The sequence below is a fragment of the Notamacropus eugenii genome, chromosome 5 (assembly GCF_028372415.1).
Source record: "Notamacropus eugenii isolate mMacEug1 chromosome 5, mMacEug1.pri_v2, whole genome shotgun sequence".
In the NCBI taxonomy this organism is placed as follows: domain Eukaryota; kingdom Metazoa; phylum Chordata; class Mammalia; order Diprotodontia; family Macropodidae; genus Notamacropus; species Notamacropus eugenii.
In genome coordinates, this window is record NC_092876.1 from 144,923,800 (window position 1) to 144,995,888 (window position 72,089).

A 72,089-nucleotide genomic window follows, 5' to 3' on the forward strand; every position below is an offset into this window, starting at 1 on the left:
ACAGCCAGTTCAGCCAGTACACAGCTGGTTCAGACTAATAAATTCTACAGATGCAGCTGGCTACTGTATCAGGAAAAGACAAAGGTCTTGCTAGGGCAGGATGTCGTTGGGCTGAGGAGAAACTGCCTAAGACAGTGTTTTGGGGTTAGAGAGAAATGTGATTTTTAGAGAGAAATGTGATTTTAGAATTGGTGTCCAAGCACAGGCACCCAAGCACCCTATTACAAGGACAGCTAGGGAGCTTACCATTTTTAAGATGAAACCTGATTTTCTAACACTTAATCTTTTTATTGCATTTACTTTCATTTTCCATCCCTGGTTGGTCATGATGTTTCATTATAATTATGGGCAGCATGTGCCAAGCTTCCTGAGTTGGCTACCCCTCCAAGTCCTGAATATATACATGGAACAAATAGCATAGTCATGAAAAATACTGAAGGATAATAATGCCTCAGTGTTGCTATGGCTGGGGAAAAGTATAATTTGAAGAAGATGCTGTGGTTGTCTTTTTTCAGTCCTGTCTGACTCTTCATGACTTATTTAGAATTTTCTTGGCAGAGATTCTGGAGTGTTTTTGTCATTTCCTTCTCCGGCTTATTTAACAGGTGAGGAAACTGAGGCAAATAGGGTTAAGTAACTTGGCTAGTACATTTCTGAGGCCAGATTTGAACTCTGGAAGATGAGTCTTTCTGACTCCAGGTCTGACACTGTATCCATCGGACCACCTACCTGTTCATGAAGATATCATTCAAGATTAGAAATTCAGAACCACTTAAAAATACTCAGCAGTACTTTTGTGTGCAATTCAGATCTAATTTTTTTTTCCCTTCCAGAGTCCTCTTGATCACATTTTTTTAAAAACACAGCTCTCAGTGGTTTCAAGCATGAGAATTTCCCCATGGCATTTGATCTGTGAAGTCTTAGTTATTCACAAATCAACTAAAATTTCAGTTTCCTGGGTTGCTCCCCACCTCCAACATCATGCAAAGATCACAATTCTCTGTGACTTCAGACCTGACCCAAAACAAAGGTTATTGACATGTGAGTTGATAAATACAATATGTGCTCTCCTAACAATGACTGGGCTAAAATTTAACCTGAATTATGATTTTTAGACAGAACGTTTATATTGTCCAGGTCAGGCAGCCATCAGATCAAGAAAAAGGTCAAGCACCTCCTAGGAAAAGTCAAATTACATAAAGTTGGCTTAGTCATCTCCATCTGCTTTATTTTTTTGTAAGCCCAGTACTACATTGCAAAGTGTCAACTGCTGTTAGGATGTAGCCTTGAGCAGTATGTAAAGGCCACACTATCATTCTCTGTGTTGTCTGTCTACCTGATAGCCAGCACAGCTTAATTTGATTCCTGGACTCATCAGATAGTAATGAAAGTATACTCATGATGATTAGAAATGATGAAGCAGCACCCAATTGGGAGAGCCAGGAACCATCCCAGGAATATCACTTTGAGTTCACTTTTGACTCTGATAAGTCTAGGAACTTCTTATAAATGCTGGAAATTAAGTCTGAAAAAAAATCCTCAGGAGCCAACCTTTAACTCCTTTCTAGAAGATGCTGCAACTTTTTCCAATAATCACCACAGCTGCTGATATTAAATGCATTATTAATCAAGCCTCTAAGTGTGTTAGTGGCTTCAGGAGTTGGGTGTTTGTGCTAATGACCAGGCAAACTTCAAAGATGTGACAAGTAGAATTTTTGTTAACAGCTGTGCAGCATAATTCACCTTCAGTTTGCAGTCCCAAAAGTTGAAGTGCTGCCTCATAATCTGCTGCTGGCTTGCTATCACTCTTGGAGATATGGCCCTATCTCTTCCCCTGTTAGAGTGAGTATATCACACTCCGACTCTGGGAGGCAAATCTAATGATTTAATGTTGTGGGACCACTATAAACAATCCTTCTCCATGCACACTAAACTTAGTCACAGTTTTTTAAAATAATGTTTTATTTCCCCTCCAATTACATGTAAAACAATTTTAAACATTAATTTTTTAAAGTTTTGAGTTCCAAATTCTCTCCCTCCCTCACTTTCCTCCCCCATCCCTGAGATGGTAAGCAATCTGTTGTAGGTTATAGATGTGCAATCATGCAACACATATTTCGGTATTACTAATTTTGAGCCACAGAGTGGTTCAAGAACATTTGCGTCTTGAATTTGATGCCATCAGCATCTAATCTCAGCGAAAGTCTCTTTGTCAAATGATCCAAGTAGAGGATTGCATTAGGCATCAAGAGAAAAATACGGTTCTTGGCATCCTGATGAATAACTTAAACTTGACAGACTTATGAGTTGAGCCCTGATAGAAGAATTCTCTAGCATGGGGGTGTCAGTACAAGAGATAAACCAATAAGACAGAAACATCAACTCATTTAAGACAGGTGATGTAGCACTAATATATTGCCACATCTGCATTAGCCTCAACAGAAATTCCTATGGAGGTACAATTCAGTACTATTTGTAAGTACTATTATTTAAAAATGAGGTTTCAATTGAAAAAAAGGAAGCTTCTTGCCTTTGACATTTACTAGATGAATGACCATGGGTGAATCACTTAAGATCTCTGAGCCTCAGTTACCCCATGTATAACATAAGGCTTGCTTTGTGAAGTTGTTGTGAGGCACCAGTGAGGTAATAGACATGAAGTCCTTTGGAAATTTTAAAATGCTCTATAAATGTGATCTCAGTCATTGCTGTGGTGGTCATCAGTCATTATCATCCCTGCCCTCCTCCTCCATTCCCCAAAGTAGAAGGGTAGTAAAGTGAATGAAATTCTCTTCCCCTGTTCTCCACCAGATATCGATAGTTATATGTGTCTGCTGGATGGGCAAATGCTGCTTGCAAGACAGTTTACAGTTTTGAGGTTTCATGGCATCAATTTTCAGAGCTGATGCTACAAAAACCACCACAATGAAAGGATAATAGAAGTTGGAAAATAAAACAAATGCTATTTTGTTTCCTGAAACATCTGTAGCAAATGGACATGGTTATTGACTATAGCACTGGTGTGTGTGTGTGTGTGTGTGTGTGTGTGTATATGTGTGTGTGTGTGAAAATACTCGCATCCCAAAGTGAAACGATCCTTTTCCCATTGCTAAGTTAAAATGCTACATTGTGGGTAAAACTATCATCATTGTGATTAGGTTACACCCTGATGAAATCACCCTCTGGTTAGATATAAACATAGGCAGGTATCAGAGAACATTGTAGCAGAAGCAGACTGATTTATAGATGACCATCCAGCCTTTCTGGCTCAGAAGGATCCAGGTTTTATCTACAGGGGGAGGACACAAGAATTGCTTCCTTAGGTATCAATTCATACTCCACCATTTCAAAGCAGGAGTGATCTTTTATCTCTTTGACTTCTAGCCACCAATCTTCTCCTGCAGAGTAAAAGCTGACCAGCAACAAGGGAGAAGTTTGTGAGGCAGGAAGAAGGGAAAGAGTTGGCATTCATCATTGACTATTATGTTCACTGTTTGTTTGAAGCGTGTGCCTTGGCCTTTGCAGCAAGTTTGTTAAGCTTCTCAAGAACAGACATGGCATCTTACCATGTTTTTGTATCTCCCAGAGTTCCTGTACAGGGGATTGAAATCCATATCTTTTTACTTGATTAATGTAAATTCTCTGATTTTTAGACCGACAGAAATTACAGTATAAGAGAAAGTATACTGAACTAGGGGGTAGGAGACATAGGACTTAGTCCCTCTTCATCCTAAGTCCCTTGGGTGAGTAACAATATCTCTGACTCCAAGTTTCCTTGTCTGTAAAAAGATTTACAGTAATACTTCCATTAACTACCCCATAGGGTTGATTGTAAACCATAAAGTACTATACAATATGAGTTACACTGATTCCTCCTCTCTAGTTCTCAATTGCCATACCTGCAAAATGGTGACACAAACACTTTACTTGCATCAAGATACCGGACCAGACAGTTGAGTTACCTTCAAGCTGAGAAACAGATGTACCCAATCACATTGGGCTTAATCTTGCTTCTTTCTTGTCAATTGCAGAGTAAGTCATGGGCTGCCAAAGGCAGCCAAGTTTTCTTCTCTCACTGTAAGAAGGGAAGAAAGAAAGAAGGAAGGGAAGAGGAAAGGAAGGAAGAAAAAAAAGAAGAAAGGATATAAGCATTTATTATATGCTTACTATAAGCCAGGTACTGTTCTTAGTGCTTTACAAGTATTGTTTCATATGATATTCGTAACAACCTTGTGAAATAGACATTATTATGATGCCCATTTTATAGGTGGGGAAATTGAGGCAGATTATGGTTAAACAATTTGCCTAAGGTTACATAGCTAGTAAGTATCTGAAGTCAAATATGAATTCAGGTCTTACTGATTCTAGGTCTAGTACTCTGTGCCATTTAGATAACTCAAAGGCCTCTAGGTACCACCTTGGTGTCAGACTCAAAGACAGAACAAACTCCTATGATAATTAAGTACCAAGAGAGCCAAGTCAACATGGCAGGAGATCCCATTTGAAGTCCAATTAAGAAGCTGAAGCTATAAGTGACAATAATCTGCTTTCTTCTTTCTCCAGGTGTATATCTGGTCAAATGTGTATGCTATCTTTATGAGTTGAGACAAGCCAAATGGCATTGTGGCCCCATGACATAGCCAATCCAGATTTATCAGCAGCTTCCCACCTGGCACTGATCATGGCAGCCAAAGTGATTCTGGGCACATAGCATATGAGGAGTTATGAACAGCCAAAAGCTCACTGTGCCAGACCATGATGTTGCCCATCTCTTGTTACTTTGGGGTTAGCTATGCAAGCTACTTGATATTATTCTAAGTTCATATAACTAGTCAGGTGAATGGTGATGTTTGGGCTACAGCCACATGATTCTGATAGGTGGGTTTCCCATCTGGGTGATTAACAGATAGAGTAGGATAGTATAGTTCCACTCAACTGTGCTTTTCCTATTATCACTTTCATCACCCAACACAAAAACCCCTGACAAAGCTTTAACGTAAGCTACTCATAGATTGCTGATATAGTGATACTTTGGAACAACTCCCATTTGCACTAGAAGACTGGGGCCCTAGGGAATGAAGTTCTAGGGGGAACTTGAGGGAAAAGAAAGCTAATGCTGCAGCTCATGAGCCCTAACTTATATGCTTCACCCCGTGATTATCAATTGATATTAGACAACATAATTAGCTTTTAGAAACATTGACTTAGTGAGAATAGCTGGTATAAACATCTTCAAAAGTCTGTGACATGGTCTCTCAAAAGGACATGCAGAGGTTAATAGAAAATGGGCTCAGACTTAGAAAGCACATGTTCAAGAGAACTAACTCACAATTCCTTGTTGCAGAAGTTCTCTTCTCCCCTCCATGGGGAGAAGTTCCCCTTAGAAATGGTTGAACTTCCTGCTGGGCTTCTTTTAGAGTCTCAAAGCTGACTTTTGACGTGTGTGTCTAGTTTATTCTTGACTCCCAATGCAGTCACTACCTTCAGCCATTGTTATCCTGGGGATGCTGCTAACACACAAATGGGAAGTCCAAAATTCATAAGGTATTCTTCTGATGAAAGGAAATGAGAGGAGAGGATACAGAATTTCCCCACCCCAAAGTGATTTCCTCTCAGGGGATCATCTGAAAGTGCTCCTAAAACTCACTAGCCAGACACTGCAGAGTCCAAAGGTTAGCTAGATTGATAGTTTACACAAGCTTCACAGGAGGTGACTGAGGCTTCTCAACCAATCTGAATATATCTTTTGTTATATGTAGTTAAAATGTCTTTGATCGATAGAATAAAGGTGTTTGCACCTAGCTCATGGATTAAGGTGATGAATTCAATCAAAACCTATATTTACACTAGAATTAGCCTTATATGTAGAGAATAATTCAGTTTAGAAATACATACTCAGGTAAAATCATATACTGTCCCATTAATCTCTATTGTTAACCTTTTCTTAGAGTCAAAAATCTTCTGGAAGGTGTGCACACACATGTATATCCATGGATATGTGCATATATGTGTGCTCATAGGCATACACATGCATGCATATATATACACAGGGATATACACACATATAAACGCATATGTGTTTACACATATATAAATTCACATACACATACCTAAATATATAGATGTGTATATGTGTGCATATATCTATATATGTGTTTTTGGCTTCGGGATTTCAGGGCAATTTGAAATGAAAAGTCATTATAAGCAGCTTTGTTTTGGTCTTTTATCTCACATACTTGGTAAACATTTAGATGCTTTCATATGACTCCACTCAAAATAAAATCTATATTTTCTCTTCCAAGTTCCTAGGTCCCAGACTCTGCTTGATCCTTTTCTCCTCATGGCAAGCAGAACAAAGAAAAAAATAAAGGAAAAAGTTTGGCTTTAGTGTTTTCCATGTCTCCTCCCAGTAACAGCTATAACCACTTCAGTGGAATGAGGAGGTGTAGTTACCGTCAGGCCTGCCAGAGAAAAAGGGGGCCCCTGCTCCTCTGACTGATGAATTAAAGCGTAGTACTAAAGATCACAAGAACTCGAGAATTTCTGTGAAGGTTTTATGGCTGAACATGAAAAAGATTCACGCAGGTATGGGTGAGCTGTGATCTGTGATGCAGAGTGTACCCATATTGATTAGATTGTGGATACACTGAAGTATAAGGCCACATATTATTAGCACCAGAAAATTCTTCTCTCCATGGGAGACAGGCATTTATTTTGTGAAGTGTCCGTCAACTCGCATTAAGTAGGCCTACTTTGTGCCTGGCACTGTGCTAAATACTGAGGACGCAAAGAAAGGCAAAAGACTTTCACTATTTTCAAGAAGCCCATAGTCTAATAATGGAAGAGTCAAGAAGCATGTGCTATAATGAAGGCACAAGGCTTCTACTGGCTCTGAGTACTAAAGGGGGGACATAAATTCTTTTAACACAGGAGGAGAAATTTGCAAATTTTGCCAAGGTTTCACTCTCCTGATTCTGCATCTAACTGATCTTTTTCAACCCATGTAAGTACTAGTAAATAAACATTGCTTAAGTACTTGATATGTCTAAGGACCAGGGTTAGAGACTAGGGATAAAATTATGGAAAATGACACAGTCTCTGCTCCTGAAGACGTTCTAGTCTATTTGGGGAGAATAAGTATATGCATAAATGAATTTTGCACTTTGGGCTTTGTTCCTCACAAACTGGATAAACTTTTAGGGCTCATATGTGACTTCACTAAGAAAAGACTTGCTCTTCCAAGTGCTGAAGTCCCAAGCCCTGCATCTTTCATAGGGAGGCTGTGACAAAAATAAAGGAGGAATCCAGCTAAAGTTCTGTAAGGAGTCTCACGACCTCAGGAGGCCACCTATCCTAGTTTTGGACAGCTCTGTCATGGGATGAAATATTGGTTTTATTGAAGAAGGTCCCCCACAAACATTGAAAGATGAGGTAGGTACCATTCCTTCCTCACTTCCTGCCTATCCTGTGGAGCTTAAGGCCTTGGTGTTTTTCTCTATCCTTTTCATAACTTCTCCATTTCATTATAGGATTAGGAGATAGATCATGTCCCGATTGCATAAATGTACAGCACAAAATCAACCCCAACTCAACCAGTATATACTGGGAAACAAAGGACATGACTCTGCCAGGAGTTACTGATTGTTGCTGACAGTAAAGCAACAAGGAGACACAAAATGGATGTTTTTCATTTATTCTGACAGGTGTGATTGACTTTTAATTATGATAATACTTCATAGTACACAGATAAAATTGCTGTAGTACATCATGTAAAATTAATCAAATTCCTATAATGAAAGATTTCACTGCAACATTTGGCAGTTTTATCTTTGCAGAAGCACAACGAAAGATGATCAGGTTTTATGTGTGTTTGGGTAATGAAATGATTTCTTGATGAGGCATCTGCATATAAAGTCTTCTCCCTCCTTTGACCCCAAGGCTGTTGACTTTTAGGTATTTGGGCTTGTTCTTCCTCTCTCTGTGAGATGCACTATCCCACTGGCACCCCAAATTCAGCATTTCCAAAACAGACTCTCCCATACCTCCCAGCTCAATCCAAAGCTCCCTGTTTCTGTTGAGGAACCCACTGTCCATCCAATTACTCAGGATCACCTTCCCTTTTCTCTCCTTGCATCTTTATAAATGAGCAGTTGCCAAGTCATATCTATTCAATGCTCATACCACCTCTTGCATTCATCCTCCTTTTTCCTTTCATTTGGTCATCATAATAGTTCAGATCCTTGTCCCCTCTTGACTAGATTTTTGTTAAAAAGGACCAATTGGTTTCCCTGCTTTTGGTTTTTCCCATTTTTAATTCTCTATTCACATAACTCCTGGCATCATTTTCCTAAGGCACAGATCTGACTACATCACTTCCTGGATCAATACTAATAAGAATAATGCTAGTATTTATTACAGCATTTTAATTTATTATTCTTTATTTATTAAAACATTTTAAGTGCTTTTTGCAAAGCACTTTACATATATTATCTTATTTTATCCTCACAATAACCCTGGAAGGTAGGTCTTATTATTTTTAATTATTATTACCCGCATTTCCAGATGAGAAAACTGAGGCAGATAAGTGACTTGCTCAGGGTCATAGGCCAGATTTTAACTTGACTCTTCCTAACTCCAAGACCAACATTCTATCCCCTATGTCAAGGATGGAGAACCTGTACCCTCAAGACCACATGTGGCCCTCTAGGTCCTCAAGTATGGCCCTTCAACTGAATCCAAACTACATCTAAATCCAAACTATCATTTGTTCGGTGAAGTCTGGATTCAGTCAATGGGTCACTCGAGGACCTAGAAGGTCACATGTGACCTCAAGACTGCAGATTTCCTACTCTTGCCTTATGTCATCTAGCTGCACTGTCAAAAAACCTTTGGTGGTTCCTAATTGCCTTGAGAATAAAATAGAAACACCTGACTATTTTTATGCCATTTTAAGGACATCTCAATCTGGTTTCAATATACCGTTTCTACCTTCCTTTCTATTATTTTCTTTCCTGCTTTCTACTTTCTAGTAAATCTGTTCTCCAAATTTGAAATTTCATATTCTATTGTTTTGCATTGGTTAAACCCATTGCCCCATGCCAGGAGAGCACTTTCTCTTCATCTCTCATCTTGCTTCAGCTCCTAACTCAAGTGCCAGCTCCTCTCTGAAGCTGCCTCTGGTTTCCAGTTGTAGCATTCTCTCCCTCCTAGAATTTCCCTGTATTAATTCAGCTATGGATGTACAATGGGAGATACTTCAAGTTTCAGGCTACTTCCTTTTTGACTTTGTATCCCCAGCACCTAGCACAGGATCTGCATATGGTAGGCACTTCACAAATGTCTGTCCATTTGGCAAATTCAATGCTAGGACATGTAGATCACCAAATCCTTGCATCACAAAAATCTGAATTTTGAGGGCCCTAAGATAGTCAACTAGTTTAAATCATACTGGAACTACAAAATCCCTTCCAGTTGGTATATAGCCTGTGTACAAAGATTGACAACTCACAACATTCCTTAAAAGGTCCATTCTGATTTTGTAGAGATAGCTGTAAGTATCAGGAAGGTTTTCATTTGATTGAGCTGAATGAAATCTCTCTCCATGCAACTTATATCCACTACTCCAAGTTCTTCCTTATGCAGCCAAGCTGAATAAGTCTAATTTCTCTTTTTTTGTGTCAATGCTTTAATTCATTGAAGACTGTTTTTGTGTCCCATTGCAGTCTTCTCTACTCCAGGGTAAACACAACCCAAATTCTTTCAAATGATCTTCACAGGGCTTGTTTTCCAGTCCCCTCACCAGCTGGAAGCGCCTTGAATGTACCCTTGAATGGGGATGATAACACTCACCTTATAGTTCTACAAATGTTAGATATTATTGTTGAGAATATTTTAAAGTGGCTTATTGGCTGAGTACTGCTGCTGCTATTGTTACTGGATGCTCCAGTTGTGGGGGTTGAAGGCAAGAGGGGGTTGGAGTGAGATACAAAAGTCTGAAAGTGATTGTACCATACCAGAAGAAGAAGTTGAGTGCAACTTTTAATAAAAGACATTGAAATGCTGGAGGAGGACAGAGGAGGACAACTAATATGTTGAGAGGCTTGAGACTGTGTCATTTCTGGATCTGAAGGTCTTTCGTCTGGGCAAGTAAAGACTCAGAAAGAATATAATAGATATTTTAAAGTATGTGAAGTCTTGTCACATTGAAGAAATGAATTCTTCTTGGTCTATTGGCATATTGTAGGAATTGATAAATGCTTATTAATTGATTGCTCTTAGTAGAAAGAACTAGGGATAATTGGTGGAAGTTGCAGGATATAAGCAGCCAGGTGGTTCAGTGGATAGAGTGCTGGACCTGAAGTTAGGAATACTCAAGTTCAAATTCAGCCTTAGATGTTAGCTATGTGACCCAGGGCAAGTCATTAAACCCTGTTTGTCTCAGTTTTCTCATCTATAAAATGAACTGGAGACAGAACTGGCAAACTGTAGCAGCAAGCATCCTGGCATACACAGGAGGGTCTGCTGTACAGGTTCTAAGATCTGCTTTTCTAAAAATAAAGCAACTTTTGAAAGGTCAACAATCTAATTACATTCACCAACAGAGAAAATGCAAGCAGTGAAATAAAGACCAACAGACAGGGCTTGTAACTGCCTAACCATAAGCAGTGCATACATCACAGATCAACAGATAGTTTCAATTGTCTGACTATTACATACATATATAGTTACCAGAGAGTATGCATTTTTCAGATCCAGAGGGCAAGACCCTCCTGACCCAGTGCCTGATTAATTAACAAAAGGTGTTGGCATTCCTACAAACAAGCCTCCCCTAATCAAGCTCCCTGTAATGAACTCTTGCTAAGGTCTATTGATGAGTGGGGAAGATCTATAACTGTAATTAACATTTCACAAACCACTCCAGTATCTTTGCCAAGAAAATTCCAAATGGAGTCAGAGTCAGACATGACTGAAACAATTGAACAACAGTCTAATATAAAGAAAAACAAATTCCTAATAATTAGAATTATACAAAAATGGAATGGATTTCTTTGGGTGGTAATGTTTCTTCCTCCCCCTCCCCCATCCCTGTCCCAGTTACACACACACACACACACACACACACACAGACACACACACACACACACACACACACAGAGTCCTTAAGTGAAGGCTAACTATTCAGCTTGTTAGTATAATAGAGAGGATATTGGATTCAGAGTCAGGAAGACCTGCATTCCAATTCAGCTTCAGCCATTTGTTTAGTTGTATGACCCTGGGAAAAATCCCTTAAAATTTCTATTTCTCAGTTTTCTTATCTGTAAAATGGGAATAGTAATAACACTCACTTTAGAGTTCTATAAATGCTAGATACTATTGTTGGGAATATTTGAAAGTGGTTTATTGGCTCAGTACAAATGGGATGGCTCTCAAAGCTCCATAGAATGTATATGCTCCTCATCTGGGGGAGATCAGTCAGGGTGAGAAGCAAACTTTGGCCCCCCTGGTTAATCTAATTGAAACAGGAAAACCTAGGGAGACAAAATGATGAATGTGGAAGTCTGGCAAAAGTATTATCAAGATTGCAGGGTAGTGGAGCTGGGTACTGCCATAAATAAAGACCAGTGGAGTGAATGGTAACAACAAAAAGAGGTCTGAGGAGGTGGAAAGTCTGAGTCAGAACCACAGCCAAACCTGAAACACAGACAAGCAGCCTGAAGAAAAACAACTAAAAGGAATTGCCTAGAGTGCAAGAACCCTTGATCAGCCTGGGTGGCGTGGTTTCCATGCCTCTCTCAGAATCTTAAAAGGTAAATACCTCAAAAGACTCTAAACTTGGTGTTTTTTCAAGTAGTTTTGAAAGTGCCGTAGGTTCAGGTTTTCCTATTTGTCTCTCTAGGCAGACCATTAACACCTTGTTAATTATGAACAGTGGATTTAATCATTTAGAGCTTGAAATCACCTGTGGTTCAGATTGGTTAAGGTTCAAGGTTGTATGCCTAATATATAGTACAGCTGGAATTCAACTCATGTCCCTTGTTATAACTTCAATTCCAATGACCTCTATTATATATAATACATTATGCCATGCTTTCTTCATCCATGAACACTCAGTCCCTCCACATCTTTACCCCATCCTACCCTACTGTTCATCACATTACCTAGTATCAGTACTTTGCACACAGACTGATTTATTAACTGTATGATCCTAAGAAAAAAAATCACTTGATTTTCTATTTCTCAGTTTCCTTATCTGTAAAATGGGCATGATAATAACACTCCCCTTATAGTTCTACAAATGTTAGATATTATTGTTGGGAATATTTTAAAGTGGTTTATTGGCTGAGTACTGCTGCTGCTATTGTTACTGGATGCTCCAATTGTGGGTGTTGAAGGCAAGAGGGGAGCTGGAGTGAGATACAAAAGTTTGAAAGTGATCGCACTATACCAGAAGAAGAAATGCTGACTGTAAAGACCACCTAGGAGTCAGTTTTCTTCGTGGGGTTAGGGATTTCTTGTCTTTAAAGTCAGGGAGAGAGTTATGTATTAGAAATGAGGGGAAGAGAGACAGTAGCTCCAAGTTTTTCCAGGTGGGAGGACTTGGAGATGGCATTAAGATGTTGACTAAAGGAGCTAAGCCTGTTGACCTTTATCGTTATCAACCTCAGAAGGAGACCTGGAGTGGTGGAATCAATTCTAAAATGGATTTAGTGGCTTACAATGGAATTATGTTGAGTTTCTTTGAGCTCTCTGGTATTCTTTTATTCTGAGGTTTCCCATAAAAATAAGGAAGTAAGATGGCTTATCCAAAGGCTCAGATATAACTCTAAACGATATCAGAGGGGTAACTGGCCCTCCTGAAAGAAGGATTTCATACTACCACAACCCTTCCTATTTTGAGCTCTCAGTAGAAGAAAAAAAGGTTCAAAAGTATTGCAATTATTTTGAATTATGGCTAGAATATAATTTTCTATAAAAATATGCAGTTTTTACTAGGTTTTATTTAAAAGATTGATGGTTTTCCTCCTTTTCTTCTCTTTGTCCTTATTTTTGCGTGTTGCTTAGCAAATAGTCCAAGTTTCTTTGCCTACCATTCAATATCCTCATGACTCCATCATTTTTTTGAAGCTTTATTTCATACTTTTCTGCTCGACATACTTTTTGTTTTAGCTAAACCTTATTATCTCTATCTCATAAAAATGTCGAGTGATTTCCTGCCTCTGTGTCTTTAAGATTCACTTGGCCTTTCTGCCTGGAGTACCACCCCACTTCACCTATGAAACATCCTTGGAACACTTATTCAGATGTCAACTTCAGAAAGCATTCCATTATCTCCCCAGTCAGTAAGGTTCATTTTCCCCTCAGCTCTCACAGAGTACAAAAAACAGAACTTTTAGGGATAAGGAGGTGATGGCCTTGTTCTCTGCCCTGCACAAATCACAACCATAATTTGGTTTCCAGGGCTTGGTGCTACATTTTAGGAAGGACATTTTAAAAAGGGAGGAAGGCAGATAGGCACAATACTAAAGCATCTTGAATTCATACCATATAGGAATTGTTTCAAAGAAATGGGAATGTTAAGCCTGAAGGAGAGAGGTTTGCAGGTAGTGGAGGAGAGGCATGATTGCTGTCTTCAAGGATTTGAAAGAGCTTCCCATAGAAGTATTTAGATCTGTGCTGTATGGTCTAAGGAAGCAGAAGTAGAATCAATGGTTAGGAAGTGCAAAGAAGCAGAGAGTCTCAATGTAAGAAAACATTTCCTAATTATTAAAGATAGCCCAAACTGTAACAGAGATAGATGTTGAAAGGGAGTAGATTCCACCTTGCTGAAAGTCTTCATGCAAAAGCTAAATGATAACTTGTCATACGTGTCGAATGTTGCAGAGCAGATTCTTTTTCAGGTACAGGTTTGACATTTCCAACTTAGAAATTCTGCGAGAATTTTGAAGAGGTCTGTTTAAATGACTTTGCACTTATGTATATATGCATTATCTTGTTTAAGTATTTGTCATAATTTCCTTCTAGACCATAAGATTTATGAGGGCAAGGATACTGTCTTTCTGGACTTTATTTCTCTCCCAAATCCTATTTTAGTGCTCTGAGTACAGAGTTGTTTTTGTTCATTCATTTTTTGGTCATGTTAGAATCTTTGCAACCTCATTTGGGGTTTTCTTGGCAAAGATACTGGAGTTGTTTGCCATTTCCTTTTGTAGCTCATTTTACAGATGGGGAATCTGAGGCAAACAGAGTTAAGTTACTATAAACTCCAAGTTTAGACAACTAGTAAGTATCTGAGGATAGATTTGAACTTGGGAAGAAGAGCATTCCTGATTTCAGGCCTAGAGCTCTATCCACTGTGTCACCTGAGTACAGTAGTTACTCATTAAGTGATTGTCAGGTTAAATTATTCCTAAAGCAGCATCTGTGCAGACATTTGAAGAGGGTAAATATACTAAAGTATTTTAGCATTCAGAATAAAAGCTTGAATTGGGGATGAGTGACATCTTCCTCTCACTGTTTTAATCAATTTTCCCTTATTGTGGCGTTAATTTACACAGCTTCCATCTTATTTACTTCAGGGAAAAGTCTATATTTTGATTGTAGAAGTCAGTCCTTGTTGATTTCAGCGTGGTATTTTGTTCAGCCAAATGTTTACTAACTTGCTGCTAGTTCATTTACTGAAACCATGTCCACTCATCAGAGATAGTTTTTGGATTCCCAAATTGCCCTGTGAAATTTCATAGAAGCGAATCTCTCATCTGATGATGTCAGCTGTAGCTCAACAGAAAGTTCAAAAGACTGGGTTCAAATCCTGCCTCCGTCAATGATTGATTTTTTTCTAGTGCATTAGAAACTTTTCTTGCTTTTTCCTGACACTCCAAGGCTACTAGGAAAACTTTGGTTGTGACCCTGGAAGTCACTTAGTCTCTATATGCCTCTATTTCCTCATCTATGAAACAAAATGGTTAATCTTGATGATCTTTCTACTCCGTCTAGCTCTAAATTTATGATCCTGTGATTTAACCCAGTAGTTTTGAGGTATTTTGAACTAGTGGAAATCTTTCATCTTGTCCCACTCTCCCTTTGACAAAGCATTACCTTGGCCAGATTTTTTTCTCAATAAATCTCTGGAACTTCCCTGTGGAATCTTGCATCTCAACGGAAACTTTCGAATTCTTTGTCATTCCAGTCTCCTTCACATAACTCTGTGTTTCTCTGAATATGGAGTACTTGCTAGTTGCTGCCTTTTTTTTTTCTTTCATTGTCCAATCTCTCCCAGGTAACTAATTTTCCTGCCTTTGTGTTATTACTCACACTGTTCTATATGCCCTGAATGATGCCCCTCCTTCTACCCACATAAATCCTATCAATACCTTAACACCTATCTCAAATGCCATTTTCCCCATGAAACTTTCTCTCATCTTCCCCATTAATAGGCTGTCAATCCTTCCTCTTTCCTTACTGAAATCTTAGTTTATTCCTCTATTATGTACACATAAGCTGTATTTTATATTTTTAATTAGTTTTGTAGGAGATTAATGTTAAGTTTAAATTTAATGAGATTTTCAGCTATTTTTATTTAAGAAGTTAATTTATAGGTATATAATAATTTTAGTTACCTCTTCTAAACTATTATGAGTCTCTGTTTATTCCTTTCCAATTGCTTGCCCCTGTTCCATATAAAATTTTGTGGTATAGAACTTTGTTTATACTAGACTTAACTCCTTAAGCATAGGGAATACATCTCATTCACTTTTCACGTTCTCAGACTTGGCACAATGCTTTCTACAGATTCAGAAACTCAAACAAATCTAATCAATCTATAATCAATCCATGCATGCCCATTCTTCAGGACTCTTTTTCATGACCTTTCATAATTTTACCACAGGAGATTCCCCCAATGTGCTAAAAGCTTTTCTTACTTTCTCCTGACATTGTAAGTGTACTGCTAAAGCACTTTGGTTGTCCATATTGTCATCTTTCACCAAGTGACTTGTCTTCCTATCGTATAAGTCCTTGATAATATCTTTATTCCTGTTCTTAAGAGTTCTTCATTGGTTATATGTTACAGTCTTCTTAGGTTTGCCAGGTTCCGCTCCATTGCCCTCTGAGTGACATTTTTAATTTGTCTGTTAACTTCAGTTTCCTCTTCTTTAAAATGAAAATAATAATCATCTCCCAGGGTTGTCATGAGGATAAAATGAGTAAATATTGGTAAAACATTTAACGTAGTGCCTAGCACATAGTAGGTGCTATAAAAATGTTTGTTAATAATAATAATACTGTTTTCCTTGGAATAGCTGTATTCCATATTTCATTACAATATAAAAACACTGGTAGAATATTGGTATTGAATAGATGAGCCATTGTTTTCATGGGAAACTTGGGGTCATTATAGGAGCTTTGTAATTCCTCTAAGATAATCCAGCCTGCTTTCTTCCTTTGCTTCAAATCTGCAACAAGAATACTGTCCATCTCTTCTGTCTCAGATATACATGCAAATGGAGAAGTAATATAGATTTTCCCATCTGAATGCATACTGAAATAAGGACAATAGCCATTCTTCATACTTGATCTTTTTCATGTGGAATAGTCATAGATCTCTTCTAGGGACCTGATACAATCACTCTAATGTGGTCTGGAAATAAGAGCACCTCCGTATCTCCTAGAGAATCTTTCTTTAATTTATATTCCACACTAGATCTAGTCTATCATAGTAGTGCTCCCCTGTGTCGAGCATACATCTCCATTATGTCTCACCTAATGTTAGTGATCTGAGGGTCATTTAACCTAGCTATTTGTGCCATGTCACTCAAAGAATCCTAAAGGATTTTGTTATGACTGGGAGACATTTTGTTGTTGAAAACCTTGTAAGGTAAGATTTTGTTTCAAAGGGAGGGAATAAACATTTATGTAACACCTACTATGTGCCAGACACTGTGCTAAATGCTTTACAAGTTGAATCTCTCTATAATTCTGGGAGGTAGATGCTGTTATTAACCTCATGTTACAGTGTAGATAAACAGTAGTTAAGCGACTTGCTCAGGGTTACACAGTTAGTAAGTGTCTGAGACCAGATTTGAACTTGGATCTTCCTGACTCCAGGTCGTGTATTCTATTTACCATGCCATCTAACCTCCTTAGTCTTACTGCCATTGTTTTATTGAGTCAATCCTTTCTTGAAATCAGCAAACAATAATCACAATGGGATTTCATGTGCTCTACATCTTTTCGTTAATTGTGAAGAAGCAAAGACGTGGTGCACTATTAGAGAGAGACGGCTAGATGGCAAAGTGACTAGAGTGCTAGCCTTGGAATCAGGAGGACCTGAGTTCAAATCTGACCATACACTAGCTGTGTGACCTTGGGCAAGTCACTTAACTGCAACTGCCTCCCTAAAAAAAGATCCTTTTTAAAAACCTGATTTTCTCCTACCAGTATCTTCATAGAAAATGTCTAATTTGTCCATAGATGGCTGCCATATGATTTTTGTAAGGGTGGAAACGTATAGGTCAGTAGTTATTAAGATTCTTTTGGTTGTCTTAATTTTTGGTGTTGTTAAAATCTGAGATGTTTTTCCTTTCAAACTTTGATACTTTTTCCTTCCTTCAGATATTTCATATATCAGTCTCTTAAAGCCCACCGAATTATTTCAAATTACATGTCTCTTTCACCATATACTAGGCTGAGCTGGCTGCTTTTCCTATCTTTGGCTTCTTTAGTGTTTTCTCCTTTTAAGGGATATTAAGGTCCAAACATGGTGAACAGTTTCATTATTCTTGATGGACAAAACAGCACGTTATAATGATTAACAAAACTGAAAAATAAAACCTTTTCCATATTTTCATCCTTAAGCACACTTGGGATAACTGCTCAGTTGAATGTCTAGTCGAGCCTTCTTTAAACTGGTTATATCCTTCTCTGCTTCTCTCTGCTTTATAAAATACTACTACTTATAATTGCTTATCATTCTTCTTCCAAACATTTTCTAAATAAGTTTTTATTCTGTGGAACGACCAAGTGCGACAGTTATTAAATAAGTGGGATGTTTGCTGAATAAAGTATTTTTTGGTCTTATATTGTAATTGATTTTCATTAGTAAACTAGCTGTATATATTGTAGGTATTTAATAAATATTTGCTGAATTGTATTGGATCAGTGGTTGAACACTCATGGAGATCCTAGAGTTTTCCCCACTGAGGTGTCCAGATTTTACACTTTCTGTAAGGAGGTGAGATATTCAGCTCCAGTATTCTTGATGTTATGCCAAAATGATATTTAGCAAGTAGATAACTAAAACTGCTTGTTTGGGAGCTGTTCATAGATTTCTCTCAATCATTTTTTATCAAATAGACCTTAGCAATCAGAGAGCTTTGGCAGCTTTCAGGGAAGACATTCTTATAATTAAAAAAATAAACAGGGGTCTAGACCTTGATCAGAATTCACCTCCTGGGAAAACTTCCTTTGATACGAAATAAGTGTATTCTAGTTACTGGTATTTGACCATCTGTTTACAAACATAATGAATAATGAAATATTCAGATGGAGGAGAAAGAGTATGCAAAAACAGCAGGTAGAATCAGATTTGAATAGCTCAAATTTCACATACATCATACCATTGAAGTTTCAAAATAATGCATTACTAATGGGACAAATATTGGTATTTTCATTTTATAGATAAAAAAAAAAGCTGAGATTTGGAGAGGTAGGTGGGCTTATCCATGCCTCTATAGCTAGTAAGTGATAAAGGTCGGATGTTCTGACTCCCAAGACTGCTTGGTAATAATGCTTTCTATTTTTCAGTCTTTTACAGTTACAAAGACATTTCATATACTGCTTTAGACTGGAAAAATTTTCCTACCTCATCTTTCTCTGTCCTACATGCTGCCTATACTTTATCGCCTTCCCATCCTACCTGATGTTCCCTACCCCCTTTCCCTCCTGCTCTGTTCTTTTTCTATAACCTACTATATAGGCATATACAATCAATCACAAAAGTCATCTGGCCCAAACCCTTGTTTTTTTATGATAATGAAACTGATGCATAGAGGAGTTTAATAACTTGGATGAGGTCAATGGGCAGAGAGAGTATGTGAACCCTGGTCATCTAATTCCATGCTTGGAAGCTTCTAGTTTGGAAACCTCCAGTTTTTCTGACTTACTGGTATCTCTCTTCCTGTGTCCTCAGAGGTAGGACAACAGTAAGATCTGCCTGAATAGGACACAACCCATTCTTTGAGAATGACTGATGCCTTGAAGATACTTTACCCATGGGGATGAAGAGGAGCCTAGGAGTCTCTGTGAAGGCTTATATAGCAATGTAGTAGGTATTGTAAATGGCTTTCTGTAAGATCCATTAAAAACTCTTTTCTCTTGTCATCACCTGAAGACCACGTGCCTGAAGCTCCATGGTAAAGTTCCTTGTATTATTCCTATTTGCTCTCAACCTCCCTGATAATCAAAAATGGGACAGCCCTCAAGTTTTGGAGGTGTGATTCCCCCTAGCATGTGTGTGTGTGTGTGTGTGTGTATTTGCATGTGTTTTGCTGAGAAGTCCTAGTTTAGAGGTATCAGTCCTGACTCCAGTACGTGGGTTCAGCCAATTCAACTTGCTAACCTAGCTTTATAAGCTATAGTGACTACTTCAATTTGGGAGGTGATTGCTGACTTTCTGCCAGTTCCTTGTTGTCTTTTCCCCATGTGGCCTATAAGTGGAAGCAAAATGTGTAATGCAGTCATGTGGGTAAATCTGCACAATGGTTGACTTTCGTGTATAGCTGTGATTTGTGGGTATTTGTCTAGCACATTAAGTCATGCTAGGGACAGCACAGAATTAAACTTTAAAAAATGGTCCTTGTCTTAAAAGAACTTATATTTGTACAAATTTTATTAGTGTACGTGTCCTAAATCTTCTATACATGTATATGAAATGTGTATAGTTCCTTATGCTGTTGGAGTCAAAAGGAGACTTGGACAGGGGACATTTACATTGCCAAATCTATCATTTCTAACTCCATGACATCTCTGGCATATACTACCTTCTCTCCATCCACACAGCACCAGCCTAGTTCAGGCTCTCATCACCTCTCACCTAAACTACGGCAACGGCCTCCTCATTGGCCTCCTTATCTCACATGTGTCTCCTTTCCAAATCATTCTTCACAGCCACCATTCTTCACAGTGAAGATGTTATCATATTACTCCCTTTCTCACTAAATGTCAGTGGCTCCCTATTGCCTCTGCGATCAACATATAAACTCCTCTGTTTGGTTTTTAAAATCTTGTGGGAGCTCAAAGCAGTTGTGATAGTATTCCTATTTTTTCATTTAATATTGTACTAGTAATAGCAATAATAACTAACATTTATATGGTGTTGTAAAGTTTTTGAAGTACTTTCCAAAATTATCTCGTTTGATGCCCTACATCAATTCCCTAATTCATCAGATAAGGGCAGCAGATGGATCTGAGGAACCATTAAATTGCCCCCTAGGATTAAAATGAGATAGTGGTCGTAACAGGATGTTAAGGAATAAAGTAAGGAGACCTAGCATGGGAGAGCTTACTTAACTTGTCCAAGGTCACCAGATACTTCTGGTAATGGTGAGTGAAAAAGGAGATTGGCTTTGCGATATGGCAGTATGAATATTTTCTTTTTATTTACAATTGTTGTGAAATCAGGCTCTTTGATAACAGATAGCTTTTGGCATGTTTATCTAGAAGAACTACATGATTACCAATACAGAGGTTAAAGGAAAAGAGAACTAGAAATAAGACTTCCTAGAATCAGGTTTGAAAAGGGAGTCAGACTAAGGCTGAGTGGGGTCCTACTGCAAACAGACAATACTCTTTATTTTTATTATTATATTAATATTATGTTAATATATTATTAATCTCTCATTATAGTATATATTAGAGGTTCAGCCAAGAGGATAAGTGCCCTAAATGGTGAGACTCATTTTAAAGAAATATAGTGTACTAAGGAGTTAGGGAGTAGCACAAGGCAGAGGGAAATCATTAGAAATGTGAGTACAGAAGAGCACAGAAATCAGCAAGCTAGCTTGAATATAACCCTCCTATGAGCACCACAAGGGTTTGTTGAAGGAATGAATTATGAGAAGAATACCATAATGTACACTTTGGTACTTAAAGGGGTCTTTGGATTCATTGGTGCAGGTGCTTAGTTAGCTGGCGTCAATCACAAAAGCTCTTTCCAAGATTTTCTCATCCTGTGTGAATCTTATGCACATCTTTCCATATATCTGCAAGCCTTCATTTGTTCATTTTAATATATCACCAGGAAGAGAGTTGGAGGGAGATGGAGACATAGTAAAGGAGGGAGGAGGGCAGCACAGGGCAGGAAGCACTGGTTCCTGTGTCAGAGGACCTACAAATCCCACTCTGAATACTTTACTTCTCTGGACAAGTCACTTAATATTGGTGGGTGTTAGTTTCTTCACCTATAAAATGAGGGATTTGAGCAAGACACCCATGAGAAATTTAAACACCAACTCAAGTCCTCTTTGGTTCAAGCTCTATGGTTCTTTGATTCTAGTGTATGAATGAATAAACTACTGAAAAAAACCCTTTAAAATACTTACTTTATATCAGACCTTGTGCTGAGTTCTGGGAACATAAACTCAAAATGGAGATAGTCCCTGTCCTCAAAGATTCTACAGTTAATAGAAGGAAAAAAAACCATATGTAAACATAGTAGCTAGGGAAGGGAGTGTCTCCAAAGTTCCAAGGATAGTTACTTGATTTGTAGAGAAATCAACTGACATGCCTTTTCAATCTTTGCAGTAACTGTGGTAGCATGGTTATGTCACTTTAATTACTGAGGTCAGAGCAAGAAGGGAAAGTGTACCCTCCACTCCCCGTTCCCCCCCACCCCCATCCCTGTCTCTCTGTCTGTTTTGTAGGGGAATGTGGTATGGGGTGTAGAGAGTCATGGCACATGGTCTGGCAGAATAGATGATAAGATGACTAGGTTGATGGTAATGGATGGAAATTTCAGGAAGGGCAAATTTGAGTTCTATATGAGGAAAAATACTCTAACTTAATTATTAGAGATTTATAAAAGTAGAATGGGCTGCTTAAGGAGGTAGTAAATTCCTCTTTTAGTGAAGTCTTTGGTTCGCTTGCTTACTCTTTTTTTTTCTTCAAATAAATTTATTTTAATTTAATTCTACAAGTACAAGTATTGAACTATATAAATAAAAGCAAAAGAAAATAATAAAAATAGAAGTTATATGCATAATTGTAAATAGTTATTTACAGATTAGAAAAAGCAAAAACAAAATATGTGTTAGTAACTTTAATAAAGAGTAACAAAATGATCCTGTTTCTTTCCATGAACCTTTCAAGATTCTCTGTGTATTCAACTGTGGTGTTATTATTGTCTTTATCTAAATAACTTGGTAGATGTGTTTATTGTTATATAGTTTCTGCTTTTGTTTTTTGTTTATATGAAATTTATAATTCTTCCTATATGTATTTGAACTCTTGTATTCATCGTTTCTTATGAAATAGTAATATTTCATTTCATTCATATAGTATTTATTTAGGAATTCTGAAGTCATTGGGCACCAAATATTTTTCTGCTTCTTTCTTTCTTATTACAGATAGGACAGTTAGGAATATTTTTATACATATAGATTTTTTTTCTTGTCAATAACCTCTTTAGGGTCTAATCCCAATAGTGAGACTGCAGTATCAGATGGTATAACAGCTTTATAATGCTTATTTTATAATTCCATACTGCTTCACAAAAAGGTTGAATCAATTCATAGCTCTATCAACAGTGAATTAACATATCTATTTTTTTCACAGCTGCACCACATTGTATTGGATCTTTAGAAAACAAGCAAACAAACTCTGACAATCTAATGGGTATAAAATAGTAAGGGCGGTATCTCAGAGTTGTTTTAATTTGCATTTTTCTTACTGTGTGGATGGATAGTTTTCTGCGGTTGTTGATATAATTTGACAGCTACTTACTCATATCTTTTGATTTTTAATCTGTTGAAAAATGTTTCTTCCTTTAATAAATTTGCATCAATATCTTATAATTAATTTGTGGCTCAGAAAATCAGCTTTGAATGCACCTGGACCAGATTTGATCTTTATTAGCTTTCAATAATGGCTCAGTTTCCACAAATAGAGCTGGTGCCATTAGGCTGTTTGCTCTACCCCAAAATCAACAGTCAGTTTCAGGGCTAGCCAATAACAGTGGGCTCTTCCTTCCCCCATTGCAAACCAGGCAGCTTGGTCAATTTCAGGAAGCCAGTTCTTCCTTATTGGGATGATGCAAAACTCCCTCTTGTCTCTTCACAGAACACCCTTTCTTCTCAATTCCAGCTTCCTTCAAACCTATAACTCACAGTGCAGGAAATTGCTTTCACACTCTTACGTGTGTAGTGAGCCTCTTTCCCTCTTTTCATTTGTTAAAGTTTATGTGCGTGCGTGTGTGTGTGCGTGTATGCATGTGTGTGTGTGTATGTGTGTGTGTGTGTATGTGTGTGTGTGTGTGTGTGTGTGTGTGTGTGTGTGTAGGATAGAAGAATGAAAAGCAATTCTTTTGTGTGTAAACCTCCATTTTCACCTCTGAGAACATGTAATGAACTTTTCTTTTTTTTTCATTTCTCCCCACCAACAACCTTCTACTGGATCTAAAGATTCAATGCAATCTGTCATATATTCTAAGCCATAGGTTACCTCCTTTACTGTGCTTATTCTGGATCATTTTATTTTCTGGTGGGAAGAGAGGGTTGGAACCTACAATCCTTAGAATTACAGTGCATGAGTCTGAACCTTTGCAAGCACAAAGTAGAAGCCTCGGGAGTAATGTACAGTTATATGTACTGGCCATCAGGTCTGTTCAGTTATTGGAGGACTTTGAATACTGATTAAACTATATAATAGTGTTTGTTATACAGATGTCTGTGCAACAGCAACCATGAGGATTGAAGACAAAAAGTGTCCTCCTATGTTGGACAGCAATCATTATGACTACTGAAGCAAGAGCAGTATGGTTAAAGAGGAGAGGGGCCAATGCCCAACTGGCATCATCGCATAAGAACCAGGCACAACCTAGTAGGAATCAGACCAACATGAATAGGAAGTGCCAGTTATGGAACAGCCATATAATGGAGGGATGGCAGCACAGTGAGCCCAAAGATGGTCACAATGACCTGGTCACAGAGCTGCAAAGATCGCAGATGCAGGCGGGCATGCTGGGCAATGTTTTTAAATCATGAGAGCAAAAGAATTCCATAGTAGAGACTGAAGAGAGACCCCAGATGAAAGGTTTATTATTTTCTCTCTGGGTCCTACTCTTGATTCTGTATTTTTTCTTCTCCAATCTTTAGAAGTCTTCTCACCTGGAAAATTCCTATCCCCTGAGGCTTCTTCCTCTGATTGATCATTTTCTCTAGGAAACTCCTTTTCAAGGAAAAGTCCAGGTTTTCTATGTTTACTTCATTCTTCGGGTTCTATTTCTAACCGTACTTCTTTCTTTGCCATGATCCCTCAAAGATACCTTCTCTTTTCACTCCATTGCTGTCCCCACTTTCAGTTTCCTTCCGTGTTTTATCTTACCCTATTGGATTGTAAGCTCCCCGAGGGCAGGCACTGTCTTATTTTTCTGCTTGTATTTGTATTTCCAGCACTTAGCACAGCATCTGGCACATAGTAATTATTGTTAATTATTAATAATTAATCATTATTAATTTATTTAATAATTTACTATTATTAAAAATAATAAATCTTAATAATTATTGTTCATTTTCTATTGTTAGGATGCTAAGAAAATGGTCCTTTGATACTCATGAATTTTAAAGGTATGGCAGTTCAATTCATCCAGTTTGGTGCCCAGCACTCTACCTTCAAACACTGGAGAGGAAAGAGGCAATTTCAGAGCCTGAGTTCACACAGTAGTCTGGCTCAAGACAATTTTATTTCCCCAAGGTGTCCATGAGCCCATATTTGGAACCAGTAAACTCCAGAATGCCTGTTTCCACACATAGGATGGGGCAACTGAATGTACAAAGGTGATAGGACTGCACCAAAAGTGCTTGGAGTTTGCTGGGTAATTATTGACTAATATATAACACCCATGGGGTGATAGGCAGGGATGCCACTTATAGCATTGTTGTTTGTGCTTGTGTGGGGTCAGGCGCTGCTTTTGACAAACGTTGGTACCTGATAATGCATTACATACATGTTTAATGCATCATCCTCTTGATGTGACCCATTATAGTATTTATTGTATATAACTTTAGATCTGTGGTGTTAAATGCTAACTTGTACTACCTGTGCACTCAGTGCAATTGTTAAGGGACCAAAACTTTTTAACCGTGAGAAGAGAATGTCTCCAGCACCTCCTGGAGGTTCTGATCTATGAGGTCTTACCTAGTCCCTTTTCTAGAGACAGAAGAAGATTAAAGGACAGTCAGCACTCCAGGAATCATCACAGAATTTGAGAGCAGAAAGTAATGTCAATGACCATCCAGACTAATCAATATAGGGAAGGAATCTCTAATAAGCACTCATCCAGCCTCTGCTTGAAGGTCAATAAGTAGATGGAACCCATCACCTCTTAAAGCTTGATCCACTTCTGGACAGCTCTAATTGTCACAAAGGTTTTCCTGACATCCAGATTAAAACTGCTTCCTTGAAATTCCACTCCTTGCTCCCTCCAATTCCACTATTGAAACAAACAGAACAGATCTAATCCCCATCTCCCCATACAAGACAGCTCTTCAAATGCTTGAACATACTTATAATATTGCTCTGAGTCTTCCCTTCAGGCTAAATATTCCCAGTTCCTTCAGCTAACAGCATGAACTCAAGTCTTTTCACCATCCTGGATACTCTTCTCTGGACACTCTCTGGCCTTCTTAAATGTCCAGAAAAGATCTGATGAAGGCAGAATATAGTGGAGTCATTACATCTCTATTTCTAAAGCCTCTGGCTGCATACATCTTGAAAGATTTTGAATGCCAAACTTTTGTAGAAAATATTTGTTGGAAAGATTTTTCTCCAGTCTGTTTCTTTTTTCTTATTTTGTATTCATTGCTTTTTTTTTTCTGTAAAAGCTTTTTGTTTCTATATAATCAAATTCATCAGTTTGTCTCTTAATTCTTTCTAATTCATGAATAATAAAGATTTTCTCCTTCCCAGCAATTGTGAGATGTAACATTTCATTACCATCTAATTTTAAATGATTAAAAATACTTAGATCATTGCTGTATTTAGAATTTATTATAATCTATGTTAATATGTCTGTCCGCTTTCTTCCTCCAGACTCCCCCCCCCCAAAAATCACAGTCTAATTTACTTAATAGTTACTAGCTATTGAATAATGAATATATATCCTCTGGTATTTTGAGATTATGTTTATTTAACATTAATCTATTGTACATTCATTTGGCTGTAGATCATAATTCTATAATCTGTTCTATTGATCCATTCTATTATAATGCATAATTTTAACAAGTACTCCTTTAGAGAAAAATACAAGTTCTATTTTCTTCTTTTCCATTATTAAGATTTTCTCATTGTTCCTTATTAAGGACTATTAATTTCCCTATATTTCCCTTATTAACATTCTCTTAATATTCTTGACCTGTTATTTTTTCATATAAATTTAACATTATTTTACTTACTTCTTTGAAATATCCCACTGGTATTTTGATTGTATTGCATTAATAATAAATATAGTAATAAGCAATATGTACATGACATTTTAATGTCATCTCATTTGATCCTCAGGATAACCTTGTGAAGTGGGTGCTATTGTTATTTTGATTTTGCAGATGAAATTGAGACTGAGGGCCTTTAAATTAATTATTCAGCATTACAAGGCTTAATTTGAACTTAGCCTTTCCTGACTGCAAATCTAATGTTCTTAACCACTGTACCATCTACCTGTTCTCTAGTTTGATCAACTTATTGTAAGGTCTTATTTGTATCTGATCAAATGAAAAAGCTTTTATTAAGTACTCATTTTGCTAGTAACTATGCTAAGTATAGGGAATACAAAAACAAGGAAGCCAGACAGTCCCTTTGAAAAACTTACATTCTAATAGGAGAAAATAACATGTAAAGGGCAACTAGATTTCAAGTACAGATGGAGGAAGACAAAGAGAGCCAGAGCATAGGAGATATGGTTTATAATATGAAAGCTCATCTATTGGAGCAATTGGTCCCAAGGTGAGTCCAAGTTCTGGTAGTGGGAGGATGAAGACAATCAGAGTATGGATTTCATGGTTTGAAAAGAGCTGGGAAAATTTCATTGAACTCCTGAATCCAAAATAATATGTTGAATTTGAATATGGGGTAGTTCAGAACTTTATTTTCTATAGCACCTTGGTGCCACTCAATAATTGTGGTAATTACAGTTTTCTGGGACTAGAAGGTTATGGGTACAGAATTGATGTTATTTATTGTTTTTCCCCTTTTGCTGCCATTCTCTGTTTCCTTCTAACCCACAATATCTATTGAGTTGAAGGAGTGTGGGGTTGTGGGGATTTTTTTTTTATTCTTACCTTTAACTATATTCGGATTTCCAATTTCATTCCACTGAAAATACTCCCTCCAACATTAACAATCATCTTAGGTTTCACATTTAATAGCCTTTTCTCAATTCTCATCCTTCTTATCCTTCTGTAGTTATTGGCACTATCGATCACTCTCTTCTCTTTGATATTCTCATTCTAGTTTTGTGACATTCTCTCTCTCTCTCTCTCTCTCTCTCTCTGTCTCTCTCTCTTTGTCTCTGTCTGTCTGTCTGTCTGTCTGTCTCTCTCTCTCTCTCTGTCTCTCTCTCTCTTTCCTGATTCTCTTCCTACCTATTGGACATTCCTCAGTCTCCTTTGGTGGATCTTCATCAAAGTCAGACCCACTATCTATAGGTATACCACAAGGCTCTGCCCTGAGCCCTCTTTTCTTTCTCACATCCTATACAATTTCACTTGGCCATCAGCTTCCACACATTTTGTTATCATCTCTATGCAGATGATTCTCAATTTTTCTAGCTCTAATCTCTCTTGATCTCCAGTCTTTCCCATCCAACTGTCTATTTGACATCTTGAGCTAGGTATTTTGCATACTTTTTAAACATGACATGATTAAAACTGAACTCATCTTTCTCCAAACATTATCCCCTTCCTATTACTGTTGAGGGTATCAGTGTTCTGCTAGTGATCCAGGCTTATAACAGGTGCCATCCTTGATGCCCCATCCTTCGAATCCAATAAACTTCCAAGTCCAGTTTGGTCATTTGTACTCTTATAATATCTCATGTATATGAGCCCTTCTCTTTTCTTACTTTTCAACCACTCCTCAAGCCTGAATTATTACAATAGCCTATTGGTTGATTTCTTTGCCTCAAATTTCTCTAACCTCTGCTCAGCTGTCAAATTTATCTTTCTAAAGAGAAGATCAGACCATGTCATTCTACCTCTTTCTTTTCCACCTTTCCACCCCATTCAAAAAACTCTAGTAGTTCCCTATTACCTATAGGATGAAATTTAAAAATAAAATCCTCTGCTTCATTTTAAAACCTTGTATGACTCAGTTCCCTATAATCCTATTATTTTAGAACCCTATCTAATTGCGGGATTTGGTTGCATATTTCTAGAAAACCCATAAAGGGGGAACTTTTCTTGTCACTTTTCAAAAGAAACTTTAAGAATAGTCCATTAGATTGAGTGGATTTTTAAAATAATGTAATACTTTGGTTCCAGACATCTGTAAGGGCTATAGTCTTTTATCTGATCCATGAACTTAAATCCTCTGTTGGGAAAAAACAAAATGAAACAAAACACCCCACTTAGAATTTCAATTAAATTACTGTCACAAATCAGGACTTAGAAAAGCCTCTGAAAACTCCAAATGCTTTTCTTTAGGTCACCACCTTATTCCTCCAGAGAGGATGAAAGCTATTGCAGTGTTGATTTAAACCATTTTAGGTAACTTACTCTGGAAAAATAAAATACAGTGCAGTATTTTGAGAAGTACAATGAGGGGAGTATACTGACTTCTGACACTCCCATGGCATCTATTATGGTCAGATTCAGAAAAGCAATATAAATTTAAGGCTTCCCAAGAAAGGCAGAGTTTAATAATGAGCCCATATAAAGAGATGAATAAAGAACTAAGGACCTTTAACAGACATATGAGAATAAGGTTGAGAGAGAAGGAGGAGGCCCTGGATTTTAGGGGCAGGAGAATAAGATTCTAGTTGCATATCATGGAGGAGAAGCATGAAATTGAAAGGATAGGGGATTTAAATGATGCTTTTTTATGTCATGATCCTCTAATCCAATTCTCTTGCTCATGGATGGTGTTATATTAAAAATTTTTTTTCTTTTCTTTTTTTCCTAATTTAATGGGAGAACAAGGGCATGGAATAAAAGAGAGATTATGAACAGTAGTAGGAGTTATTGAATATTATCATCTGAGCTTCTTGTATATGCATGTTGTTATTTCTAGGCTTTGCAGAAAGCATTTGCAGCAAAACTTCTTTACAATGCTGGTTGCAGATTAAATTATTGCCAATATCAAGTGGGCTTATGACTTTTATTTTTCTGTATGCATCTCCCAGACTCCTTATTTTTATTGTGTTTACACAAAGAATGCTTTAATTTCTGCCTAGAGCAATACAATTTGTTGTCTCAGCTGTTTTTTGCAAAATGTAAATGAGAGAGGGGGTGGTTGGCTGTTGCTTCAGTCCTGAGAAAGCACAAATGTGCTCCCTTTCTGAACTCTAAGCACATCTGGAGTAATTTTCCAGTTATACAAAGGGCAAGTAAATAGGGAGAATGGGGGCCCAAAGTATCATTGCTCATCTATAATTGCCATTCACCCTCCCTAGATTCAGCAACATGGAGAGAAAGGCCAAAAAGCAAGATTATAGAGGGAAGAATGATATGTTTGTTTTGTAAGTCAATATATCAGGCAGCATAATGTACTAAATAGAGAGCTAGACTCAGATCCAAGAAAATGTGGGTTCAAGTCCTGTTTCCAATATATGTATATAATAACAGAAATAATAACAAGCATTAATGTAGAACTTTCAGGTTTGTAGATTAATTTAAATGTTATTTTATCCTCATAATAACTGCGAATTAGGTGCTATTCCCATTGTAGAAATAAAGAACCTAAAGTACAGACAGATGAATATAATTTGGTTACACAGTCAGTGTCTGAGGCAGGATTCAAACTCAGGCCTTCCTGAATCCAACTCTGGTACTTTATTCACTGCACCAACTGTGCCACCTACATTTTTGACCTTTATCTCTTTGTTCTGAGAGCAGCTCTTTAAGACCATACTCAGCAGAGAAAGTGTGCTTGTAGTGTTGGAGGAAACTTCCTCTCCTAGGAGTTCTCTATGTGAAAACACAGGCCCCATACATCTTTCAACCCAAATATTTAGTCTAAGTTGTGATTCCCTGGTAAAGAGAAAGGCTCTGAACATCAGCATGTTCTACTTCTAGGCATCCTTAAGTTAAGAAGAGTTGAGACTCAAATAAGATGTGAGGAAAGGAATTTCCTACCATAGGAATAATTGTTTTACTCACCTAATCTTCCATACAATTCTATTCAGATGGTGTGGAGGCAACTCTTTGTTTTCAGGGTTTATGCCAGCAGAACATGAACTCTGTCAGGAGCTATGAAGCTGAAAACAGGTATGTCTTTTACCTGAGAACAAGCCTAGGAAAGTGCAGAGAAGCTCTGAATGGTAATGTGGTAAATTCCTCTTCATCTCCCCCCTTAACTCTGAAAGCCTCTATGTGGAATGGTATTTGCAGAAATTGCTGTTGGGGTAAGTGAAGACAATACTCAATAAGTAAATAAGAATTGATTATGTGCCTGTTACATGCCAGGCATTTTGGATACAAAAATGGGTGAGGCAGCTTCTGCCTTCAGGGATCTTACAATACACTGGGCAAATCACCAAGATCAGTGATCTCCTAGAAATATTGAAGTATTATTTGACTATTAATAATAGTTACAACAACATCTTCACCATTCCCTACCAACACTGTTATCTTTTATGTTCCAAGATTTTGCTACACAACCTCAAGGAAAGCAGGATATGCACTTGCACCCCTTATTTCAGTAGAGATAATGGACTGGTGCTTGACCTGTGTTGTATTCAGCACTAAATGAAACAGCCAGCATGGCCCTGAGAAGCAGCAGGATATAGAGACTACATTAGATTATGAGTCAGGAAGATTTGGATTTGGATCCTGCCTCTGACAATTACAAGCCGTATGATCCTGGATGAGTAGGATCTCAAGTCCCTCTGTAAAATGAATGAGTTGTATTAGATGAATTCTGAGGTTCCTTCTAGTTCTAAATCTGTCATTCCATGGTCTAGTAGATTAGATAAATCTGTCTAGGTAGGCCAAGACTGATAAAATCTTGGCTTTTTATCCCCATACCAATATAAGTAATTAAGCTGATGAAAAGGCATAGCTGATGAACTTGTACTTCCTTCAACATTTTTATGGATTTATTTTCTCAGTCTTGGTGGTTTTATGTTTCTTATGATCGGTCACTTATCTAGTTCTTCTCATCATGTGCAAGTCTTGTTTATGCCCTTCCACAAATTCTCCCCAGAGGGTTTGCCTAACATGTTAAACACTTCTTCCCCTCCCCCACAACATTTAAATTATTACGTGGATAGCAGTACAATACTTGGGTTGTCTTCTCACCCTCTTGGTACATGAGTAGCCAACTAAATTCCTTTCCTGACTACTTTCCTTTTCTACGCCCTTGATTACGCCTCGTAGGCTAATTCTCATATTTAGCAATAGGATACAATACGCTGTGAAGCCCAACATGAACTTGCAAAGGAGAGAGAACATACTGGTCTCATCTAACTCATGAAATTCTGTGATTCCAGAGGCTGAAGAAATTCCATGGAAAACCAGGAAAAAGAAGATGAGATGTAAAAAAAAAAATGGAAAAAAGTACAGACTCTCCCAATTCACTTCTCCCATTCTAGGATCATTTGTTCAAAATATTTCTTTACTGGCATAGACAATTGTGTGTGTGTAGAGGGTGTGGGGCTATCAGTCAATAAACAAGGGAGAAAGACAGTCATTGTGGAAGGTATTTACTGTCTGGGGCAGGCCAGCTGTGTGGGTAAAACTTGCTCATTTCTTTCTTTTCTCTTAAGTGACTGTATTCTTAGTCCCAGATGTAAGCAGGCGACTGTGCTAAAGCTATTTTCCCACTTCTGACATTGCAGCTCCATACTTATTTCCTCCGGCTCCCTTTTTTGTTTTAGAGCTTAGTAACAGCCCTGTGTAAGAGGCTAACAGAGGCAGTCACAAATGCTTGGCCTCCAAAATGTCGCCTACAATGAGAAAAGTAAAACAATTTTAGCAGAACCATTCATGAACACCCCTCCTCTCCCAGCCTTGGAAGCACAGCATGACCAATACATCAGCCAAAACTGATTTCTAGAAGCACGACAACAGTTAGACAGAGATGGCCTGGTAAGAGCACAATTGACACTTTGTGAACGAAGGGATCTCAAGGATTTTCTGCCAAACACTGATCATTCAGATAGTGAGTGGCAGAACCAAGATTTGAACCAATGTCTCCTTACTCTGAATCTTAGTAGCTCCAAGATTTTCTCTCAATCTTTACACTGCATCAGGTGATCTTGTGTTTCCCCTCTCATTTCTCCTTCCCTTCTGCTCCTAAAATAAGGCTGTTTTGGTTTGATCCATAGTCTCACCTCACTTCTTTTATTCCCACATCAATTAATCCCTTTCCTGAATTACCACCAATTTCTCTTCCTCTTCCCTTCTCAGTGCCATCAGTCAGAAATGGAGCTTTCCAATTGCTAAGGAACTAACATCTCACTCCCGGATATGTTCACTGAGCATGTAATAGAATTAGGTCATACCAAAGTACTTTGAACTGAAAACAAAATGCGAAGGTATTAACTTGAACCACTGCATCAAAGTATCAATGGTTCCATAGAGGTGGGTTGACAAGGCCTGGTTTTTTTTCTGCCTTTTTTTTTTTTTTGCTTTTGGTCCTAGGTTAGCGGTTGTTTTCTTAGATAAAAGGCCACAAGGAAACTTGTTGTTGTCTTTTTCACAGGTACAATCTGTAGAACATGTAGAAGGTGACTTATTGTGCACAGTCCCTTTTTTCTGTTCCCAAGGAAATAATTGGTTCAGAAGCTAAGATATGGCTGGAGAGGAGAAACACAGTCTTTAACTAGATAAGTTGCCTGTGGCAATTTTTTTCATCATCGGAGGCTGAATGATAATTGTCATACATGTTATAGAAGGGATTCCTGTTAGCTATATGTTGGATAAGAAGGTCACTAAGACATTTTACAATTCTGAGATTTGATACTAGATACTCCTTTCCCTTTTATATCCCAGACATGTGCTGAGTGGTAGAGATATAAATCAAAGCAAAAAGAAAAATTGTTCCATCCTTCAAGGAGTGTGAGTGTGTGTATGTGTTTGTGTGTGTGTGTGTGTGTGTGTGTGTGTGTGTGTGATGCCCATGTAGAGGCATGGTGTTGAAATCCAGAGTCAGAAGCAGTATTTGTAATATTTTCTCCTTCACCTGGGAACTCTGGAATTTGGCTTTGATATTCCTAGGAGTTTACCTTTTGGGATCTCTTTCTGGATGCGATTGGTGAATACTTTCCATTTCTATTTTACCCTCTGGTTCTAGAATAACAGGGCAGTTTTCCTTGATAATTTTTTTTTTAAAGTTCAATATTTTTATTAAAGGGGTCATCCCTTGATTCACTTGTTTATTATTTTTTATTTTAATTTATTTATTTAACTTTTAACATTCATTTTCACAAAATTTTGGGTTCTATATTTTCTCCCCATTTGTCCCCTCCCCCCACTCCAAAACACTGAGCATTCTAATTGCCCCTATCACCAATCTGCCCTCTCTTCTATCATCCCTCTCTGCTCTTGTCCCCATCTTCCCTTTTGTCCTGTAGGGACAGATAACTTTCTATACCCCTTTACCTGTATTTCTTATTTCCTAGTAGGAAGAACAGTACTCGACAGTTGTTCCTAAAACTTTGAGTTCCAACTTCTCTTCATCCCTCCCTCCCCACCCCTTCCCTTTGGAAGGCAAGCAATTCAATATAGGCCATATCTGTGTAGTTTTGCAAATGACTTCCATAACAGTCGTATTGTATAAGACTAACTATGTTTCCCTCCATCCTATCCTGTCCCCCATTGCTTTTATTCTCTCTTTTGATCCTGTCCCTCCCCATGAGTGTTGACCTCAAATTGCTCCCTCCTCCCAATGCCCTCCCTTCCATAATCCCTCCCACCCTGCTTATCCCCTTCTCCCCCACTTTCCTGTATTGTAAGATAGGTTTTCATACCAAAATGAGTGTTCATTTTATTCCTCCTTTTAGTTGAATATGATGAGAGTAAACTTCATGTTTTTCTCTCACCTCCTCTCTTTTTCTCCACTAAAAAGTCTTTTGCTTTCCTCTTTTATGAGAGATAATTTGCCTCATTCCATTTCTCCCTTTCTCCTCCCAATATATTTCTCTCTCACTGCTTAATTTCATTTTTTAAAGATATGATCCCATCCTCTTCAATTCACTCGGTGCACTCTGTCTCTGTGTGTGTGTGTGTGTGTGTGTGTGTGTGTGCAATCCCACCCAGTACCCAGATACTGAAAAGTTTCAAGAGTTACAAATATTGTCTTTCCATGTAGACATGTAAACAGTTCAACTTTAGTAAAGTCCCTTATGACTTCTCTTTGCTGTTCACCTTTTCATGCTTCTCTTCATTCTTGTGTTTGAAAGTCAAATTTTCTTTTCAGCTCTGGTCTTTTCATCAAGAATGCTTGAAAGTCCTCTATTTCATTGAAAGACCAATTTTTCCCCTGAAGTATTATACTCAGTTTTGCTGGGTAGGTGATTCTTGGTTTTAGTCCTAGTTCCTTTGACTTCTGGAATATCCTATTCCATGCCCTTCGATCCCTTAATGTAGAAGCTGCTAGATCTTGAGTTATCCTGATTGTATTTCCACAATACTTGAATTGTTTCTTTCTAGCTGCTTGCAATATTTTCTCCTTGACCAGGGAACTCTGGAATTTGGCTACAGTGTTCCTAGGAGTTTCTCTTTTTGGATCTCTTTCAGGTGATGATCGGTGGATTCCTTCAATATTTATTTTGGCCTCTGGTTCTAGAATATCAGGGCAGTTTTCCTTGATAATTTCATGAAAGATGATATCTAGGCTCTTTTTTTGATCATGGCTTTCAGGTAGTCCCATCATTTTTAAATTGTCTTTCCTGGATCTATTTTCCAGGTCAGTTATTTTTCCAATGAGATATTTCACATTATCTTCCATTTTTTCATTCTTTTGGTTTTGTTTTGTGATTTCTTGGTTTCTCATGAAGTCATTAGCCTCCATCTGTTCCATTCTAATTTTTAAAGAACTAAGTTCTTCAGTGAGCTTTTGAACCTCCTTTTCCATTTGGCTAATTCTGCTTTTGAAAGCATTCTTCTCCTCATTGGCTTTTTGAACCTCTTTTGCCAATTGAGTTAGCCTATTTTTAAAGGTGTTATTTTCTTCAGCATCTTTTGGGTCTCCTTTAACATGGTGTTGACCCGCTTTTCATGCTTTTCTTGCATCTCTCACATTTCTCTTCCCCGTTTTTCCTCCACCTCTCTTACTTGATTTTCAAAATCCTTTTTGAGCTCTTCCATGGCCTGAGCCCATGGAATATTTATTTTGTCTGTTTGGGATACAGAAGCCTTGAATTCTATGTGTTTCCCTGATGGTAAGCATTGTTCTTCCTCATCTGAAAGGAAGGGAGGAAATACCTGTTCACCAAGAAATTAACCTTCTGTAGTCTTACTTTCCCATCCTTTTTTTTTTTTTTTTGGCATTTTCTCAGCCAGTTACATGACTTTTGAGTTCTTTGTCAAGTGGAAGGTATATATACTCTGGGGACCTATCAGTTCTCAGTTTCTCCAAGGTGGCACAATCAAGGGAGAGGTTACTCCTCTCCTGGCCTGCACTCTGGTCTAGAAGGGACCACAAGCACTCTTCTGCCCTGGATCTGCAAATAGAATTCCCTCTCCAGAGCCTCCACCAGCTCCATCAGCCAGCCAGTGCTCTTCCTCACCCCAGGACTACCACTCAGGACTAAGATCTAGATCAGTGGCTTAATTCCCCCAGGGTCTTTAGGCTCAGGGCTCCTAAAAAGGACGCTGTGCCACAGTGACTTCCTGTCCCGCCTGGGACCGGGGCTAGGGCAGGACACTGCTCCCTTCTCACCCAGGTGAAAGAGCTTTCTCATTGATCTTTGAAGCTGTCTTTGGTATTTCTGGATTGAGAAATTTGTGGATGAGAAATGCTGCCTAGCATTCTGCTCCCTGAAGCCTGCTCTGGTTCTGACCATGCTGTGCCATGTGGCCAGGCCTGGACTATGCTCCATGGGCTGCACTTTGCTCTGAGGCTGGTGCAATAGACCTTTCCTGTCAGCCTTCCAGTCTGCCTTGGGCTGGTAATCTCTTTCACTCTGTCGTTTTGTAGCTTTTGCTGCTCTAGAATTTATTTAGAGTCATTTTTACAGATATTTTACGGGCTATTTGAGGAAATCTACAGCAGGTCGATCTTTCTACTCTACTATTTTGACTCTGCCCCTCACTCCCATCACATCAGATCCTTCCAACAACTATTTGACGTGTTATCCCCATTTTACAGATGAGTAGACTGAACCTGTGAGGTTAAATGACTTGCCCAAGATCACACAGCTATCAGTCTCTGAGGCAGGATTTGAACTCAGGTTTTTCCAGTTCTACATCCAGTAACCTTATCAACTACATCACCCAGATGTCTAGTTTTATCAAACACTTATTCATTCTATGGAATGGGGTGTATTTATTAGGTCTTTATTCTTTTCCAGTGATCACAGAATCATAGAATCTCACCATTGGAAGTGACCCATCTAGAAAAATGCCCCTACAATAAAACCAGCAAGTGATCATCTAGCCTTTACTTGAAGATCTCCAGCAATAGAAGGACTCAGACCGTTTCTTTGCTATCAAGCCTAAATTTGCCTCTGCAACTTCCACCAACTCTTGGTCCTTCCCTCTGAAACTAAACAGAACAAGAAAAAACTCACTTCTACATAAGAATACCTCTGTCACTAAGACTTTCTACTGCAAAGATATCAAATACTCCAAGCCCTAGTTCTATCTTCTATAGGCTAAATATCAGCAATTCTTTTAATTGATTTTGATATGCCACCATATCCTGTTCCTTCACTATCCTGGTTGTATTTTATTACTATAATCTTTAAAACATTAATGTCCTTCCTAAAACACACTCCCCCAAATTAAAAACACTACTTCATGTGTGGTCAGACCAGAAGTGTATAAAAGAGACTAACCTCTTGCTAGGTTGGACAGTGTTGGCTTTTGAAAGCAACTAGAGATCGAATTAGTTTCTTTCATCTACCAGATCACTTAACAATTTATACTGAACTTCAGACCATATTATGGTCTCCCCAGAACAGAATAAAGTGGAACTATCATTTGTTGTTTTAGATATTTAATTCAACCTATGGTCTTATGACTGACATATTGTACTCTACTGCAGTTGCTGTACACTATAACCACTAAACCTTTTTCCAAAACAACAGTAACAACAGGACTGCTATTTAACCAAGCTTCCCTAACCTGTACTTGTAAAGTTGAATTTTTGAATACAAGAGCAAGTCTTTTAAATTTCTGTGTCTGAATGGAGGTTATATACTTTAGGCCATCCTCATGCTTGAGCTATTGCCATAGCCTTCCATTTAGATTCCCTGACTCCAGTCTCTCTCTACTCCAATCTAGCCTGCTCATAGCTGCCAAAGTAGTTTTTCTCAAGTACAGGTGTGATTATGTTATTCCTCTTAGTAAATTCCAGTGGTTCCCTATGACCTCTGGGATCAAATATATACTTCTGTGTTTGGCATTTAAAGTCCTTCACAACTTCCTCTTAATGTACCTTTCCAAACTTTTCATATCTTACTCTCCTCAGGCACTCTATGATCCAATCAAACAGGTTTATTGATGTTCCTTATACACAAGATCCTATTACCTGTTTTTTCCTTAGAACAAAATCTGGTACCTAGTTCACTTAGCCCAGTGTCTGCTATAAAGAAGGTACTAAATAAATGCTAATTGATTATTCCTTTGCACTAAACATCCCTCAGGCCTAGAATGTACTGTCTCCTTATGTCACCTCATAGATGTCCTAGTCTCCTTCATGACTCAGCTCATGTCACTTTTTACATAAATACCTTCCTGATCCTAACTGCTCATGTCCACCTCCCAAGAAATCATTTCATATCTATTATGCTAATATTTACACATGTATAGGTAGTCTCCCCCGGCAGAATGTGTAGGCTCCTTGAGGGCAGGTTTTTGGCTTTGTATCCTAGTCTTTGGAATATTGCCTAACATATAGTGGGTACTTAGAAAATGATTGTTGATTGATTGATTTGTTGAAGTGGAAATTTCCTCCAATGAGGCAGATCACAAACTATCCTTTATACTCAATGAGACTCTTATCTATCTCCTCCTACAAATCTTCAAAAAGAAATCCAGCCAATGTACTAGAAAACATCTTCTAGGTCTTTTAATATATAATAACAAAATTATAATAGCTAGCAATCATTTACATAGCACTTACTATATGCAAGGCACTCTGCTAAGAATTTTTTGCAAGTATTATCTCACTTCATTCCCTCAATAATCTTGGAATGTAAAAATTATTATTGTCCCCATTTCACAGTTGAGAAAACTGAGGCAGATAGAGGTTAATTGACTTGTCCAAAGTCACCCAGTGCATACCTATCTAAGGATGGATTTAAATTCAGATCCTCCTGACTCCAGGCCTACTACCTCTTTTCCTCTTATTAAATTCTGAGACCAGTTAACTTTATTACCTATGCAAGGTATATTACCAATGGACTTACTCAGTGGGTTAGCAATCTAATTTCATGGCCCCATTTGAGCAGTGGATATACTTGTCTATTTGTTTTCTAATGAAGATTATTGGTCTTATCTCACTGAAGAGGCCCTGCAGCATTATAGGATTTTATAGAATCAGCCTAAGATCATCCACACAGAGAAACATCTATATCTCCTTGCCCTCTTCAAGGAAGTTTGCTTCCATTTTGTTCCAATGCTAGACTTGTTCTATGATCTCTTTAGCAGAGTGCCTATAACAACAGAGTAAGTGTTCAATAAATGCAGAAATTACCTCAGCAGCAGGAGTCTAAACCTGGATTCGGTGAACTTTTTTCTTTATATTTTGATAACCAACTATATTTCAATATAGTTGGTTTCCTTTGTAATCTTACATATCTTATTTTATTTAAAAACATTCTGAGAAAGGGTCCTGAAACTTTACCAAACTGCCCAAGGGGTCTATGACAGAAACAAGAGTATGAAACCTAATGGAGTGTATTGCAACCTTTCTTATAGTTTAAAACTATTCTCCATTTCCCACCATTTATCTCCCTTTTATGTTTCACTTTCTAGTGGTAATGAGAGGATCACTTAACCAAATCATCTCTATGGTTGCACCTAACAAAGAATCTTATAATCTTAAAGAATACATAGGACACACTTCCCTGGAGAAATGCTTTTAAAACTGTGTTTTGCTCGCCCCAGTCAAATGGATTTTTACCTTTAATATCTAGAGTGGATATTGCCAATAATATCTATAGCAGAATTTCATATTCTCTCCTCTTCTCAGTCGTGTGACTCTAAGCATATGGTCTGCCATATGATTCCCTTGATGCACATGTAGGTAATCTTATAAAGGTTTTGTAAGGTGGAGAAAAAAGCCTATGCATCAACAGTTATTGATGACCTTTTTAGACCTTTCATTGTTAGTGTTATTTATTTAATTTTTCATAGTTTGACTTTTTTCTAGTTGTTTGATATCTTTCCCCTTTCACATATCTTGATATTTTGTAACTTCGATAATAATGGAAGGTAGCATTTACATAGCACTTTAAGGATTGTAAGGCATTTTACAAGTGTTATTGAAATTTTTCTTTGAAAAAAATCTCTGTGAGGTACATGTTATTCTTCCAGTTTTATAGAGGAGGAAATTGAGGAACAGAATGATTAAGTGATTTGTCCAGTGTCATATGGTATACAGCATATAAGTCAAGATTTGAACTCAGGCCTTCCTAACTCCACTGTGCCAACTAACAGCCCCAGTGGTTGGACGCAAGAAATTAATTTAAAAAACCTAGAAGCCAAATCCCAAATGATGACCAAAACAAAAAACAACAAAATCCAAACCTCTTCTTCTCTTTTAGTCTATTTGGTCAGCTGGCAATGTGGGACAGTAGGTATAGTGGAGGATTTGGATATCTGGGACTTGGATTCAGAGCTTAACTTTGCTGGATGACCAGGAAAGCATTTGATATGTCTGAATCTCAATTTCTTCATCAACAAAATGAAGGAGTTAGAGTAGAAGATTTATAAGGCCCCTTTCAACTCTGGATCTAAGATCCTATTATTATATAATTTTTTTAGGCTCAGTAATTTCTGGCTAAGTATAGCTTACAGATACAGATCTTAATATATCATATATTTAATATTTAGATATAATACTTCATAGCTTTCAAAGTACGTTTTCCTCACAACAGTCATGCAAAGTAGATAGTCCATGCATTGTTACACAATTTTATATATAAGGAACCTGAGGCTAAGTGAATGATCCAATGTCACACAAATGCTAAGTATTGGAGCTAAGATTTAAGCCAGGTCTCTCCTGACTCTATTTAATGCTTTTTCTACTGACCTAAGAGTATTTAGGTCTTCATAACCAAAGCAGTTTTTTGTAGCTTATTCAAATTTCTCCATGAAAGTTCTATTCAGTGCCTTATGGTAGTTTGGCTATGATTCTGATGTCTTGAAGTTCACTCCAACGGTATATAAACTCACTCAATTCCTACGCAAAAGGCTCCTTGTGTGGACCTAGAGCTTGACTGGAAGTCTGTTGTTTAATGACAACTTGGCTTAGCTAAGTTTTGAGAGCCAAGTGAACAGGTTAGCCACAGATAAATTTATTTTTTAATATTAGATATATGTCATCTTTCTATCACTATATATTTATATTTTACTATATATATTATAGAGAGATCACAATATAGAGGGATTGCAATCTGCATTGGTGGAAGGAGTACTAATACCAACAAAATTACAGGTCCTTGAAATAATTAGGATAATTCACATTTATACAGAGCTTTATTGGGTAGATGAAACTATTTTTTTTTTTTTTTGCAATACAGTCATTGCTCACGAATAGTTGGATGAGTGAATAAAAAACATCCAAAAAGCATCTAATATATTCTAGGCTCTGTGTTAGATGCTGGGAATACAAAGGCAAAAATGAGATAGGCAACTGACATTTTAATGGGGAATTATAACACCTATGGTCAAGTGATAATCAGGGAAGCATATTTGTCTTTTTCCAAAAGTAAGAGTAGAATTGATTTAATTCCTGTTCCCAGATCACTAGGTGGAAATGAGAGGGAGGAGGTGAGTGTGGGAGGGCAAATGTTAAGATGCCTAGTGTAATTGGATATGAAACAAAATTTTAGTCCAGGTAGGCATAGTTGTTAGGTGCTGGTGATGGTGTACTCATTCTCTCATTGACCATCCCCATGCCCAGGATAAAATTTTGAGCTGAATAGATGTACTCATGCAGGAAAATGGGTGGGGCAGCGTGGGTCTTGATTAATTTAATATTTATAACACTCACATTTTTAACTTGGCCATGGCAGAATCAAATTGAAGCATTTTCACTCTCTTCATTACTGATTGATTGGCCAGAGCCAATCAGTCAATCCAGCATTCATTAAGTACCTACTTTATGCCAGGTACTGTGCTAAGCACTTTGGATATGACAAAAATTAAACAGAACTTAGGACCTCATATTTTTAAAATTCTATTCAGGGAAACAATATGTCCACATATGTGTATATACAAAATAAGTGTAAAATAAATATGAGGTAATTTCAGGCTGACATTGCAATCCCAATGAAATATACAATGAATGGGTTAGATTATGTCAACAAATGAGTAAAGTGCAGTATTGGGCTAGGCCACTTGGAATTATTATGGTCACCAGGAGAAGTAGTAAAGAATGAACTTCAACGTTATCTTGTCAAGCCATTAGGCTAGTTATTTCTGATCTGTGTGTTGCCTGGTCATTGTAAATTGACTGAATTGCCAGAGATAGGCATGTTTAAACTTGGTGATGGCTAGAAGGACCATTTGGAGGGAGGGGAGGGAGTGAATGAGACAGGGAGGAAGAGAGAGAGAGAGAGAGAGAGAGAACATTAACTTTCATTCAATGATACATCAGTAGTTTTCTTATTCTACTCTAGCTCATCTTTGTAGTGCTAATAATTTTCCTTACCACTTGGGGAGCATATGTATTTTAATGTAAGCTGTTTTTTATTTGTCATTTGCATACACATATACACATATCATATATGCATGAATATGTATATATACACATATACATGTCTTTACAAGTTCACCTTGTTTTAAATCATCTGTCTATATGCATACAAACATGCATTTATGCATATATATTTTGTGAATCCATAAAAAATGCTTATGAAATTTTAAGGTGAGCTTGCTCTTCATTTTCAATATCAAATCTAAAGAAGATTTAACAAATCAGGACAAGTAGTTTACAAATCACATGCCTGAAAGCAACTCTGTGAGATAGATCGGTTTTAATTTAATTTTACTCACCACTGCCACATATAGGTTATGTGACCCTGAGCAAATCACCTAACCTCTCTAGGAAACTTATTTCTAAAAGATAAGTTGAGGAGAAGGTGTCCACCTACCTTGGTATGGGGAAATTCTTATACCAATAAATCCAGTTCTAATCCCTACCCATTATTTTATCCAAACTTACACTTCATTAGGAGATCTGTTAGCTTGGAACCTCTCCACTAATAGATTGACTACTCATCTCTAACTTATAGTTGTAGGGAATTTTCTATGATACTGAGAGGTTAAATGACATGATTATCATCATGCAGCTAGTGTTTCTGAGAGTCAGATCCTAAACCTAAGTTGCATGAGTTTAAAATCAGCCTTCTATTCATGATTTCATTGTTGTTGTTCAGTCATTTTTAGTTGTGTTTCATTCTGTGTGACTCCATTTAAAATTTTCTTGGCAAAGATGTTGAAGTGGCTTGCCATTTTCTTTTTCAGCTCATTTTACAGATGAAGAAACTGAGGCAAAGAGGGTTAAAGGGTCTGTGCCTTGCATAGGGTCATACCACTAGTAAGTGCCTGAGGTCAGATTTGAACTCAGGAAGTTGAATCCTTCTGATTTTAGTCCTGGTGTTTTATCTACTGAACCACCTAGCTGCCCCATCTATCCATGATATCATGTTGCCAATCAAAGTGTCACCAGTATTATTATCTCTGTTCTGCAGATGAGGAAGTTGAGGTTCAGAGACAATAAATGCCTGTTCAGGGTCACAGTAAGTAGCTGAGCCAAGATTTAAATTCAGGAGAGGGGTCTCCTTTCTCCAAACCTCAGGTTCTTCCCACTAGATCTCATTATCTCTAGTCTCTTAGGTATATTGTTACCTTTCCATTGCCTCAGTTTCATCACTAAATCTTCCTCCTTGCTAAGGGAGGTAGCAGGAAGGGAGTACTAGAACAATATATCTTTATTACATTTGCTGTCTATTCTTCTTAGTCTGCTTGCCTTTCTCTATTTAGCCAGGACTGAACCAATACATTGGGGCTATAAATAGCAATATTCAGAGGTTGATTTAAGTGGTGTTAAAAAGACCCATTTCTCTACCAGTCTGTAAATGATGCCTGAAATACTATCATTCGTGATTTGCTTCTTTGTGTTAATAGGATTTTACATTTCTATCAACCTTTGGACTTTATGAAAGCTTTCACATATATAATCTATAAGGCCATTTTTTCATTAGGGAAAAGCACTGTAGTGAATATCACAAATGGGCTGCATGGAGCAGAGAAGGTAATGGGGAGACAACAAAAACGTCACTAACCTCCCAATTTTGCTGAACCTACTTTTACTTTTACTTCTTTAATTTAGTTGACATATTTCTCTCTCTTGACTCGAATTTCTCACTAAAGACTTTCTTGGCTCAGTGCTTCATGCCCTTTTATACCTCTCCTTTTGACCTTAGCCTTTGATCCCATCCATTTGGCAACTATGCCCATATGGAAGTGCCCATGGATTCTGGAAGTAGACACTGTGTGAAAAAGAAAGGGTACTAGAGGTATAGATGTGAATAAAGACTCTCCCTGGGATAAGCCTTAGATTTCAAATGATTGTTACCAGAGTGTTCATGACATAGCTTGCATATTTCTCTAACATTGATGTTTCCCATAAAATGACAATAAATGGTACTAAGAATAGCCATTGAGATGAGAGAGAAATGCCCGTCAAGGAATTTTAGTTAAGTTCCACCCTGCTGAAGATTCCCCAAACCAGTAATCCATGTGTGTACCTAGTAAATTATATGAATTAGTTAAAACAGGAAGCATAATTTTATAACACACAACAATTCTAAAATAAGATTATATAAAATTGTACTCCATATGTTCAAAATTTCATAGAGACCATAATTCCTCTCAACAGATGTGGAATTATAGTCTTGCTCTGACAGAAGACTAGAAATATTCCAGTCTTTCATTGAGAGGCAATATGGTGCAATGGAGAGAGGGCTGAGTTTGGACCCAAAGGACCTGGATTCAAATCTAGATTCAGTTATTTAATTCCTTTGTGACCTTCACTTTCTGGGCTTCAGTTAGATCTGTAGAATGAAGAATTGGACTAAATCATTTCAAAATCTTCCTTAAGCTTTAAATTAAAGGTATGCTTAGTGGGGAACGGATGTGCAGGCACATTCTTTGCTCTAAGAAGAAGGCTCAAATGAAATATTCTCCCAGGGTGTACTAGTACTCAATTCCCTGTCCATTCCTGTGACCTAAGTCTTTTCAGCTCATAGATGATTAATGAGCTTAAAAGACTAAGCTGTCTCCTTCAGCACCAGTCAACTACCAAAGATACATAAGAATTAAATGCTGTTGGACTGACTCCTTGTCACTGGAGATACTTCTTCTGGCCGCTCTTGTAATCAGGCATTTTACCTGGCTACCCTAGTGGTGTGTGTTCATCCTTCGTTGCCAAAGAAGACCATGCCATCAGAGAAATAATGACATGACTTGCCCTTGACTTTGTTTTGAGTGAAGGAGGGCTGTTCAGGTCACCAGCCTTACTTCTCTTCAGAACCATCTGAATCCAGTGACCAGATATTCATCAGGATGACCAGAGATAATCCAGGATGAAGCAGTTGGGGTTAAGTGACTTGCCCAAGGTCATACAGCTAGTGAGCATCAAGTGCCTGAGGTGATATTTGAACTCAGGTCCTCCTGACTTCTACACTAGTGCTCTATCCACGCACCACCTAGCTGCCCTACCCTCGTGGTAGCTTAAGAACATAAAGATCAAGATCATAGACTCATATGGGACCTTGGAGGCCATGTATTCCACCCTTTCATTTTATATATACATATATATATGTACATATGTAAATACACCTACATACATACACACACCTACACAACTCCCATACACACAAATATATACACATATACATATATTATATCTATGTCTACATATGGAAACTGAGGACTAAGCATGGTTTTTCACTAGTCAGATTTTTGTGTCAACTTCTATGTGAGTAAGAAATTGGGGCTTTTTTTCTATAGTACTGTTATTCTGATTACATCTATATATTTATATGTATGTATGTTTTTATATCACACCACACATATGCAAACATATGTATGTGTATCTGCACACATACGTACATACATACATACATACATACATACATACATACATACACAAAGAACATAATTTCCCTCCCAAATAATTTAATAGCAATTTATATTTAGGCTAATCTAATGCTTCAAAGTGGTAAATTATGAAAGCATTATGAAATATTTTGTTATAGAAATTTAATTGAATCAAGGGGTTTCATAGAATCATATTATGTATTAGCTGAAAGACACCTTAGAGGCTATCTCACTTAACCCCCTTAATATATAGATGAGAAAACTGATCCCAGGAGAGAAGAAGTGACTCACCTGTGGTCCTATTACTAATCTATGATAAGTCTGGAATTGGAATTCCTGGTCCAGTGCTGCTTCTGCTAACTCATTCTTCTGTGAAACTGCTCACTTCTGAGATGTGATGTCTGCAAATTTGTCTAAGTCAACCTTCTTGCTCTTGCTTTGGATGATAGCTTGGTGGAGGCCATCTTCATTTGTCTGAAACCATAGCAATCCCATCTTAGTTAGAAAGTACCACATCCACTTAAAAAACAAGATTCTCCCGCTAAATCCCCAAATCTCACATGCTCAAGTTGAAAAGAAAGCAGGAATGATTTAATCTTAATCAGGCAACCAATGTAAACAATCACAAGTATCAAGATGGTGCAGTGAAAAGAGCAGCATGAAGCAGAGAAACTGTCAGATTTTTAATCGGATAACCTGGGTTCAATTCCTGACCCTTCCACTTGCAAAATGTGCAACTTTGTGCAAGGCATTTATCTTTCCAAGACTTTAGTTTCCTTATTTGTAAAATTAGGAATTTGTGTATGATGTAATCTAAGTTCCCTGTTAGTTCAGTAACTGATCCTATGATCTCTCTCTCCTTCTATACTTGGTTTCATGGGAATCTTTGTGGAATCCAATGAGGGTCTTTTTGATGTCTTCCTTATTATTATTATTATGAATGGTATTTGCTGTCTGTGCCATTTATGTGACTCTAAATGACATTCTGCTTTATGACATTTCTTCTGTCAAGGCAGTTAGTATATTGCTATTTTATTTTCCAAAGTATTGGGATACATAAAGACCTGCACACAGAAAAGAAATTAAACATAAGAGTTTGCCTTCATGCACAGGCATATCAGAAGAAGTAAGAGGCAGATGTGAATTTAGCATAAAGAAATCTAACTATTAGAGTTGTCCAAATATTGAATGGACTGCCTTGCATGGTATTATCACCTGTCACTAGAGATGTTCAAGTACAGTCTGGGTTACTATTTCTCTGGAATGTACCAAAGGCAGCAGGTTGGAACACACGATGCTTCAAGTCTCTTGAGCTGGAATAGAGATCAGGTACAGAAGACTTTTAATGATAAGTATATTAAACAAAGGCAATAAGCAAACATTATACAATAATTGTCAAGAATTGCTTGTTTTCATAACATTTCAAAACAGCCCTTACTGATAAGTGAGCTTTCACCTTATTGTGCCAAGAAGCAGGCTGCCATGTCAATGCCCAGACAATATCAACCCATGCTACCTACAGTCCAGTCACCTACCTCATCCTTGTCATTCTCTTCCCAACAGAAGACCAGAACCTTGGTTTCTGCTCCAAACACTGGGTTATGATAGGTGAGTGTTCACTTTTATCTTATTTGGAATAAAGCCACCATATCACTGTCTACCTATCTCCAAACCATATCACCTGCAATGTGGCCCTCATCCTCTACACTCCCTCTCCCTTTCTAATTCTAGTTCTAGTTTAAGGTTGCTTTTCTCTATTAGAATGTAAATTCCTAAGGGAATGGACTGTCTTGCTTATTTTTTGTTTTTTCTTTTTTCTTTTGGTATTTTCACCTCTTAGCACAGTGCCTGGCATATAGTAAGCACTTAATAAATATTTTATCATTTATTTACTCACATATCCATTCATATATCATTTTCATTTTCCAGACTACCTTCACCTGCTGTCCAGAAAGCCAATCCTTATAACAAAGAACAGAAAAGGAAGATAATGAAAAAAATTAATTCAGCAAGAATAATTAAAACATTAACATTCTGAGAATATACGTAGTGTTCTCCAAACATTCTTCTACATCCTGGTATTGAAAGGTAGAATGTATATTCTCATATCTCTTCTCTGAAACCAAGCTTGGTTATTATAATTAAATAACATTTAGTATGACTTTTAAAATTTATGATATTAAAGTCACTGTATGTGTTGCTTTTTCTTCTGATTTTGTTTACATCATTTTATATCATTTGGAATTTACAGGGAAACAATTTTAAAGCTAGCTGAGGAAGATTTGAAATATATCATACAATTAAGTAATAGTCACTTTTTGACCAGAAGCAACATCTCTGAAAAGGAATTTGATCATAAGACCTTTACAAAGAAAATAGAATCTGGGCAAAGGCTAACTAGAACAGAGGGCCTAAAGCAGAGAAAAAGAGAAGGGGGCATCTGCGATTGCATATGGATATTGTTTAATGTTACACAGATCTTTACATGGATTAATAATACTGAACTGAACATTGAGTAATATCAGCACTTTGGTGAGCTGCAGGCTGAATGGTGAAGAAAGCTATGAGAAATGCGTATATCACAGAGCATCCAAGTTTCTCTGCAGCCCACATCCAAGACCACAGGAGGTGGAAGAACTATAGTCAGAAGCAATGAAGGAAAAAGTGCCTTTCCCTTTACTCTCACCATATGGTTGCTATGGGGCAAAGTCAACATCAGCCCCAAACCACTTTAAAAAACTATGTGTAAACATTTAGAATTTAATCATAGGCAGAATGAGTTGTAGGGACTGGTGAGTATGTGTGGATACTGAGAGAGAATCAGTGTATGTAAAGACTGTGGTGAATGCTGTCAGTAGAGGGATATCTGTGTTCTGTATCACAGTGTTGCTTTAACACATTGATTCTAGTAATGGAGAACATGATGAAAATACTGGATAAGATTTTGTATATTGTCTTATGTCAAGTTTTTGAGGTTTATATTATCTTTACACAGGAAAATATATGTGTTCAGGAGTAGAAGGGATGACCCAGAGTTCAGGGTATTTACAAGTGAATCATTTTGGAGGTAGGGCACTCATGATCCTTCTAACTATTACAGCTTTGAGATGTCAGAAAGGTTATGATAGAGAAAGTTCTCCTATGGAAGATGATATTTTAAATCTGTCATTTTAGATTATTGTGTGACAAGTTAATTTTACCCTATATGTCTTATTTTCATAGCTATCACTCACAGCATGAAAGGAACTATAGACTTGAACATTTGGCTTACAAATTTGTCTAAATGGCACTGTCCTCAAAGAACTGACTACAATAGAGAATGACCACACAGATAGGGGAATGATAGCCATGAAAGGCTGTTTTTGTCTATTGAATCACAGGGATGGTAAATTAATAAACAGGGTAGCCAAAAGACACCCCTTTTCCAGAAGCAATGGAGGCATTGATTTGATTGCTTTGTCCAGGATGTAAAAAGTGGTGGTGATGGGGACAGGGGTTATATATTAACTCATTGAAGGACAGATAGCAATATGGCTTAAGTGGATATCTGGAAAGTAAATGAAATATTATCTGGTCTGGGGCTTCATGTTATTTATCAAGCAAAATCACTTACCTCTATGGGCCAGGAATTATAAAGCAGAGTAGACTTGTTCCTGGGACAAAGGACACAGTCTCTGAATTTCTGGTGAGTGGTTGCAGTTACAAGTGGGAAGAAATAAGGCAGCCAAAGGAAAGATGGCAAGATTGTCTAGGTAGTTAGCTGTTCCCTTATCATTGAATAGTGACTGAATTACCACCATGTCCAACACACAGAAAATAATAATGGTAACATAGCACTGATGAAATATGATTGGCTGAGACCTCTGTCCCTTTTTCTTTGTCTGATCCCCTTCTTTCCTCTGTTCTTTGTCCAGGGGGTAGCTAGGGGAGATGACATGAAACAGGGTCCCAGGGGATGGAGCTGAATGTCTTAAATTGTACATTGAAAAATGGTGACAAAGAATATGTGTGAAACTTTTGTAAACTCAGTGTGAAATAGTGCAAAATAGATGATAAAATAAAAAGAATGATGGAGCCAAGATGGTGGAGAGAAGCCAGGAAGTTACCTGAGCTCTCCCCAGTTTCCCTCGGAAAGAACATTAAATCAAACCACTAAATGGATTCTGGAGCAATAGAACCTACCAAAAGATGGAGTGAAACAACTTTCCAGCTTAAGATAATTTAGAAACTTCAGGAAAATCCTGTCTCATTTGGGTAAAAGGGGAGTACAGCCCAGGCCAGATGGTATCTGTGCAAACCAGAGTGAAATTCTTAGCCACAGCACAGATTTAGGCCAGATTTTAGAGATTTTAGATTTTAGTCTTGGCTCAGTAGGCCAGTGACACAGCATGCCAGCGGTGAAGCCTCCAGCCCCAGCAATGAAGGCAACTTGCCAGCCCTGAAACTCGGGCAACAATAGGTGTGAGTAGGACAGACCACTCCAGTATAGTAATCAAGCTGACAGAACCTGAGGCCCCAGTGCAGAAAGCCAGTGACCAGGACCCTGGACCCTAGTACAAGAAGTTTGGGGCAGTGTCCCCTATGCCTCTGAAAGAAAGCTCAACTTTAAAAACCATGAAATAGGTAAGAATGAGCAGGAAACAAAAAGAACCTTGATCATAGAAGCCAAAATGGTGACAGGGAAGATTAAAACACAAGCTCAGAAGAGGACAATGTTGTCAAAATGCCTACATGTGAAACCTCAAAGTGGAATATGAATTGATCTCAAGACCAAAAAACCTTCTTGACAGAGCTCATAAAGGATTTTAAAAGTGAAATAAGAGAGGTATAAGAGAAATTATGAAAAGAAATGAGAGATATGCAAGAGAGAGTCAACAGCTTGGAAAAGGAAGGACAAAATTTGACTGAAGAAAACAGCTCCTTAAAAAGCAAAATTGGTTAAATGGATAAGAAGGTACAGAAACTAACTGAAGAAAATAATTCCTTAAAAATTAGAATAGGGCAAGTAGAAGCAAATGACTCCATAAGACATTAAGAATCAGTCAAACAAAATCAAAAGAATGAAAAAATAGAACAAAATATAAAATACCTCATTGAAAAAAAATCAATTAACTTAGAAAATAGATCCAGAAGAGATCATTTAAGAATTATTGGACTACCTGAAATGTACTATGACTAAAACAAAAAGTCCCGGACCACATCTTCTAAGAAATTAAACAGGACTGGAGGCAGAGCCAAGATGATGGAGTGAGAGCAACTATGTACCTAAGCTCTTAGACAAACTCCTTCAGATACCTTTAAAAAGAGAATCTGACCACATTTTGGAGATGCAGAATTCAATAGGAGATAGACTGTGGCAGATCCATAGACCAGAACCAACTGGAAGATTGACGGGAAGAATTTGTTTCACGGGAGTGGAGGAGCACACAGCACACAGTGCAGTAAGTCCCAGCTATGGCAAGACCAAGCAGGAAAGACCCAGGGTGATTTGAGGAAGCAACAGCATGGCAGGATAGCCCCTCAGGACCAGAGTCCAGTGGAGCTGAGCAAGTGAGAGCCACGGAAGGAGCCCCAGGTATCAGCAGCAGCTGTGCCTGAGATTTTCAGCATGCAGTTTAAATGTCTGTAAGTCACCTACTTGAACTTTTGGGAGCCAAAATGGTGGCGTGATCAGTAAATTCTCTTTCCCCCTCCCCTTGTTGACCTCGAAAGAACCATAAAATATTTCTCCAGAAAAATCCTGGATCAGTGGGATCAGCAGAAGGGGCAAACAGTCTCATAGCACCTGAGGCTAGGAAAATTGCTAAGGAGTATTCCTCTTACTGTGGTGGAGGACTGGAGTTCCAGGGGCATGGAACCTCACAACCAACACCAGGACCTAGGTGCCTCAGCACTCCAGGGGAAACAGGAAGACATTATTGCAGCCAGGATCACCAAGCCCTGACCTTGCCTTTGCTTTAGCTCAGCTAAGGAGATCTCCCATGACTAGACCACTTCTCCCCCACACTTCGCAACTAGCCATAGGGCGAATCTGGGGAAACACAAAGAGAATTCACCCAGCCTTTCCTTTCTCACACCAGCCAGCTCAGAACCAGGCTCTTTAGTTTCTAGATGAAAGAATCAGATACCACAACACACAAGGCCTCACCATCATGAGTAAGAAGCAAAGGAGGAAGGAAAAGACCATAGAATCTTTCTATGGGTACAAGGACCAAAACATAAATACCAAAGAGGTTACTATTGAGCCTGTACTTCCATCTGAAACTTCAGAAGGGACTATGAACTGTTCGCCTGCACAAGAGCACTCTTGGAAGAGCTGAAGAAGGTAACAGAAGAAAAAATGGCCAATGACTTTAAAAGTATGAAGAAAGAATTCACTGAAGAGAATAGTTCTTTAAAAAGGAAAATTGGACAAATGGAAAAGGAAGTACAAAACCTAACTGGAGAAAATAATTCCTTAAAAGGAATAATTGGACAGATGGAAAAGGAGATGAAAAAGTTAAATGAAGAAAACAATTTTATGAAAATTAGAATTGGGCAAGTAGAAGCAAATGACTCTACGAAACATCAAGAATCAGTCAAAAAAATCTAAAGAATGAAAAGATAGAGAAAAATGTAAAATATCTAATTGAAAAAATAACTGACTTAGAAAATAGATCCAGGAGAGAAAACTTAAGAATTGTTGGCCTACCAGAAAGCCATGATTAAAAAAAGAGCCTGGACAATACCTTCCAAGAAATCACCAAGGAAAACTGCCCAGAAGTCCTAGATCCAGAGGGCAAAATAGTCATTGAAAGAATCCACTGTATACCTCCCAAAAGGGATCCCAAACTAAAAACACCAAGAAATATTGTTGTCAAATTCCAGAACTATCAAATGGAGGAAAAATACTACAGGCAGCCAGAAAAAAACCATTCAAATATCAAGGAGATACATTCAGGATCACACAGGGCCTTGCAGCTTTTACATGAAAAGAGCGAAGGAATTGGAATATGATATTTCATAAGGCAAAGGAACTGGGACTACAACCAAGGATCAATTACCCAGTAGAGTTCAGCAAAACATTTCAGGCAAGGAGATGAACATTCAATGAAATAAGGGATTTCCAGACCTTCCTGATAAAAAGGCCAGAACTCAATAGAAAATTCAGTCTTTAAATGCAGGACTAAAGAGAGGCATAAAAAGGGAAACAGAGGAAAATAAAAACTTGTTACTCAGTTTGGGCAAACTGTTTACCTCCCTACAAGGGCAGATGATACTTGTTACTCTTGAGAATTGTGTATCTATTAAGAAATATAAAAGGGATATACATAGATAGAGGGAGAGGGTATAAAGTAAATGATATAATGATAAAAATGTGATTTAAGCATGCAAAGGAATTTTACCAGGAGTTGTGAAAAGGAAGAAGCAGAAAAAGGTAAATTGCATCACAGGAAGAAGTACAAAATTATATTACAGTAGAGAAAAAGAGGGGAGAGAGATGAGCATTGTTTGAGAGGTACTGTCATCTGATTTGGTTCAAGGAGGGAACAACAAACTTAAGTATATAAATCTAACTGGCTCTATAGGCAGTAGGAGGGGAAGGGGGAAAGAAATGAGAGAGGAGGCTAAAAGGGAGGGAAGAAGTAGTAAGGGTAAAGAGGAGTAAAAAGAAGGGGGGCTGAAAGAAGGAAGGGAAGACTGTGGGAGGTGGTGGTCAAAAAATTAAAACTATTGTGGAGAGGAAGAGAGAATTAAAAGCACAAATGGGGAGAAAGAGGATGGAGATAAAGACACAGTTAGTAATCATTACTGTGAATGTGAATGGGATGAACTCCTCCATAAAACAGACATGGATAGGAGAATGGATTAAAAGCCATAATCTAACAATGTGTTGTTTACAAGAAACATATTTGAAATGGGGGGATACACACAGGGTAAAAGTAAAAGGTTGGAGCAGAATATATTGTGCTTTAGCTGATGTAAGAAAAGCAGGGCTAGCAATCCTAATCTCAGACAAAGCAAAAACAGAAAAAGATAAAATCAAAAGAAATAAGGAAAGAAACTATATCCTGCTAAAAGGCACCATAAACAACAAAGCAATATCATTACTAAACATATATGCTCCAAGTGGTATAGCGTCCAAATTTTTAGAGGAGAAGTTAAGGGAGTTATAGGAAGAAATAGACAGCAAAACTATACTGGTGGGGGACCTCAACCTTCCTCTCTCTGAACTTGATAAATCTAATCTTAAAATAAACAAGAAAGAAGTTAAGGAGGTAAATAAAACTCTGGATAAGGTAGATATGATAGATCTCTGGAGAAAATTGAAAGAGGATAGAAAGGAATATACCTTTTTTTCTCAGTGGTACATGGCACATATGCAAAAATTGACCATGTACTAGGGCATAAAATCCTCACAATCCAGTGGAGAAAGGCAGAGATAGTCAATGCATCCTTCTCAGATAATAATACAATAAAAATTATATGTAATAAAAGGCAATGGAAAGATAGACCAAAAATTAAGTGGAAACTAAATGATCTAATCCTAAAGACGGCATGGGTTAAACAACAAATCATAGAAATAATCAACAACTTCATTCAAGAGAATGACAATAATGAGACAACATACAAAGCCTTATGGGATACTGCAAAAGCACTTCTTGGGGAAGCTTTATTTCTTTGAGTGCCTACATGAATAAAATAGAGAAAGAGGAGATCAAAAAATTGGGCATGCCACTAAAAAAAGCTCAAAAAAGAACAAATTGAAAATCCCCAAGTAAATGATAAATTAGAAATACTGAAAACCAAAGGAGAGATTAATAAAGTTGAAATTAAGAAAACTATTGATATAATAAATTAAGCTAAGAGTTGGTATTATGAAAAAAACCCACAAAATACATAAATCTTTGGTCAATTTGATTTTAAAAAAGGAAAGAAGAAAACCAAATTACCAATATCAAAAAATGAAAGGGGTGAACTCACCTCCAATGAGGAGCAAATTAAAACAATAATTAGAAATTACTTTGTCCAACTTTATGCCCCAAAATTAGACAATCTAAATAAGATGGATGATTATTTTAAAAAATATAAATTGCACAGATTACCAGAAGGGGAAGTTGAAAACTGAAATAATCCCATTGCAGAAAAAGAAATTGAACCAGCCATCAATGAACTACCTAGGAAAAAATCTCCAGGGCCAGATGGATTCACAAGTGAATTCTATCAAACTTTTAAAGAACAGCTAATTCCAATACTATATAGACTATTTGGGAAAATTGGGGAAGAAGGAGCCCTCCCAAATTCTTGTTATGATACAAATATGGTTTTGATACCTACACCAGAAAGAGCCAAAACAGAGAAAGAAAACTATAGACCAATTTCTCTAATGAATATAGATGCAAAAATTTTAAATAAGATTTTAGCAAAATGAATACAGCAACTTATCATGAGAATAATATTTTATGATCAGTAGAATCCATACCAGGAATGCAGAGCTGGTTCAATATTAGGAAAACTATCAGCATTATTGATCATATCAGCAACAAACCTAACAGAAACCACATGATTATCTCAATAGATGCAGAAAAAGCTTTTGACCAAATATGACACCCGTTCCTATTAAAAACACTGGAGAGATAGGAATAAATGGAGCTTTCCATAAATTAAAAAGTAGTATCTACCTAAAACCTTCAGCAAGCATTATATGCAATGGCGATACATTAGATGCATTTCCAATAAGATCAGGGGTGAAACAAGGATGGCCATTATCACCACTATTATTCACTTTGGTACTAGAAATTTTAGCTGTAGCATTAAGAGAACAAAAATAAATTGAAGAAATTAGAATAGGCAAAGAAGAAACTAAGTTATCACTCTTTGCAGGTGATATGATGATATACTTAGAGAATCCCAGAGATTCAAGTAAAAAACTGCTTGAAATAATAAACAACTTTAGCAAAGTTGCAGGTCACAAAATCAATGCACACAAATCTTTTGCATTTCTACATATTACTAAGAAAGCCCAACAGCAAGAGAGAGAAAGAGAAATTCCATTTAAAGCTAAGGCAGACACTACAAAATATTTGGGAGTTTACCTGCCAAAACAAATCCAGGAACTACATGAACACAACTACAAGATATTTTTCACACAAATAAAGTCAGATCTAAGTAAGTGGAAAAACATCAGTTGCTCCTGGGTAGGCCAAACAAATATAATAAAAATGATAATTCTACCTAAATTAATTCACTTATTTAGTGCCATACTAATCAAACTATCAGATAATTATTTTCTAGAGCTGGAAAAAATAATATCAAAATTCATCTGGAAGAACAAAAGGTCCAGAACAGCAAGGGAACTAATGAAAAGAAATGCTAGGGAAGGTGGCCTAGACCTACCAGATCTCAAGTTGTATTATAAAGCAGCAATTTTCAAAACCATTTGGTACAGGCTAAGAAACAGAAGGGTAGATCAGTGGAATATGCTAGGTACTCAAGACACAGTAGTCAATAAATATAGTAATCTACTGTTTGATAAACCCAAGGACCCCAGTTTCTGGGATAAGAACTCATTGCTGGGAAAACTGGATAACAGTGTGGCAGAAACGAGGCATAGACCAATGCCTGACACCATATATGAGAATAACATCCAAATGGTTACATGATCTAGGTATAAAGATTGATACTGTAAAAAATCAGTAGAGCAAGGAATAACATATTTACCAGATTTATGGAGAAGGGAAGAACTTTTGACTAAAGAAGAGATAGAAAGCATTATGAGGTGCAAAATGGACAATTTTGTTTACATTAAACTGAAAAGTCTTTGCACAACCAAACCCAATGTAACCAAGATTAGGAGGGAAGCAGAAAACTGGGAAAGAATTTTTGCAACTAGTGTCTGTGATAAAGACTTCATTTCTAAAATATATAGAGAACTCAATCAAATGTACAAGAATAGAAATCATTCCCCATTTGATAAATGGTCAAAGGATATGAACAGGCAGTTTTCAGAAGAAAAAATTAAAGATATCTATAGTCATATGAAAAAAATGCTCCAAATCCCTATTGATTAGAGAGATGTAAATCAAAACAACTCTGAGATACCACATCACATCTCTCAGATTGGCTAACGACAAGACAGGAAGATGATAAATGTTGGAGAAGTTGTGGGAGAGTTGAAACACTAATTCATTGTTGGTAGAGCTGTGAGCTGATCCAGCCTTTCTGGAGAGCAATTTGGAACTATTCCCAAAGGGCTACAAAAATGCGCATATCTTTTGACCCAGCAATACTGCTTCTAGGACTGTATCCTCAAGAGATCATAAAAATGGGAAAGGGTCCCACATGCACAAAAATATTTATAGCAGCTCTCTTTATGTTGGCCAAAAACTGAAAATCAAGGGGATGCCTATGAATTGGGGAATGACTGAGTAAATTATGGTATATGAATGTAATGGAATACTATTGTGCTATAAGGAATGATGGAGAAGAAGACTTCAGAAAGGCCTGAAAGACTTATACGATCTGATGCTGAGTGAAAGCAGCAGAACCAGGAGAACTTTGTATACAGCAACAATCACAGTGTGTGAGAAATTTTTCTGGTAGACTAAAACCTCATTGCAGTGCAAGGACCTAAAAAATTCCCAATGATCTTTTAAGGCAAAATGCCTTCCACATCCAGAGAAAAAACTATGGAATTCAATCACAGAATGTAGTAGATCATCTTCTTTTGTATTATGTTTTGGTTTGTTATGTTTTCTCCCATTCATTTTAATTCTTCTGTGCAACATGACTATAGTGAAAATGTATTTAATAGAAATGCATGTGTAGAACATACATAAAATTGTATGCAGTCTTGGGGAGGGAGATGGGAAGGAGAGTGGAAGGAGGGGCAGGGAGGGAAAACAATCTGTGTTTTATGGTAGTGACTGTACAACACTGAAAATAAAAAAAATAAAAAAAGAGAGAAATAAAGAAATTAACCAGCACAATTGCCTTGATAACCTAGAGCAACAGGGTAAAATCATCATTGAAAGAATCTACCAATAACCTTCTGAAAGAGATCCCAAAAAGAAAACTCCAAGAAATATTGTAGCAAAATTTCAGAATTATCAGGTCAAGGAGAAAATATCGCAAGCATCCAGAAAGAAACAATTCAAATATCAAAGAGTCACTGTCATGATTACACAGGACCTAGCAGCTTGTACATTAAAGGATCAGTGGGCTTGTAACATGATATTCCTGACCATGAAGGACCTTTGATTACAACCAAGAGTCAACAACCCAGCAAAATTAATCATAATCTTTCTAGGGAAAAAAAATGGACATTCAGGGAAATAGGGCACTTTCAAGCTTTCCAATGAAAAGACAGGAGCTGAACAGAAAATATGATCTTCACAAGCAAACTCAAGAGAAGCATAAAAAGGTAAACAAGAAAGAAAAATAAACATGTTGTTCAATAAGGTTAAATTGTTTACATCCCTATGCAGGAAGATGATATTTGTAACTCCTGAAAGCTGTGTCTCTATTAAGGAGTTAGAAAGAGTATGCATATAGAGAGGGTGTGGGTATAAGTAGACTTTGATGTGATAACATAAAAAATAAAGGATAAAAAAGGATTGTACTGGGAGAAGAGGTAAGGGGGAGGTAGGATAGGGTAAATTACATTATGTGCAAATGCATAAGACTTATTAGAGTACAGCAAAAGAAGGGAAGGGTGTGAGTATTATTTGAACCTCATTCTCATCAGATATGGCTCAAAGAAGGAATAACATGCACACTTATTTTGGTATAGGAATTTATCTTACCCTATAGGGAAGTAGGAGTGGAAAGGGAAAGAAAAGGGAGAAGGGCTGATAGAAGGCAAGGCAAATTGAGGGAAGTGCTATTCAGAAGCAAAATACTTGTGAGGAGGGACAGGGAAAAAAGAGAAAAGTGCAAATGGGGGGAATAGGATGGAGGGAAAATACACAGTTAGAAATCATAACTACATACATGAATAGGATGAACTCCCATAAAATGGAAGTGGATAACAGGGTGGATTTAAAACCAGAATCTTACAATATGTTGTTTACAAGAAATACATTTGAAGCAGAGGGATACACAGAGTAAATATAAAAGACTGGAGCAGGATATATTATGCTTGAGCTGAAGTGAATGCTGATCTCAGACAAAACAAAAGCAAAAATAGACCTAATTAAAAGAGATAAGAGAGGAAACTACATCTTGCTAGAAGTTACTATAGACAAAGAAGTAATATCAATACTAAACATATCTGCACCAAATGGTATAGTAACCAAATTCTTAGAGAAGTTAAGTGAGTTACAGGAAGAAAATATTAGACAGCAAGACTATATTAATGGGTGACCTCAACTTCCCCCTCTCAGAGCTTGATAAATCTAACCACAAAATAAATAAAAAAGAAGCTAAGGAGGTGAATAGAATTTTAGAAAAGTTAGCTATGATAGACCTCTGGAGAAAACTGAATGGAGATAGAAAGGAATATACCTTTTTCTATGGTATGATTTATGTGAGCAGATTACTATAGCCATTGATTACTATGTCTTGTTTACCTGAACTATTACATTGATCCACCACTCTATTTTTAGCCAGTACCAAATAGTTTTGATGATTGCCAGTTTATAATACAGTTTTAGATCTGATACAGCTAAGCCACCTTACACAAAAATTGATCACGTATTAGGGCAGAGGTGGAGAACCTACAGCCTCAGGGTCACATGTGGCTTTCTAGGTTCTCAAGTGTGGCACTTTGACTGAATCCAAACTTCACAGAAAAAAATCCTTTTCTTAAGGTAATTTGCTCTGTGAAGTTTCAGTTCAGTCAAAGGGATACCCTCGAGGACCTAGAAGGCCACATGAGGCCGTGGGACCTCATTCTTGTATTAGGGCATACCAAATCTCACAATTCATTGCAGAAAGGCAGAACTATTAAATGCATCATTTTCAGATCACAATGCAATAAAAATTATGTGCAATCAAGGGCCATGAAAAGATAGACTGAAAGTGAGTTGGAGCTAAATAATTTAATCCTAAACAATGAGTGGGTCAAAAAACAAATCACAGAAACAATCAATAATTTCATCAAAGAGAATGACAAGAATGAGACAATACATCAAAACTTATGGGATATAGCCAAAGCAGTTCTTAGGGGACATTTTATATCTCTCAATGCTTACATGACTAAAATAGAGAAAGAGGAGATCAATGTATTAGGCATATAATAGAAAAAAGCTGGAAAAAGAACAAATTTAAAAATCCCTAATAAAATAACAAATTATAAATTCTGAAATCAAAGGAGAGATTAATTAAATTGAAAGTAAAAAACAAAACAAAACAACTATTGACCTAATAAAATTAAGAGCTAGTTTTATGAAAAAAAACAATAGAATGGATAAACTTTTGGTTAATTTGTTTTAAGAAAAAGAAAGAAAGCCAAATTGTGAGTATCAAAAATGAAAAGGGTGAATTCATGACCAATAAAGAAGAAATTAAAATAATTAACACCTATTTAGCTCATGTATGCCAATAAACCAAACAATCTAAGTGAAATAGATGAATATTTACAAAAATATAAATCATACAGATTAACAGAAGGGGGAAATAAAAACCTTAGCTCCATTTTAGAAAAAGAAGCTGAAAAGACCAGCAATGAACTCTCTAAGAAAAACATCTCCAGGACCAGATGGATTTGCAAGTGAACTCTACCAAATATTTAAAGAACAATTAATCCCAATACTATATAAAAATAGGAAAAATAGGGAAAGGAGTCTTAACAAATTTTTTTTATGATACAAATATGGTACTGATACCTAAACCAACAAGAGTCAAAACAGGAAAGAAAATTATAGATCAATCTCCTTAATAAATATTGATGCAAAAATTTTAAATAAAATATTATCAGGAGATTACAATAATTTATTACCAGAGTAATACTCCATGACCAGTGGGATTTGTACCAGTAATGCAGGGCTAGTTCAATATTAGGAAAATCATCAGCATAAATGACCATATCAATGAGAAAACTAACAGAAATCATATGATTATCTCAATAGATGCAGAAAAAGCTTTTGACAAAATACAATATTCATTCCTATCAAAACCACTAGAGAGCATAGGAATAAAAGGAGTTCTCCTTAAAATGGTAAGCAGTATTCATCTGAAATCATTAGCAAGAATTATATGTAATGAGAATAAACTAGAAGCATTCCCAATAAAATTGAGGGTGAAACAAAGACCCATTATCATCACTATTATTCAATATTGTACTAGAAATGTTAGCTTTAGTGATAAGAGGAGAAAAAGAAATTGAAGGAATTAGAATAGGCAATAATAAAACAAAACTATCATTCTTTTGCAGATGGCATGATAACATACTCAGAGAATTCTAGAGAATCAACTAAAAGCCTTCTTGAAATAATTAACAACTTTAGCAAAGTTGCAGGATGTAAAATAAACTCACATAAATCATCCACGTTTCTATATAACACCAACAAAGCCCAACTACAAGAGATAGAACAGAAACTCCATTTAAAATAACTGTAGACAACATAAAATATTTGAGAGTCTACCTGCCAAGATAGACTCAAACTATATGAACACAACTATAAAACATATTTCACATAAATAAAGTCAGATCTAAACAGCTGGAAAAGTGTCAATTGCTCATGGGTAGACTGAGCTAGTATAATAAAAATGACAATTGCACCTAAATTAACTTATTTATTCAGTGTCATAATAATCAAACTATTATTTTACAGAAATTATTTTATTTAAAACAACAAAATTCATCTGAAAGAACAAAAGATCAAGAATAACAAGAGAATTAATGAAAAAAGTACAAAAGAAGGTGGCTTAGCTGTATCAGATCTAAAACTGTATTATAAACTGGCAATCATCAAAACTATTTGGTACTTGCTAAAAATAGAGTGGTGGGTCAATGTAATAGGTCAGGTAAACAAGACATAGTAATCAATGGCTATAGTAATCTGCTGTTTTATAAATCCAAAGACTCCAGCTTCTGGGATAAGAACTCACTATTAGACAAAATTGCTTGGAAAATTAGGAAAGTGTATGTCAGAAACTAGGCATAGAACAACATTTCATACTGTATACCAAGATCAGCTCAAAATGGGTATACGCTTCAGACATAAAGGGTGATACCACAAGCAAATTAGAAAAACACAGAATAGTTTACTTGTCAGAACTATGGAGAAGGGAAGAATTTATGACCAAATAAGAGAAAGAGAACATTACAAAATGCAAAGGGGATAATTTTGATTACATTAAATTGAAAGGTTTTTGTACAAAGAAAACCAATGCAACCAAGATTAGAAGGAAATTAGAATTCTGGGAAACAATTTTTACTGCCAGTATTTCTGATAAAGGCCTCAATTTAAAAATATATAGAGAGCTGAGTCAAATTTATAAGAATACAAGCCATTCTCCAACTGATAAATGGTCAAATGATATGAATAGGCAGTTTTCAGATGAAGAAATTAAAACTACGGCTAGTCATATAAAAATGCTCTAAATCAATATTGATTAGAGAAATGCAAATTAAAATCACTCTGAGTTTAAATTTTAACAAATGCAAATTAAGACAATACCTCACACCTACCAGATTGACTAAGATGACAGAAAAGGAAAATGATAAGTGTTGGAGAAGATGTGGGAGAATTGGAACACTGATACATTGTTGGTGGAGTTGTGAACTGATCCAACTAATCTGGAAAGCAGTTTGGAACTGAGTCCAAAAGGCTATGAAACTGTGTGTGTTCTTTGATCTAGCAATACTGCTACTAGGTCTCTATCCCAAAGAGATCAGAATAAAGGAAGAAGGACACATATGCACAAAAATATTTATAGCAGCTCTTTTTGTGGTGGGAAAGAATTGGAAATTGAGGGTATGCCCATCAATTGGGGAATGACTGAACAAATTGTGGTATATAAATATAGTGGAATACTATTATTCTATAAGAAATGATGAACAGGCAGATTTTAGGAAAAACCTGGAAAGAATTACATAACTGATGCTGAGTGAAGGGAGCAGAGCTGTGAGAAGATTGTACACAGTAACAGCAACATTGTTCAATGGTGAACTATGATTGACTTATCTATTCTCAGCAATGATATGATCTACCAATTCCAAGGGTTTCGTGATGGAAAATGCTATCCACATTTAGAGAAAGAACTGTGGAGTCTGACCGCAGATCAAGGCATACTATTTTCACTTTTTTTTGTTTCTTCTCCTTGTGATTTTCTTCTTTGTTTCTTCTTTCTCAGGGAAATCTTTTGTTCTGATTCTTTTTTCATAGCATGACTTATGTGGAAATATGTTTAACATGATTACACATGTATAACCTTTATTGGATTGCTTGCCATCTTAGAGAGGGAGGTAGAAAAAGTTTGAAACTCAACATTTTATAAAAGTGAATGCTAAAAACTGTCTTAGCATGTAATTAGAGAAAATAAAATAGTATTGAGTGAAAAAAAATACAGTATCATGCCATAGGGTCTTAGTACAATTGGGGATTTCTCAGATCATGGAATCTACTTATGTGCAGCTCCTTCCCTACTTCCTTTCTGCCCAGGAAAGAGAGATATCCGTTGCCCTTCATGAGACAGGGGGAATGACAATGGGGAGAGATGAAGTTTTCCTAAGTGTGCTCTTGGCAAAAATAAATTGGGCCTTTTCCAAATGGAAAAAAAGGAAAAGAAAAAGAAACACGCATTGCATTTTAAAATCTGAGGCTACAGTACATGTGAAAATTGCTTGGGATAAGCAATCATTTTGATATGGCTTCATTTTGGGTTGTGCACATACAGACAATAGACTGACTTAGAATAACTAACCTTAACTTGGTAATAGTAGATTGAATTACTTCTCCCACATATACTTAATTCTCTGTCAGTTGAGGACTGAATTCTATACTCTATACATGTTTAATTACTCTTCTTTGTTATGGTTTTAGGTACAGATACCACTCCAAGGAAATGTATTAAAATTGTATTGCTTTAAAAGCACACTTCAATGATTCCAGAGATATTGCTAAAGCTGTTGGTCTGGCAAAAGCAAGCATTTAAAAGACCACCCAGGGAAAGTCCATAATGAAATAGGATCAGTTGCACTGAGAGCAGAGGAAATTATAGTAAAAAAAAAACTTTAAAAATGCCAATTATTCAACTGTTGCTGCAAACATTCTATCTAATGCTCAGTGAACAGGCAAAAATCTTCAAAAGTACTGGCAACTGGAGGAGTCTCCTCTGGAATGCACCATAGGTTTCCTGAAGTTAGAAAAATAGTAGGAAGACCAGTAGAAAAAAAGACAACTATTAAATATGGCTAAGAATGTGTGAATGAATTGAAAAGCATTTATTAAGTTCTCAGTAAGTACCACTATGTTAAGTACTGGGTATTAAAATACAAAAGCAAAGATATTTTTTGAACTCAAGTAACTTCCATACATATGTGTTTATATGCATATTTGTATACAGTGCATATCTATACATGCATACACAATGCACATATTTTCATAGTACACATACATATACATAGATGAACACATTCATGTAAACACATTCATGTAAGCCCTTATTCCACAAATACACATCTACATATATATTATATACATATATCTTACATCCCACATTGTTTATTTTGCACATGTATAATGACATACGTATGTATATGTGTTCATATGCCAATATGTCAAATAACATATTTATACATATGTTTATATGTATTAGATTGTGCATATATGTGTGTATACTCAACAATTTTTATTTCACTTCTGACTCAACTCACTCTCTGAACTTCTCCAGTCCTTGCTCTTAAATAAATTCTCCCCTGCTTCCAGTAACCCTTTAAGTGTCATCTTAATTAATTTGAAGGTAGGGAATATCATAATGGGTCATATTTGAATTCCCAGCTCTTAGTAAAGTTCTTGGCTCATATTAAACACTTAACAAATGCTCTGTATGTCTAACGACAAATATTATCTCTTCTATTATATATGCATGCAGAAACAGACAGAGATATAATTTATACACATATGTGTGCAAATATCTACTTATAGGCATATTGAATGGGATGAGAGAGGATTAGATTGACGCATCCCATTGAAGTTCATTTGTTCATGGTTCATGGATCTTGAACTGGAGGGGAAAAGGAAGAAGAAAGAGATATAAACACACATACATGAATACAGTCATGGGTATGATGGTAAAATGGATGCTGTGGTTGAAGAAGTTAAAGACTATAATGTGGCTGGGGATTTCCTGAAATATAGGTGCAGAAGAAGCATTCACCAATCAGGAGTTCAGGTACTAGGGAGGAAGTTCTGGTACTGAGAGAGTTATAACATATATGGCATTTTCTCTGCTATGTGTGACAACTAGGTTGGCTGGGCTAGAGAGGCAAAGGATGGAGAATGAGAATGAGCAGGAAAAACATGCTTGTTGTGGGCAAACAAAGACTGAAGTATTGAAGGTTGGAGAAAAGTAATTTTTTTGCTAATGAAAATTATCTTTTCTTTTTTAAAATTTTTCTTACTCTTCTAAAAAAATAATTTATTTTTAGTTTTAAACATTCATTTCTACAGATTTTGAGTTCCAAAGATTTTGAGTTCTAAATTTTCTCCCCATTTCTCCCCTCCTCCACCACAAGACAGGGTACATACTGACCATCTCTTCCTCCAATCTGCCTTCCGTTCTATTGCACCCCCTTTTTTTCTCACCCCCTTCCTCTCTATTTTCTTGTAGGGTAAGAGAGACTTGTATACCTGTATTTCCAAGCAATGCTCACAGCATTGGTAGTGACTACGAGTATGCCAGCACAGTTCTCAATCACAAAGTATAACAGACTCTCCATATAGAAGGGAGAAGAAAAACATTTATTCAGATGCCAGAAAGCAAAAATCAGTCACAGTGACCAAGAAGTCAATAAACATTATCTCCACAGGGGGCAAAGCCATTCCCAAGTCTCCCACCCCCTTCTGGCACCTTTCCACAAACAAACATGAGCCTAAGCTGTGCCTTCCTGCCTGTGTCTTTCCCAGCTTTGACTAGCCTGACCAACATCGTCCCACCTCTGCTCCAGCCTTCCTGTTCCACCTGTTCATCAAACTCCTCCACCACATGTGACTTAGGCTTCCCTGTGATCTAGCCAGGTCACATGGCCTATTAACGAATGGGAAAATTTTCCCATTTACATTGCTATTACAATACCCCATTGCCTGTATGACTTACTTCTCAGTTGTATGTAAAAACAATTTTTAACATTTGATTTTAAAACTTTGAGTTCCAAATTCTCTCCCTTCCTCCCTTCCCATCCACCCCCATTGAGAAGGCAATTAACTGATGTAGGTTACATAGGTGTAGTTATTCAAAACACTTCCATAACATTCATGTTGTAAAAGATTAATTATATATCCCTCCATCCTATTCTGACCTCCATTTATTCTATTTTCTCTTTTGATCATGTCCCTCCTCAAGAGTGTTTACTTCTGATTACCACTTCCTCCAATTTGCCCTCCCTTCTATCATTCCCCCACCCTTATCCCCTTCCCCCCTACTTTTCTGTAGTGTAAGATAGATTTTCATACCCAATTGAGTGTGCATATTATTTCCTGCTTAAGACAAATCCAATGAGAGTAAGGTTCATTTATTCCCTCTCCACTCTCCCTACTTTACCTTCATTGTAAAAGCTTTTTATTGCTTCTTTTATGTGAGATAATTTACCCCATTCCATTTCTCCCTTTTTCTTTCTCCCAAAATATTCCTCTTACTCCTTAATTTTATGTTTTTGATATCATCCCTTCATATTCAATGCATTTTGTGCCCTCTGTCTACAAATTATACATATATATACATATATATAGTACACACACGTACATATGTGTATGTATATATGTTTGTGTGAATATATGCATGTGTGTGAATATATGTATATGTTTGTGTGTATGTTCCTTCCAACTACCCTAATGCTGAGAAAACTCTCAAGGGTTACAAATATTATCTTTTCATGTAGGAATGTAAACAGTTCAACTTTAGTAAATCCCTTATGATTTCTCTTTCTGGTTTACTTTTTCCATTCAGTTATGGTCATTTTATCAAGAATGCTTGAAAGTCTTCTATTTCATTGAATATCCATTTTGTCCCCTGAATAATTATACTCAATTTTGCTGGGTAGGTGCTTCTTGGTTTTAATCCTAGCTCCTCAGACCTCCAAAATATCATGTTCTAAGCCCCCCAGTTCCTTAATGTAGATGCTGCTGAATCTTGTGTTATCCTTATTGTATTTCCACAATACTCAAATTGTTTCTTTCTGGCTGCTTACAATATTTTTTTCTTGACCCGGGAACTGTGGAATTTGGCTACCACATTCTTAGAATATGGGATCTCTTTCAAGAGATGATTGATGGATTCTTTCAATATCTATTTTACCTACTGGTTCTAGAACATCAGGACAGTTTTCCTTGATAATTTCTTGAAATATTATGTCTAAGTTCTTTTTATGATCATGGCTTTCATGTAGTCCAATAATTTTAAAATTATCTCACTTGGATCCATTTTCCAGGTCAGTGGTTTTTACAGTGGGATACTTCATGGTGTCTTCTATTTTTTCATTCTTTTGGTTTTGTTTTATATTTTTTTATTTTTCATAAAGTCATTAGCTTCCCTCTGCTCCACTCTAATTTTGAAGGAATTGTTTTCTTCAGTGAGCTTTTGGACCTCCTCTTCCATTTGGCCAATTCTACTTTTTAAGGTGTTCTTCTCCTCATTGTCTTTTTGTACCTGTTTTTCCATTTTGTCTAGTCTATTTTTAAGGTGTTATTTTCCTCAGCATTTTTAGATTCCCTTTAGCAAACAGTTGATTTGTTTTTCATGGTTTTCATGCATCACTCTTATTTCTCTTCCTAATTTTTCCTCTACTTGTCTTACTTGACTTTGAAAATCCTTTTTGGCTCTTCCATGGCTTGAGATGAAGTCATATTTTTCTTGAAGGCTTTGGATACAGGAGCTTTGACTTTGTTACCTTCTTGTTGCATGTCTTGGTCTTCCTCGTCACCAAAGAAAGATTCTATAGTCTGATTTTTTTTCCAGTGTTTGCTCATTTCCCCAGCCAATTACTTGACTTTTGAGCTCTTTTTCAAGGTAGCTCTCTGTTTCCAGCGTGGAAGTGGGGGAGGGGTGGTGTACTGTCCCACACTTCATGAGTTTTGTACCGATGTTTTCAGAAATACTTCTAGGGATATGCAGATTTTTAGCTCTTCCAAGGTTGTATGGTCAAAGAAGAGGTGTTTACTCTTCTCTTGGTCTGTGCTGTGGTCTGTGAGTGACTGCAAACACTCTTTTCTGCCTTGGAACTGTGAGGAGAATTACCTCTCTGCCTCTGCTACAAGCTCCATCACACCAGAACTCCTCCTTGCCCTAGGATTGCCACCCAGGACTACAACCCAGATCCAAGCAGGGTAAATCAAGAGAATCCTGCCTCAGCACCAGCAAAGAGATCCCTGCTATCCCCCTCTGATCAGTTGCTCAATCCCACCACAATATGTAGGCCTTCACCTCCAGAAACAACCACTGCTGCTGCTATTGCTACTGCCCCCTATGCTGGGTCTGGACCCTACTACCCTCTCACACATGTCTGATAGGATTTTTCCACCGACCTTCCAAGTTATCATTGGTGTTTTGGTGTCAAGAAATCTGGAAACTTCCACAGCTGCTGGTTATTCAGTCCCTTGAGGCCTGCTCAGGCCCCGTATGTGCCAGTGTGGCCCATGCTGGACTGCCCTCCATCCTAGGATCTGCTATGCTCCTAGTTTAGCATGATAGACCCTTCAATCAACCTTCCAGGCTGTTTGGTCTAGAGATTTGCTTCACTCCATCATTCTGTGATTTCTGCAGCTCCACAATTTGTGTAGTCATTTTTACAGGTGTTTGGAGGGGTTTGAGGGAGAGCTCAAGCAAGTCCCAGCTTTTAATCTGCCATCTTGGCTCTGCCCCCTGAAAATTACCTTTTCTTTTAGGATATAGCAAAAGCATTATCAGGGAATTCTAAGTAAACTTATAACATCTTGGTATTTTCATCAGATGCCAAACATGTTCGGGGAATTATTTTATTACTTACAGTGGGTTTGGAAGTCATCTATATTAAGGAAATTATGGATCCTGATAAATATATTAATATGCCAAGTGTCAGAATTGTTCCAAGATTATAGAAATTCCTCAGTGCAAATGTAAATACCGTGACATGACCTTGCATCAAGGCACACATCAAGACAAATTAAGCAATTTACCCAAGAGATGGAGATAAACATGCTTCGATGATTTGTGAACTCATCTGATTTAAAATCTGTTAAAAACTATGGGCTACATTTAAGGCTAGACTCAGAAAAATGCACTATCCATGAAAGGTCTACTTCATATCCAGTGTAATCATTATGTGGTTTGAACATGAAGAATAAGAGATTATCTGTTAAAACCTTATGAACTCAATACTAAATCATGTAAAACAAATTGTTACAACAAAAGGAGAACATATTTCACATTAAAAGTTTGCTAAATGTAAAAAGTTGTGAGCTTATTATGTAAGTCGATACATTTCATTATTTTATTTTTTCCCAGCTAATTTTCACACCTTTGCAAATCATTTATTGATAGTTTAAGTGTTACAAGGAGCAGACTAACCCCTGCAATTCACCTAAAGTCAGTTTTCAACAGATGATTTTGTTTTCTTTTTCCTTGACAAGGAGTGCTTAGGCAGAAATAAGTTGACCTGACATGTAAAATCAGAAGGCTGCTATCTTCCTGGGTCAAGTATCAAGTACATAAATAGAGAGACTTGAAATTTGTCAGACCTGATGACCAATATCCACTTCTAGCTATCTGTATGTAAAGAAATAGTATTTCCAGAATAAACCTAGAAAGCATCTCCATGGGGTTATGAAGACCTGGTCAAGACATTACAATAGTGTTTTCAACTTTGTGACAGATTGAAGGGTCAGAAATTAAGAAGGGACAGGTAGATGTAGAAAGTGAACAGTTGGTTAAAAAGAACTTATCAACAAATAGGATTTGAATTTCTGGACCAGGATTTAAGACACAGTGGTAACAGGTTTGTTATCTAGTGAAGAGTAAAAAGACTATGTTTGCCTGGAGACATGCAGGTCTAATCAAAAGTGCTTTAAACCAAAAATTTAAGGGAAAGGGAGGAAGAAGCCTGTCCATATACATCATTAGATACTTATGAATCAACTGTTGTAACAAAGGAAGGACAGCATTAGTTTACAGAATACAATATCCAGAAAAAGTAATGTAACTTCAGATGTCTACCCATGAGTACACGGATTATGGGTAATGAAAAAAGAAGTAACATAAAGTTGATCACTAACATGATTCAATTAAGAATGCATTATACCAGAATAACTATTTCCTGATATAAGTTTGTGTTCATCTTCCCCCAGTGTATTGGTAGAAGAGCGTGCCCCAGGCTTACAATTTGAGTGTTATAATTATTTGTCTTTGATTATGAAATATTTATGATTGCAAGTTAATGGAGTCTCTCTCCTTTTCTCTCCCTCTCTCCACATACATACACACATACATTGCACACACATGTGTGCATATATGTGTGTATATATACACACATGTGTATATATGTATTTACACATACATACATATATTCACGCACACACATATATAAATTTCAAATAAGGAAGCATAACCAGTAAGGGCTCAGGAGCTGGAGTATATGAATATACAGCAGTAAGAGAGTAGCCATCCTACTAGGGTTATTCCTAGAGGAGCCTAAGGGAATGAACTGAAGATTCTTTCTGGGAACATTTGTCCTACAAGCAGTGGTGAAGGTTGAGTGGTATGTGCTCAGTGGCCAGTGCTATGGAGAAGAGGGGTGAATGGGGAAAGGAAAGGGAGAAGGACAGAGAGGGAGAGAAAGAGAAAGAGAAAGAGCTACTGCTACTATCCTTAGATCATAGTGGAGCATTTAAAAAAAATACTATTCTCTGGACTACTTGCTGAAATGAGTACCTTAAACTTATATCAGAGAACTGAGTAGGAGTGGGAATGAACAGCATGCTCCCTACCCCCTGCCTATGTTGTTTGATGCTGCTTGTCTCTGAATTTTTATATTTAGACAGCAGGTTTATAAGTTAGTTGTGACTAATAGTAGTTGCTTCCATAAAAAGTACAGTAGGTGCAAAAGATTTTACTGGGCACCAAACCTCAGAGAAGGTACCAGGCAGGTAGGTGGCTAAGTGGACAGAGTGCAGGGTCTAGAGTCAAGAAGACCTCAGAAGCTTACTAGCTGTGTGACCCTGGGCAAGTTATTTAACCCTGTTTGATTCAGTTCATCTGTAAAATGAGCCTGAGAAAGAAATGGCAAATCACTCCAGTGTCTTTTCCAAGAAAACCCCAAATAAGGTCATGAAGAGTCAGATACAACTAAAAAATGACTGAACAAAAGACAATAATGCATCAAATCTATACAATTTAAAGGAAGAAAGAATCTTGGGTATTATCTAGTTCAATCTCAATTACAGTGAAAGAAATTGAGGCAGAGAAAGATAGAACAATGCTATAGTTTCTAGTAGGGGGAGGCAATGCAAGAAGGAAATTAGTAAGGGAAATGGTGGAACTGAATCAATTAGGATAAGGAAGGTTTTGTGACATAAAGCAGAGAAGATGGCAGAGGGAGGTTAAAGCTGGGAGCCATCCAGGTATGAATAAGACAGGGGAGGTGGAAATTGGAGACTGGTTAGAATGGGAAGAACTTGATAGAACTACTAGAGGTGGAGGGGATGAACTGATGATTGGAGAGGGCTTGGTAGGATTAGCCTGGTCTTACTTAATTGGCTGAAAGATGATAATAGGATCATAGATTTAGAACTGGAAGAGGTCTTAGAGGTCATAAATTCTAACTCTTTCCTTTTTTATATATGAGTGAATCAAGGCCTGAAGAGTTTAAATGCATGACCCAGGATCACATAACTAAGAAGTGTTTGCAGGATCTCAACTCAGGTCTTTCTAAGTCCATAAACAGCACTCAATTCCCTGCACGATACTGTCTCTTGATTTGATGGATAAATTAATGAATAAATGACATTATATATGAGTATCATAGGGTTTGATAATAGTATAGTACCAATG

General features: G+C 37.1%; 1 long non-coding RNA gene across 1 annotated transcript; it reads left to right on the top strand.

Moving 5' to 3' along the window:
• The first annotated feature begins 15,191 nt into the window (after positions 1–15,191).
• On the top strand, positions 15,192–48,136 carry LOC140508926 (uncharacterized). Its single transcript, XR_011968534.1, has 3 exons — positions 15,192–15,277; positions 47,487–47,531; positions 47,853–48,136. It is a non-coding gene; the product is annotated as an uncharacterized lncRNA (long non-coding RNA).
• Positions 48,137–72,089: the final 23,953 nt, after the last annotated feature.